This window comes from Ovis canadensis, chromosome 1 (assembly GCF_042477335.2).
Source record: "Ovis canadensis isolate MfBH-ARS-UI-01 breed Bighorn chromosome 1, ARS-UI_OviCan_v2, whole genome shotgun sequence".
Lineage (NCBI taxonomy): Eukaryota > Metazoa > Chordata > Mammalia > Artiodactyla > Bovidae > Ovis > Ovis canadensis.
Window position 1 is genome coordinate 180518545 of NC_091245.1, and position 72089 is coordinate 180590633.

The 72089-nt window shown below is 39.6% G+C and overlaps 1 protein-coding gene across 2 annotated transcripts; it reads right to left on the reverse strand.

Moving 5' to 3' along the window:
- Nucleotides 1–753: 753 nt before the first annotated feature.
- Nucleotides 754–50827, reverse strand: BTLA (B and T lymphocyte associated). 2 transcript variants are annotated; one of them, XM_069553246.1, is made up of 8 exons: nucleotides 50658–50816; nucleotides 36399–36578; nucleotides 21961–22092; nucleotides 15779–16102; nucleotides 11746–11781; nucleotides 10301–10441; nucleotides 8770–8816; nucleotides 754–2890 (listed from the first exon to the last, which is right to left on the reverse strand). In XM_069553246.1, the coding sequence occupies exons 4-8, from the start codon at nucleotides 16056–16058 to the stop codon at nucleotides 2615–2617; spliced, it is 780 nt and encodes a 259-aa protein (XP_069409347.1). In that variant the 5' UTR covers nucleotides 16059–16102; nucleotides 21961–22092; nucleotides 36399–36578; nucleotides 50658–50816; the 3' UTR covers nucleotides 754–2614. The 2 variants fall into 2 exon arrangements, with proteins under 2 accessions (XP_069409347.1, XP_069409341.1); XM_069553240.1 differs by lacking the exon at nucleotides 21961–22092 and having other exon boundaries at nucleotides 50658–50827.
- Between the last annotated feature and the right edge of the window lie 21262 nt (nucleotides 50828–72089).

The window sequence follows — 72089 nt, forward strand, 5'->3', positions numbered from 1 at the left end:
AAATTGTAGTATGTTGACCCATGCTGGCCAATTAAATATTCTGGACTTTTCTCCATTCCATTAATTGTGCTTTTAATTTAGTATCAGGTAAACAATGAAGCAGTTTAAGCCATTAATCTGCACTTACTTGATTATACCTGTTGACAATGATTTTTACGTTTATTCAGACTCCCACTAGCATATTACTGTGTGTGCATGTGCATTCAGTCATGTCCAACTCTTTGAAACCCCATGGACTTTAGTCCACCAGACTCCTGTGTCCATAGAATTTTCCAGGCAAGAATACCAGAATGGGTCGCCATTTTCTACTCCAGGGGATCTTCTTGTCCCAGTGATTGAACCCAGGTCTCCTGCATTACAGGCAGATTCTTTACCAACTGAGTCACCAGGGAATCCCATGCTGCTGCTGCTGCTGCTAAGTCATTTCAGCCATATCCAACTCTGTGCGACCCCATAGATGGGAGCCCACCAGGCTCCCCCATCCCTGGGATTCTCAAGGCAAGAACACTGGAGTGGGTTGCCATTTCCTTCTCCAATGTGTGAAATCCATAGGTTGGTTCAAAAGAAATGGCAGCTTTGCACTGTTGAACTTTGGTCTTTGATATTGGAATATATTCTTAAATAAATATGGTTATGTTATACATCATTTTAATGTGCATTCCTTTCTTTATGTTTTTCTGCTATGGATTTATTACTTGCTATTTATTTTATATTTATGTTAGACTTTAAAAATTATGCTATACAAAAAGCAAATTCATGAGATCTTTTTATTCGAGTTCAAATAGGATGTAAAGCAGCAGAGACAACTCACAATATCAACAATGCATTTGGCCCAGGAACTGGTAGCAAATGTACAGTGCAGTGGTGATTCAAGAAGTTTTGCAAAGGAGACGAGAGCCTTGAAGATGAGTATAGTGGCTGGCCATTGGAAGTTGACAACGACCAACTGAGAGCAAGCATTGAAGCTGATACTCTTACAGCTACAGGAGAAGTTGCCAAAGAACTCAATGTCGACCATTCTATGGTCACTTGGCATTTGAAGCAAATTGGAAAGGTGACAATGCTCTGTAAGTCAGTGCCTCGTAAGCGGGCTGCAAATCAAAAAAAAAAAAATCATTATTTTGAAGAGTCGTTTTCTCTTACTCTATGCAACAATAACAAAATGTTAACGATTGAGAACTGTCTCAATCAGATTGTGATGTGTGACAAAAACCGGATTTTATATGACAGCCAGCAATGATCTGCTCAGTGGTTGGATGAGGAAGAAGCTCTAAAGCACTTCCCAAAGCTAAACTTGCACCAAAAAAAAAAAAGTCATGGTCACTGTTTGGTGGTCTGCTGCTGGTCTGATCCACTACAGATTTCTGAGTCCTGGCAAAACCATTATATCTGGGAAGTATGTTCAGCAAATCAATGAAATGCACAGAAAACTGCAACTCCTGTAGCCAGCACTGGTCAACAGAAAGGACCCAATTCTTCTCAATGACAATGCCTAAGCACATGTCGCACAACCAGCATTTCAAAAGTTGAATGCATTGGGCTATGAAATTTCACTTCATCTGCCATATTCACCTGACCTCTCACCAACTGACTACCACTTCTTCAAGCATCTGGACAATATTTTGCAGGGAAAATGCTTCCACAACCAGCAGTAGGCAGAAAATCCTTTCCAAGAGTTGTCAAATCCTGAAGTATGAATTTTGTGCTACAGGAATAAACAAACTTATTTCTTGTTGGCAAAAACGTGTTGATTGTAATGGCTCCTATTCTGACTAATAAAGATGTCTTTGAACCTAGTTATAATGATTCAAAATTCACAGTTCAAAACTGCAATTACTTTTGTCCCAATGTAATAACTCAGTAGCATTATGTCACATTCATATATATTAGTCTATGTTACCCACTCACAGTCACTTTACAAATGCATCATACATTAATTGCTATATTTACTACCTCTATTTGCTTAGTAATCTAACAGGATCGATATAAGCATTTGCTTGTCAGGCATGGGGAACATGTACCCTGTATCCAGTTGGTATATTCCACATCTTTATTGCATCATTTATTCTTTCCATTCTTTTCTTATATCATCAAGTTTAAAATTATTTCTCCTTTACATTTAAGAAATACCAATATTAGATTGATAAAGAAAATTTTCTTATTATGAAAGACTGGAAACAGACACACAATCATCACCATATTTATGTTTAGTTATCTGAATTGGGACTTCTTTTACAAGAGCATATAGTGAAATGATCTAGAGAATCTAAACCTTTCTGTCCTACATTCTCTGTAGTCCCAAAGAAAATATTGAGCTTGTGTATCAGGTTAAATGTAGCTGGGTCTAAAAATGATGTCTAAAAATGACATCATTTGGCTTTGGAAAAAAGATTTTACTGCCCAAGGCTATAAACATAAAAAGTTCCCAAAAAAGTTTCTGGGAGAAATGTTAGTCATTTGTCCTGTGGATGCTTAAGACCCAAGCAGCAAGGTGAACCTCCTGAAAGTGAAACTTCTCAAGCCAAGGACCATTGTTTGACTTTCTGTTGGTCTTCAGTAGTAGTGCTGACTGACGGATCAGTTGCTGATCACTGGTGGGAGATCAGGACCAGATTTAACTCCTCACACATATGGTTGCATACTCCGTAGGTGCTTCTTGCACATTTGTTGCCTGTCTTGGGTTCATTCCAATGACCGAATGCTTCAGGGAAGCATAAACAATGCCCTGTTTGTTTTCTTCCAGGCTTAGGTTAAAATAAACCCCAGACTCTCTCCGGACCCTAAACCAGGGGTCGTTATCATAAATTCCAGTTTCCAAATGCAATGTTTGGGAACTTTCCATGATGTTGACTTCAGTTGGCTCACTCTTAAAGAATTGGGGGACATCAACCTAAAAGAGAGAGAGAGAAAAAAAGATGTCTCTAATTACAACTTAAGGATGTGATAGTGCATATCCACTAGGAAACTATGAGTGTAGGATAAATTGAGTGTTTATACATGGAGAGAAATAATCTATTCTTTATTGCAGGTGTTGACATCACTCCTTAAAGCAGATTCTCATTTATTAAAGGGTGAAAGGCTTAAAGACCACTATGTTCTTCTGAAAGAGTTATTTTGTGCTTAAAAAAAAATTACTTATTTTTAATTGGAGGATAATTGCTTTACAATACTGTGAAGTTTTCTGCCATACATCAACATGAGTCAGCTATAAGGAAACATATGTCCCAATCCTCTTGAACCTCCCTCCCATCTCCCACCCTATCCCAACCTTCTAGGTTGTCACATAGAACTGGGTTTCAGCTCCCTTTTATTTACAGTAATTTTTGAGTTCACAGAACCCTTTTTGGCCCCCCTTTGAAATGGAAACCACACATCAAATTAATAAGAAAAGCATAAAATATCCCTTCAGAACATTAGGAGATGTGTAATATAATGTATAGCACTAACACAGTTTAGGATAAAACAATTAAAGATAAAGCAGAACAGTTACTCTCTAAGGGACAAAAAGAATAAATACTATGAAGAATAAATATTAACCAAGACATATTATTATGATTTGAAACCTGGGACTGGAAGTTGCTGTCAGTTTGATGTGGGTGGACAAAGCTCAGAAAAAGTTGTGAAAATATTCCAGTTGTTATTTCCACTACAAGGATATTCTTACACTTCCAAATTGAGCCAAATATCTTAAAGTTTTCAAGAAAGATGTGAACTTATGTAAACTAAAAGTACTGAAACCTGATTTTTTAAAAAACTTTTTTCAGTTATTTGTTAGCTATTTCTACCTATACAAGGGACCTAGCTGGTAAAAAATGAAGATACCATGTTAATGCTAAGACTTGTTATTTCAATTTTCTAAATCCCAGTGTTACCAGTCAATTTATGTTCTTGAGGTTTGGCCTAATTTCTTTGAGGTATCAGGCCCATTACCTGATATGCCTAACCTGATAACCTATATGCCTTACCTGCTCTTTTGTCATCCACTTTGTGATGTATACAGAGTTCTATACTGGTGGCTCAGTGGTAAAGAAACTGCCTGCAATGCAGGGGAGCCTGGTTTGATCCCTGGAGAAGGGAATGGCAGCCCACTCCAGTATTCTTGCCTGGAGAATTCCATGGACAGAAGAGCTTGGCTGGCTATAGTCCATGGGATCTCAAAGAGTCAGTTTTGACCAAGTAACTAACACACACCCACACACACACACCATGCAAACATGTCTAACTCGGTTCTGACAAATGAAGTGTTAAATGCTGAGTATACTGCCTCCCTCCGATGGCTTAGCTGCCTAGGAAATAACTCCGAGGCTGAATGATTGAAAGAAGCAAGATTCATTTAAGCTTCTTTGTCTCTTGACTCAGATGGAAAGTGTCTCAAAGAAGCCTTACTGAAGTTTCTGGAGGAGCTCTGGAGAAGAAGACTGTCATGTGACCTAATAACTGAAAGTTTGTTGCTGAACCATGAAAGACACCAGGATTTTTGGCCTCTGGAGGAGAAGAATTCAGTCCAGGGCCAGAGATGAGGATTGATGGCTCAGAGCTTTTGTGTAATAAAGTTTTATTAAAGTATAAAAGAGATAGAGAGAGCTTCTGACATAGACATCAGAAGGGGGCAGAAAGAATACCCGCCTGCTAGTCTGTAGCTGTATGTTATACAGTTAACTATCAGTCTGTTAGTGAGAGAAAGGAATGTCTCAAAACTCAGAGAATGGCACTAGGCTCCTCAACCACAAGATGCATTTTGAGATAATCTTGGCACCAGGGGAGTCATCCTGGGCCATATTATGATTGATTTGAATCTTGAAGAAAAGCAGATTACCATACAAATAGTTTTGTTTACCTGGATTAAGAGAACATGTATGAGTATAACATACTGGTTTGTCAAGTCAGTTCTGAGCTTTTAGGAGAACTGACTTGAAGACAGAGTCTGGGGTAGATGCATAGCATATAACATAGCTTAAGACAAATATTTCCATGAGAAAAATATATTGGTTAGCTCAAAATTTGAGAAAAGTTAAGTTCAGGTGGAACCAGGTGTCATTATGGCAATACAGTATTTTAAGAAAAACCTCTTTTTAAATTTGTATAGAGAAGGAGGAAAAGTATATCACTAGTTTGTTTCCTTCTGCCACTTAAGAGAGAGATTAAAAAATGTCTGATGCTTGCAGCCTATTTCCTCCATTTGGAGACCCATGGCCTTCCTGCCTGTTCAGTTCAGTCGCTCAGTCATGTCTGACTCTTTGCGACTGCATGAATCGCAGCACGCCAGGCCTCCGTGTCCATCACCATCTCCCGAAGTTCACTCAAACTCACATCCATCGAGTTGGTGATGCCATCCAGCCAACTCATCCTCTGTCATCCCCTTCTCCTCCTGCCCCCAATCCCTCCCAACATCAGAGTCTTTTCCAATGAGTCAACTCTTCACATGAGGTGGCCAAAGTACTGGAGTTTCAGCTTTAGCATCAGTCCTTCCAAAGAACACTCAGGACTGATCTCCTTTAGTGGTTGGATCTCCTTTGGACTGGTTGGATCTTTTTGCAGTCCAACAGACTCTCAAGAGTCTTCTCCAACACCTGCCTGTCCAGTTCAGTTCAGTTCAGTCGCTCAGTCGTGTCTGACTCTTTGCGACCCCATGAATCGCAGCACTCCAGGCCTCTCTGTCCATCACCAACTCCCGGAGTTCTTACCCTCTCATAACTAGCCATAAATCTTTAACATATCAACAAGGTCTCTGTTGTATTTTTCAATCTATGTAGTTTGTCAACTCAATTACCTGCCTCCCATCCCAAAAGATGGCTAGTTTCCATGGAAAACTTTGTTAGAGTAATTAGGTAAAAGAAAACATGGTGGCTGAACCTATTCTCTGGCACCTGATCAAAGTGGGTGGGTGCCAGAAGGCTGGTGCACCATGGTGTGGTGGGTAGAGATGGCAAAACTGAAGCAGCTGTCTTATTCTATATTTGTATAGCACTCCACATTCTGTAAAGCACTTCAGAAAATATGTAATTCATTTATTTTTACTAAACAAGTACTTTCATATCCTCTAAGGACATCCTGGAATAGGATTAAAATTTTGACTTTTAAAGGTATGTTTTTTTTTTTTTAATTTTTAGTTTTTTATTTTTTAAATTTTAAAATCTTTAATTCTTACATGCATTCCCAAACATGAACCCCCCTCCCACCTCCCTCCCCAGAACATCTTTCTGGGTCATCCCCATGCACCAGCCCCAAGCATGCTGCATCCTGCGTCAGACATAGACTGGCGATTCAATTCACATGATAGTATACATGTTAGAATGTCATTCTCCCAAATCATCCCACCCTCTCCCTCTCCCTCTGAGTCCAAAAGTCCATTATACACATCTGTGTCTCTTTCCCTGTCTTGCATACAGGGTCATCATTGCCATCTTCCTAAATTCCATATATATGTGTTAGTATACTGTATTGGTGTTTTTCTTTCTGGCTTACTTCACTCTGTATAATCGGCTCCAGTTTCATCCATCTCATCAGAACTGATTCAAATGAATTCTTTTTAACGGCTGAGTAATACTCCATTGTGTATATGTACCACAGCTTTCTTATCCATTCATCTGCTGATGGACATCTAGGTTGTTTCCATGTCCTGGCTATTATAAACAGTGCTGCGATGAACATTGGGGTACATGTGTCTCTTTCAATTCTGGTTTCCTCGGTGTGTATGCCCAGAAGTGGGATTGCTGGGTCATAAGGTAGTTCTATTTGCAATTTTTTAAGGAATCTCCACACTGTTCTCCATAGTGGCTGTACTAGTTTGCATTCCCACCAACAGTGTAGGAGGGTTCCCTTTTCTCCACACCCTCTCCAGCATTTATTGCTTGCAGATTTTTGGATCGCAGCCATTCTGACTGGTGTGAAGTGGTACCTCATTGTGGTTTTGATTTGCATTTCTCTAATAATGAGTGATGTTGATTATCCTTTCTCTACTTTGGATTTCTATTCCACTGGTTCACATATAATTCCCTCTTAACAAAATTTGAGTCTCAAAGATCTAATACAGTATCTCTTTGATTATTTTCTGAAATGTTTGATAACTCAAATGGGGCAAAACTCTGAATTCCTACGAAATACATGAAGATCATAAAACAAAATTCCCTGATAATTGTACACATAGAAAAACCCCCTCTTGAGTTCAACTGAAAATCATAAATAATTCATCCAGTTTACACAGAAAGAAATGTAACTATATTCTGGCCAACCTGGGCTTTACATGCCCAGTAAATTATTTAGATTTTTGTTTTTACCTTGCCAAAGCATGATTGATATTAGTACCCTGACCAGGGATAAAACCCAAGGCCCCTGCAATGGAAGTTCGGAATCTTAACCACTGGACTGGTTAAGGAACCAGGGAAGCCCCTAGATCATTGTTTTAAATGCTGTCATAGCTTTTAGGGCTCATTGTAACAGAGTGTAGTTTGTTGTTGTTCACTGTGGAAAGAAAGGAAATCACATTTAAGAAAATTTCCCTATGTGAAGAAACAATACATTAGCACCCAACACAAGAATACTAAAAATTTCATACAAGTTTCTTAATCTGAATTTATTTACTTTTATTTAATGTTAAGCTACCTGGTGGGGAATGCTGAGTACCATTTAATATTATATATATTATATATATATTGGTTATATCTGCCTCTGGCATTTCTGGAAATTTTAAGACATTGAATATACCTTTATTAATACTCCTAATGGAAATACCCACACCCACACAAATTCTTTTTGTGGTACCTTGTTTATGACTATCTGTTTTTAATCAGAGCTATATAAAATATTTTTCCAGAAATATGTTGCTTCATTTTGCATTCTATTTTGAGCTCCAGTCTTTACAGAACATTGAAGCCAAAGGAAAGGTCTAAACTGATATTCCAAGAACTTGTGGGGAAACTGCTCTGCTTCTGAAGAACCTTTTGCTTTGTCTACGAAGTCTCCTCCTTAATGAACACACACACATTATGAGTGATTTTGCATAGTAGCTAGACCTGTTGTCATGCTTCTTTATCTGCTGGTATGACTCATTAAGAAATCATACTTGATTTTATGAGGTTATTTGTGATTCATTCTTTTACTCCCACCTGCAGGAGATAGTGAAGAGCAGGGAAGCCTGGCCTGCTGTAGATCATGGGGCTACAGAGAGACGGACACGACTTAGTAACTGAACAACAACCCTTCTGAAAACACTTAAGGTACTTTTGTGAGAATAAATCAATAGACTGAAGTCACATAACAGGTTGAGAACAGAGTCAATGTTGTATAGTTCAGACTCTGACTTTTCTGCTTAGGTTCTACACTGCCTTCTATGCCTAATAAGACTCACTTATGAGATTTGCTAATCTCAAGGAAGAGCTTCCCAGGTGGCTCAGTGGTAAAGAATTTGCCTGCCAATGCAGGAGACACAGGTTCAATCCCTTGGTCTGGAAGATCCCTTGGAGAAGGAAATAACAACCCACTGCAGTATTCTTGCCTAGGAAATCCTATGGAGAAAGGAGCCTGGTGGGCTATAGTCCATGGGGTTGCAAAGGAGTTGGACATGACTTAGCAACTAAATAACAATCTGGAAGAATCTTTGCTACCAACTAAAGTAAATGTAAAATAAACACATTTTAAAAGTAAGTAAATGCATATAGCATTTAGAATAGTGCTTGGCACATGGTGTTACACAGACTCAATTAAATTTTTTAAAATATATAAATATTAGCATGGTATAACACAGGTTGTGTTATATACCATTAAACATACCAGGTTAGTATCCCTTCCTGTTGAATTAGAAAGCTTCTTTTGTCTCCCTGCAATTCAAAAAGAAAAATAAAATAAAAAACCAAAAGAGGTAAAGAACAGCACAAAATAAAATTCTTCCTCAATTCCTTGTAAGTTAGGGTCATTTAAGAATACGGATTCTAGAATCAGATTGCTAGGTTGAAATTCAGTCCCCATGTAAACTCACCCAAGTGTACACCTTCTACAGCATTATTATTAGTTTGGGCTTCTTTATTTGCTATGTCCATCATGACACACAAACCTCTGTTTGTGAGAATTCGTGCTGTCCATTTTGTTCTTTTGTTCTTTACTTCCCATTCCAGAAGACCCTATGGCATAGCCAAGAGGAGGGCACAGGACCTAGCCCAGCACCTTAAAAACCTGGGAATCTTTTTCCTGGGGACATTCTGTATGTAATGCCACACTCCCAGCTGTCCTGTCACCTAGACAGCTGGGATCTCCTCTGGCCTAGTTCACTTTGAATGTGGTAAATCAAAAGGTTTATCCTTGCTTTTTTTCCTGAAGCTCCAGCTACCTCAAGAAAGGTGGTGGAAACTGGAGGTGGGTGGTGGGGGGGGACATTGAAAGAGCCTTGGTGTTGCAGAAGTGGAGTTGGAGTCACAGAGGAGTCTCTCAGCATCCTGAGAAGGTTCCAGGCTCCAGAAGTCCTCACCACAAAACACCAAGAGCACTTTTGCTGAGACAAAGCTTTCTCTTGTGGCAGCAATAAGGATTGCTCTGTCCAGCTTAGTTTCTATAGCTACACTGTGGCTGCTGCTGTGGAAAAAGGAATTAGACAAGATGACTGAGGGGGAAAAAGGAAAGAGAGAGAGGAGTGACCTGGTTTCGACCCCAGCTAGACCAGAATTAGTCATACCCCCTCTCTTACGTGTTTAAGTGTTTGCTAATGACCTTAAGTGAATTCTTACAGAAATAGAAAGTAATTGTTTTCAAAATATCACCTCTCTGATCATAGTCAACCACGTTTTTCAAATGCATTATTGTTGGGTAGGGATTCAGTTCAAGCATCTGTTTATGATAGCGACAGTCAGCACAGACATAAGAATTTCCTTTGGGGACATTGGGTTTTCATTTAGACTGGGGTATGGATGACTGGCATAATGTGATATGACTGTGGAAAACAGGACCAAACAAACTAATTCAATGCACATATGTTGATCTATGAAATTATTTCAACCTCCTTTTCAACACCCTGAATGTTAGAAGAATTCCTCCTATGATGGACCCAAGTAGAATGAATAAGTCCCAGCAATATTACCTCCTCACCACAAGCCTTTGTTGTGGTGAGCATGCCTCTTTAAGACTAGAGGAGATCTGAATTTATCCATTTGGCTTTCCAGTGGAAAGATGAGTTATTCCCCATGACATCACTGTCCATGGTTTATAGTAGAATATTGTGGGAAAAACCACCTGAAACTAACTAAAAATCTATCAGCCACTGTAAATGAACCTCAAATGTGTGGCACAGAGCAGCAGAGAAGACGGAACTCACCTCGGTGCCTTCTAAGGCAGCAGAATAGGTAGAAACAGGTAATAAGCAGAGGTAAAGCCCCCAAAGGAAGCAAACTATAAAGGATCCATTGTCGGTCTACCATCTCTTCCTTGGAGAGCGGTCTTGAGGCATTCTTTGTATCTGAAATGTTCGTTAATACTCAAGATGGTTAGAAAATATGAGACAAATGAAGTAACACCCTCTGAACTGTCAGAACTTGAATGGAATTCTAGCTGATGCCTCTATTTCTCTTTTAAGAGGTTTCTCCCAAGAACCCCAGGACTTAGTCCTCTCTCCAACCTCTTGCTTTAATGCTGAGTGTATGTGAGTGGCTATAATTTATCTAGGGCTAATCGCCTGTAAAACACTATCCATAACAGCTCTCAGAAAGTATTTCACCATGCCCTTTCATTTACAATGTCTTGTTCAATTTTCAAAATGATCACTTAAGAAAAGTAAACAGAAAACAACAAACAGAGGAGAAGAAAAGTAAGGAGTATATATATATTTTTAATCCAGTCACTTGTTCTGAGAAGAGTAATTGTCCCAAGACTTGCCAGAAATCCAACAGCTAGTAAATGGCAGTTACTGGGACTCAAGCCAACATGTTTTTGAAACAAAATTGAAGTTCCTTTAATGCTTTGAGTTGTCTCATTAACCCTGATATTTCCAAATACTTTTATTAACTTCAAATATCTTTGGTATCTCCAGATATGCTTCTATGGGCATACAACTGGTTCCCATTATTATTGATCAATGTTAATGTGTGTTATGGAGAAGGAAATGGCAACCCACTCCAGTACTCTTGCCTGGAGAATCCCATGGGCAGAGGAGCCTGGTGGGCTACAATCCATGGGGTTGCAAAGAGTTGGACACAACTGAGCGACTAACACACACAGACACACACAATGTGCATTAAGGCCCTGTTTTTCCATGATAGGTTGTAACTTACTAGTGGGTCGTGCGACAACTTAACAGATAACAAATGAAGCCAAAAAATGAAAGATAACAAAATAGAAAATATCAGAATTCATCATAAATCTTTTAACTTTGTACTTGTGCTCAATTTTGTTTGTTCAGAAAGGCTTTATTTTTAGATATATTAACCTAGTTATACATTCCTCCCTCATATGCTTGGTTTTGGGGTAGATGTGGTCAGGAGCTACTGGATCTGGGCATGAAGTAGTTTGGTAATTGAGTGGTAACAAATACTGTATTGTTCATGTGGCAGCTGCTATTTAGTTTGGGCGAGCAGCCAGCTTATTACAAACAGGGACAAATTTAGCTGTCTGGGGGAGGGGAATGGATAAGAGCACAGGACTATTTCCCACAACAGATAACTTAGTACAAACAAATCCACTCAATGAAGAAGATGGAAACTGTATTACTTTCCAACCACATAACAATCTATTTCCTTGATTTTATTTGGCAAGTTTGATACTTACTTATAAGAGGATGCTCTGAATTATTTTGAGTCCGTTCTGAAACAGAAAAACAAGATAAAGAAATGAAATTGGTTGTGAAAACAACGAATGTTCTACTCAGTTTTGTCCAAAATCAGAGCTAGTCTCTGGCAAGACATCTGTATTTACATACTAACAGAGAATTCAATAATTCAGCTGAAAGGCAGTTTGGAAAATGTGTAGGTCATCACTTCAACTTCATGGACAAAAGTCCCTGGGTTTATTTTGAGTCTTAAAGAAAGACTATAAAACACTGCTACACTTAAAACGGAAAACCAAAATGTGTATAGTACATGGAACTCTGCTCAATGTTATGTGGCAGCCTGGATGGGAGGGGAGTTTGAGGGAGAGTGGATACATGTATATGTATAGCTGAGTCCCTTTGCTTTTCACCTGAAGCTATCACAGTACTGTTAATCGGCTATACCCCAATACAAAATAAAACTTTTTTTTTTTTAAGAGAGACTGTATAAATACAACCGAACCTTTCTCTGTCTGCTTTGACTCCCTCTTTCCACTTCCGTAAGTATAAGGAACCAATTCAGCCTATAGGACTTCTTTTAGCACTTGGAATAACAAGATATACATTCAGCAGGTGCTCCAGGGGAGTATAGAATGAATGCTACGAGGAAAGAAGGCTTTTGATGATGTGGTGGGAACTAATTCTGAAGAAAAGATAGTGCTTCTCACCTTCTGCCCACTCCTGCACCCCCACTCTCCTGCTAAAATCATCACCATCTGCCTTTGTGAAGCTCCTAATCAGGGAGTGATTGACCAAAGGCAGATTGGAGAGAACAGAGTTGCAGGCCAGTGTATGTTTCAGAGACTGTTCTGTTGACTTTCCTCCCGAGACTTTGCAAACTGCTTTTCTTCCTTCTGGGAGATCATCGCTTTCCTGGATAACAATTGGATCAGCATCCAAACCTGGACTCTATCACAATCCTGCTTTCACAAGGGCTAATCGACCCAGGGATTGAACTGAGTCTCCTGTGTTTTAGGCAGACTCTACCGTCTGAGCCACCAGGCAACCCACTGATTTTTAACTTGAACATAGAAAGCAAAGCAGAGTCAGGCACAAAAACAGGAGAAGTTCCAATACTCCATAAGAAAGATACTTCAAGGGAAAAAATGAAAGATTTTATATCATAGCTCCAAAATTTATTTACCAAAAACATGGTCCTGAAATATAATTTCAGAGTATATTTTTCTCCTTACATCATGCTCAGTTCATTGAGTACTCCCTGATACAGAAAGAAAATAATTTTTCTTTGACACTCTTCTTGCTATGTTTGTTTTAATCACTTCACAAAAGGAAAATCCACACCCAATTCAAAGACAATTTCTAAATGAGTCATTTGACTATTGTAAAGGAAGCAAGGATGATCCAAAGAAATATGACATAGTTCCTGCTTGCCAGTGTATCATAACCCCTCATGGGATAAAAGACATTTCCCTACATATCTGTGGTACAAGGAAATCTGTGATAAATGAGAGGCAAAGACCTTAAATAACACAAAAATTACTAGGAAAGAGAAGTCACTTTCTCTAGGATAAACATAGACAACTTCATATAGAATTAGAAAATGAGTTGGGCTTGACAGGAGGGGTAGAATTTTGATAGGTGGAGGCAGATTGGTGTCAGCCCAATACTGTAAGCACTGAGAACGCTCTGCAGGGGACTCAACTAAAGAATGGCATTATGAAAGAAGCCTAAGTATGTCAGGAAGATTTTTGGCTGAAATGAACCAAAAGAGGGGATAATTAAAAGACAAGTAGTTCATACAACTAATTGGAATCTTTAGAAGGAAGATAGTGAAGGTCTGAGCTGATCATGAAGCTCCAGGAGGGAACCAATTACAGATTGGAAGGCTGTTGACAGACAAGAGTAGAAAGTCAAAGCAAAGTCTTGGAGAATTTCTACTGGGCTCAGGAGCACGAATCATCAATGTGATAAAAAGGGAATGATAAGAAGGTGAGAGAGTAGGAAATTAGAATAGAAATCTTGAGAAGGAACTCAAAATGCCCTTCATGTCTCCTGCACTGCTCTTAGATGTCCCCTCTCACTACTTCACCCTTCACACGCTTCTCCAGTCATCCCCTCGGGACATAAAGTTTAGGAGGGAATGCTGCCTCCCTTCTTTCTGAAGTTAGGCCTCAAGGGAGACAGAATGTAGATCTTAATTTCAGCTCTGACTTAATCTCTATCCTTCTCAAACTATTCCCAAAAATTGAAGAGGAAGAAAAGCTTCTGGACTTATTTTACCAGGCTAGTAATATCCTGATAGAAAATTACAAAAACTACAAGAAAAGAGTATTTTAGGGCAATATTCCTGATGGACATACATGTAAAATCATGGTGAATGATCCTGGTGCAAAGAAAACAAAGATATCATAAAAAAAGAGAAAACTACAGGCAAACATTAATGATAAACATAGATGGAAAAATCCTCACAAAAATAATAGCAAACAGAAACCAATAATACACTAAAAGGATCATATACCATGACCAAGTGGGATTTATCCCGTGGATACAAGGATGGTTCAATATCTGCAAATCAGTCACTATGATATACCAGATTAACAAATTGAAGAATAAAAACCACATGCTCATTTCAATAGGTACAGGAAAAGCTTTTATAAAATTCAGTGTTCACTCATGATAAAAACTGTCTGCGAAGTGGGTACAGAGGAAATACACCTCAACATAATAAAGGCTATATATGACAAGCCCACAGCTAACATTGTAATCAATTTGAGGAAAGCTAAAAACATTTCCTCTAAGATCAGACACAAGACAAGGATGCCGATTCTCACCAATTTTATCCAATGCACTACTGGAAGTCCTAACCATAGCAATCAGACAGGAACAGAAATAAAAGGAATTCAGATTGGAAAGGAAGAAGTAAAACTGTCACTGTCTGTGTTCATAATACAAATTTGTTGAATTCATTTATTGGATCTAGTATAATGGTTTGTGCAGATTTTTAAGGATTTTCTAATATTTAAAATCCTGTCATCTGTGAAAAGAGATAGTTTCACTTCTTCCTTTCCAAGTTATTAATACATGTCTTTTATTTTTCTTACCTACTTGCTCTGGCTAGAACCTTCAGTTCAATACTGAATAGAAATGGCAAAAGTAGACATCTTTGTCTTGTTCCTGTTCTTGAGGGGAAAGCTTTCAATTTTTTATCATTGAGTATGATATTGGGCTCCTTTGTCCTTGAGATTCTCCAGGCAAGAGTATTGGAGTGGGTTGCCATTTCCTTCTCCAGGGGAACCTCCCGACCCAAGAATTGAACCCAGGTCTCCCATATTGCAGGCAGATGCTTTACCAACTGAGTTATGTGGGAAGCCCAATGATATTAGCTGTGGAATTTTCATAGACCAACTATTTTTTACTGTCTTCTGCTTTTCTCTATTTGTGTTTCATGTTTTATTCAACATAGTTTGGCCCAACATGACCTGTCCTTCCTCTGTTGTTGAGCCTATTGAGGGCCTCTGAGGAGGGACTGGGCAGCAGCAAAACCCATGACTATTCTCAAAACTCATCAAGGAGTCAGATTGTTTGTGTGCTGATTGCCCTCTGTGCAAGCTGTGAACTATTAATAAGGGTGTAATTGTCTGAGCAACACAAACATAAGGTCAAGGATTTATTATTAAAAAGTCAAGAACTGATAAATATAAGAAAAAATTTAAAGGGCAAAAAGTAAAAAGCTGTCTACTATTAAATTTGATATTCACCGCAATTTTTCTCATGATTCTGTGATACAATTTTAGACTTATCAAATAAATGTTATGTCCCCTAGAGGCAAGACCAAAAATTTTATTATATATTTTTCTCTACTCTTCACTGTCTCATTCCAAAATACACAGTCACGTATGTGACCACACATCACAATTTATGATTTAACATGAGTTCAATGTCTAACATAACCACTTGAGAATCTGAGCCCTCTTTTTCTTAAAACATGACCAAAAAAAAAAAAATTAGATAGTCTTGATATCTAGAACTCACCTGTCACATTAATGGTAACTGAGTGGCTTTCAATGAATCCAGATGAAGAGTTCACAAAACAGCGGTATGACCCACTGTCACTAGCAAGCACTTGATTAAAATGCAAAATAAAAACTGAAATAAGCTTCCTTTCTTCCCAACCCATAGACCCCTGAAGTCTGTCACCAAGATGTAAACAACTGTTTCCTTCAAGCTTGCACCAGGTCACAGCAGGTCTATTAGCACAATATTTCATAGGGCATTCCAGTTCAAATGGGTCCCCTGATGATACAACATACATGGAATATTTCTTAATGTAAAGTTTTATATCACATGACTTGTCTCCTGGAAGAAAAAAGCAAAATTAAAATCAATTCTGTTTTGGAAGGACTAAATATTTGCCACCTCAACAGTTTCTGTGAAAGATTTATTACGCATGATTTTATAATTTTCTCAGATAACATTTTACAGTATATTAACCCTTACTAGCAGAGTGTCTGCTGTGACACATAGTAGATACATAATAAATATTTGTTAAAAAATTAAACAATTTTCTCAATTGTTCAATGATTTCATCAATTTCTAAAATGTTAACAGTTTATTATTATAAAATTATATTTTATTCTAATTAGGTTTATTTTATTATCATGTAGCTACTCCAATGTGAGAGTCACTCAGTAATGGAAATCTCCATGGAATTCTCTAGGCCAGAATACTGGAGTGGGTACCCTTTTCCTTCTCCAGGGGATCTTCCCAACCCAGGGATTGAACCCAGGTCTCCTGCTTTGCAGGCAGATTCTTTACCAGCTGAGCCACAAGGGAAGCTATTCCAATAGTAGCAAATAATAATAACTTCTTGTTACTTATATTCCAGAGGCTGTTTAAAACATACTACATATTTTAGTTATTTAATCCTCACAACAAAATAATATATTGTATTATTATGAATCTTGTTTTCTGCATAAGGAAACTGAGGTAATAAAGACCTTACCTAAAGTTATATTCTAATAATTAAAATAATCAAGATTTAAACTCATACTAGAGTCCATTACTCTATAATTCATTATCCACTACTCTGCTGTTGTTTCTTGAGTAGTAATTAGTAATTTTCTATTACTAGCTCAGGTATAGTTCAATAACTGGGGGAGAAGAAATTTTTGTAGACAAATATTTCCCTATGATAGTTGGCATTACATTTTTTAAAACTTGTGTTTCAATGGCTTTAATGACACATACCTTGAAAATTTTCCATTCCTTTATCTTGTATTGCATGTACAAGATAAATGCAATACAAGATAAATTTCTGAAGAGAGGATGTTTTGAAATAATTGAATTTTTTATGTTTTCCTAAGTGGGAGGAAGAGCAGTTATCCACCTCTTCTGGAATTTCTGCCTACTGACCTGACATAGAAGAAATATATTTTCTTTTGTTTTGGTGGGAAGAGAAAATTTTCCTGGAAACAGATTTTTCTATTATCTTCTTTGAGCCTTCTGTTAGTAATAGTCAATTGCACATAAAATCTGAAGCTAAGAAAAAATGTTTTAATTCTCTATGTTATTGAATAAGTTCTGTTACCCTTAACTTATCAGGAAAGGTTATACCTGGTTACCTCACCATCTGAAATATAATTTATAGCCAAGATATGTGAAAAAGAAATTCTCTCCAAGCAAACAAAATAAATATTACAAGATTCAAAATTTATCTCATTTTTATTCACAATTCTTACAATTCCATTATTATTTCCTATTTAACCCAGAGCATAATTATGTTATATAATACAGATTAATAACTTATTTATAATGATAGCATTGAATCAACAATAAAATTTTATGTTTAATATTAATACCATCCAATTTTAGAAACAAAGAAGTGTTCAGTCTGTTTTACAAAGAATTTCATCAGAAATGGTTACTTCAAAAAATGTTTTGGCTTCCAAAGGGGCAAATTCAATTGTTTAGAATGTACATTTATGTGGAAGTATCCATCTATTATGGAGAAGGCAATGGCACCCCACCCCAGTACTCCTGCCTGGAAAAATCCCATGGATGGAGGAGCCTGGAAGGCTGCAATCCATGGGGTCGCTGAGGGTTGGACACGACTGAGCAACTTCACTTTCACTTTTCACTTTCATGCACTGGAGAAGGAAATGGCAACCCATTCCAGTGTTCTTGCCTGGAGAATCCCAGGGACGGGGAGCCTGGTGGGCTGCCATCTATGGGGTCACACAGACTCGGACACGACTGAAGTGACTTAGCAGCAGCAGCAGCAGCAGCAGCAGCAGCAGCAGCAGCAGCAGCAGCAGCAGCAGCAGCAGCATCCATCTATTAATTGCTGGAGAATATCATGTTTTTTGACTGTGTGGATCACAACAAACTGGAAAATCCTCAAAAAGATGGGAATACCAGACCACCTTGCCTGTCTCAGACATGCAGATGATACTACCTTAATGCAGAAAGTGAAGAGGAACTAAAAAGCCTCTTGATAAGGGTGAAAAAGGAGAGGGGAAAAGTTGGCTTAAAACTCATCATTAAAAAACCTAAGATCATGGCATCTGGTCCCACCACTTTGTAGCAAGTAGATGGGGAAAAAGCAGAAGTAGTGACAGATTTTATTTTCTTGGGCTCCAAAATCACTGCTGATGGCAACTTCAGCCATGAAATTAAGACACTTGCTCCTAGGAAGGAAAGCTATGACAAGCCTAGACAGCATATTAAAAAGTAGAGATATCACTGTGCCAACAAAAGTTCATATAGTCAAAGCTATGATTTTTCCAGTAGTCATGTATGGATGTGAGAGTTGGATCATAAAGAAGGCTGAGCACTGAAGAATTGATGCTTTCAAATTGTGCTGGAGAAGGCCCTTGGACTGCAAGGAGATCAAACCCATCAATCCTAACCCTGAATATTCATTGAAAGGACTGATGCAGAAGCTGAAGCTCCAATACTTTGGCCATCTGATCTGAAGAGCTGACTCACTGGAAAAGATCCTGGGGCTGGGAAAGATTGAAGGCAAAAGGAAAAGAGGCCAGCAGAGGATGAGATGGTTAGATAGCATCACAGACTCAATGGACATGAATTTGAGCAAACTCTGGGAGGCAGTGAAGGACAGGGAAGCCTGGCATGCTGCAGTTCATGGAGTGGCAAAGAGTCGAAAACGACTTAGCTACTGAACAACAACATGGTGCTTTTAAAGACTTATGCATAAAAGGAGCACGAGAAATTGCACCAGTTCATGACAACTACTTAATCTTTTTGTCAGTTACCGCATGAGTGCATATAAATCATGAAATATTCTACTATGGGCCTAACACTGTATGGTGGTGAAACAAAATAACTAAAAGAGGCCAAGGTGCCTAGGCGCTATGTAGCAATTCATATCTTTTATCTTATTTTTTTTCCAGTAAAGTCTTAAGAGTGTTTTCTCTCTGAGTTCTTTTCCTACATCCTTATAGTTCTTTTTTGGCTCTGTCTGTCCCCATTTTGTACACTTCCTCAGCCTGTGGCTCAGCTGGTAAAGAATATGCCTGCAGTGCAGGAGACCTGGTTTCGATCCTGGGTTGGGAGGAAGATTCCCTGGAAAAGAGAAGAGCTACCCACTCCAGTATTCTGGCCCTTGAGAACTCCATGAACTGTATGGTCCATGGGGTTGCAAAGAGTCGGACATGACTAAGTGACTTTTGCTTCAGACACATATTCCACCCATCCTCTTTAATTTCCTTCAGTGACTGCAAATTATTAGATTTACAGACTTTAATAGATTCATAGTATCATAGGTTACAGTTATATAAGTATAACTGAGATTATAATCAAAACTCTTTTTTAAAGATAAAGAAGGTTGAGGACTAGTCAGGCGTTGAGCTGGGGGGCAAATAATGGTCCTGCATTCCATGTATCGCTTTACCTAGCATAATGTTCCACTTTATTTCCATATTCTGGACAGCATAAATATTCTCATTTTTAGCTATTTCCTATCACTTAATAAATCTCTCACTGTACATCTCAAAAATACTGTTCAAAGTTAATTGTAAACTGTTTGGATTTTCAAGAATCAGATTGAGACAAGTGGCCTGCACAGAACATTTAGAAAACCTTGAATATTTAGATATTTACAATTGCTCTGAGACCATAGACAGTTCAGTTCAGTTCAGTCACTCAGTCGTGTCCAACTTTTTGTGATCCCATAAATCACAGCACACCAGGATTCCCTGTTCATCACCAACTCCTGGAGTTCACTCAGATTCACGTCCATCGAGTCAGTGATGCCATCCAGCCATCTCATCCTCTGTCATCCCCTTCTCCTCCTGCCCCCAATCCCTCCCAGCATCAGAGTCTTTTCCAATGAGTCAACTCTTCGCATGACGTGGCCAAAGTACTGGAGTTTCAGCTTTAGCATCATTCCTTCCAAAGAACACCCAGGGCTGATCTTCTTCAGAATGGACTGGTTGGATCTCCTTGCAGTCCAAGGGACTCTCAAGAGTCTTCTCCAACACCACAGTTCAAAAGCATCAATTCTTCGGCGCTCAGCCTTCTTCACAGTCCAACTCTCACATCCATATATGACTACTGGAAAAACCATAGCCTTGACTAGACAGACTTTAGTCGGCAAAGTAATGTCTCTGCTTTTGAATATGCTATCTAGGTTGGTCATAACTTTTCTTCCAAGGAGTAAGCATCTTTTAATTTCATGGCTGCAGTCACCATCTGCAGTGATTTTGGAGCCCCCCCAAATAAAGTCTGACACTGTTTCCACTGTTTCCCCATCTATTTCCCATGAAGTGATGGGACCGGATGCCATGATGTTTGTTTTCTGAATGTTGAGCTTTAAGCCAACTTTTTCACTCTCCTCTTTCACTTTCATCAAGAGGCTTTTTAGTTCCTCTTCACTTTCTGCCATAAGGGTGGTGTCATCTGCATATCTGAGGTTATTGATATTTCTACTGGCAATCTTGATTCCAACTTGTGTTTCTTCCAGTCCAGCATTTCTCATGATGTACTCTGCATAGAAGTTAAATAAGCAGGGTGACAATATACAGCCTTGACGTACTCCTTTTCCTCTTTGGAACCAGTCTGTTGTTCCATGTCCAGTTCTAACTGCTGCTTCCTGACCTGCATACAAATTTCTCAAGAGGCAGGTCAGGTGGTCTGGTATTCCCATCTCTCTCAGAATTTTCCACAGGTTATTGTGATCCACACAGTCAAAGGCTTTGGCATAGTCAATAAAGCAGAAATGGATGTTTTTCTGGAACTCTCTTGCTTTTTCCATGATCCAGTGGATGTTGGCAATTTGATCTCTGGTTCCTCTGCCTTTTCTAAAACCAGCTTGAACATCAGGAAGTTCACAGTTCACGTATTGCTGAAGCCTGGCTTGGAGAATTTTGAGCATTACTTTACTAGCATGTGAGATGAGTGCAATTGTGTGGTAGTTTGAGCATTCTTTGGCATTGCCTTTCTTTGGGATTGGGATGAAAACTGACCTTTTCCAGTCCTGTGGCCACTGCTGAGTTTTCCAAATTTGCTGGCATATTGAGTGCAGCCCTTTCACAGCATCATCTTTCAGGATTTGAAATAGGTCCACTGGAATTCCATCACCTCCACTAGCTTTGTTCGTAGTGATGCTTTCTAAGGCCCACTTGACTTCACATTCCAAGATGTCTGGCTCTAGATGAGTGATCACACCATCTTGATTATCCGGGTCATGAAGATCTTTTTTGTACAGTTCTTCTGTGTATTCTTGCCACCTCTTCTTAATATCTTCTGCTTCTGTTAGGTCCATACCATTTGTGTCCTTTATCGAGCCCATCTTTGCATGAAATGTTCCCTTGGTATCTCCAATTTTCTTGAAGAGATCTCTAGTCTTTTCCATTCTCTTGTTTTCCTCTATTTCTTTGCATTGATCGCTGAAGAAGGCTTTCTTATCTCTTCTTGCTATTCTTTGGAACTCTGTATTCAGATGCTTATATCTTTCCTTATCTCCTTTGCTTTTCGTTTCTCTTCTTTTCACAGCTATTTGTAAGGCCTCCCCAGACAGCCATTTTGCTTTTTTGCATTTCTTTTCCAAGGGGATGGTCTTGATCCCTGTCTCCTGTACAATGTCACGAACCTCATTCCACAGTTCATCAGGCACTCTATCTATCAGATCTAGGCCCTTAAATCTATTTCTTACTTCCACTGTATAATCATAAGGGATTTGATTTAGGTCATACCTGAATGGTCTAGCGGTTTTCCCTACTTTCTTCAATTTAAGTCTGAATTTGGCAATAAGGAGTTCATGATCTGAGCCACAGTCAGCTCCTGGTCTTGTTTCTGTTGACTGTATAGAGCATCTCCATTCCTGGCTGCAAAGAATATAATCAATCTGATTTTGGTCACTTAAATACTCTTGGTTTCCAAAAATTCAGAAAAAATTAAGCAAATTCAAAGTCAGGTTATGAGGTTATTGAAAAATTGAGGAAGAAGGGTAAAATCATTCACCAAAAGAAAGTGTTTAAAAACATTATGCCTGGAAGTGGTTGGAACTGCAACAAAAATAGGGAAGAGGTCAAAAGCAGAAAGGTCAAGTGAAACCCATCTTTTAAGAAGTCCATTCCCCTCCCTGAAGTTAATAAACTACTTCAGCCTTCTAATTTCTGTTTTCATTTTCTTGGATAAGTCGATCATAGTCTATGAAGCCTGCAACTCTGTGCCAGCATCGTGAAAAACAAAATAGTTATAGGTAAAGAGCTTTTTAACCTCAAAGAATGTATCATTTAATTGGTGAGGTAAGATTAGCCATTAATGACACTTTTCTGGAATAAATTTACTACCTACCACTCTTCAAGTTTAACTAAACTGAAAGGAAGGCTCAGAGGGACCTTGTATGCTAGTTATTAGGGGGTATAGAAATAAATAAGACAAGGTACCTCCCTTGAAGGGGTTTGCCTTCTAATGGGAGTTAGGCTTGACAGATGGGAGAATGAAATAACACTATAAAAGGGTGCAGACTTTGCTTGGGTGTGCAGAGGATTAATTTCAACGGTGACTATAGGGGTAAAGCTGAATGGAAAGTTTATATTTGAGATGAACCTTAGTGAGTGAGTAGCTTTTTTATAATCAGAGCAGTGAACAGGACAGGGGAAGTATTTTAAGTCTGAGGAAGTTGAAGGGAAAAAGGTACACTATCCAGGTATCTCATGGCAGATTCAGGGAACTGATACACTCTTGGATCATGGTTTTCTGAAAAGACTGATATGTAGATCACTAGTCGTTTCAGAGTAAATGGAATAAGCACTGGGGTATGGGGAGAGAAGTTTAAATGTTTTTTATCTATCATGAGAAAACATAGAGCCTGATTCTTTTGGAATATTTATAAAGTTCATATAAATAGCTAAAAATGAGACTATTCAATTAAACCTGGTTGTTCAAATGCTAACAGACTGTGTGATATTGATAGCCACCCAGCCTCACTGGCCCTCAATTCTTTAAAAAATAAGATGAAAGGGGACTTCTCTGATGCAGTGGTTAAAGAGTCCATGCTTCCACTTCAGAGGGCAGGGGTTCAATCCCTGGTCAGGGAACTAGGACCCCAAATGCCACATACTATGGCAAAAATAAATAAATAAATAAAGCAGATGAAAAAATTTTACAACAACAACAAAAAATAGGAAGTCCACCTCTCCTACACACATATATTCAACTTCACTTCTCTCAGTGTGTTACTGATGCTAAGTCTCTAAGACATCTAGGTCTCTCATTCTATTACAATGCTACCTTTCTATTTGGGCCTCCCAGATGGCTTGGTGGTAAAGAATCTACCTAGCAAGCTGCAGACGAGACTTTGATTCCTGGGTCAGGAAAATCCCCTTGAGAAGGAAATGGCAACCCAGTATTCTTGCCTGGGAAATCCCATGGACTGAGGAGCCTGGAAGGCTACAGTCCATGGGGTTGCAAAGAGCCAGACACGACTTGGCAACTAAACAGCAACAATAATCACCCTTCCATTTAGCTACTGGGCTATCACCCAATGCTAGTAGCACTGTTGAACATCCTGACTAGTTTCAGGATTACATGACTGTGGGCTTGGGAGGAGTGCATAAAGGGGATTACAAGTGGAGATGAGCTAGCTGTTAGCCCAAACCATATCAATGACCTGCAATGGGATAATAGAAACATCACTGTGGTTCTTGTATGTTATCAGAAGGATGAAGATCATTGGCTGTCACACTGAGTAGCATAGGAATTTTTCTTGAGTGGAGGAAAGAACGAATGGAGACTTGCGAACAGGCATTAAAAGTCATCAAGGGTATTCTCTCTAGAAAGAAGACGTTAACACTGTCTACCTGCCTGAAACTAAAATGGATGTTTGCAGTCAGGAATAATGCACTGAGGTAAATGATACAATTCTAATTTTCCATCTGACAAGCATGTTGACATTTTCTTGCTGCTTTTCCTGAACTATTAATATGCACAACCATTTTATGGGCTTCCCTGATGGCTCAGATGGTAAAGAATCTGCCGGCAATGTGGGACACCTGGGTTCTATCCCTGGGTTGGGAAGATCTCCTGGAGAAGGGCATGGCAACCCACCCCAGGATTCTTGCCTGGAGACTCACCGTGGACAGAAAAGCCTGGTGGGCTATAGTCCATGGGGTCACAAAGAGTTGGATACGACTGAGCAGCTAAGCACAACACAGCACATAATCATTTCATGACACTCAGGATATCCAAAGCTCTTCCCAAGGGGTTTGTCTTGCCAAACATCTTCTGGAAAAGAATGCCGATCACAGTTGCTTTTGGCTGGATTTATCAGTCAATATTAGTCATTGTTGTTTCTGCTGTTTCCTCAAATATTTATATCTAATGGGTGGGACATTTTCAATGCTAAAAATAATTAAAATAAATGCATGCAGTGAATGATGAAACCTCTACTATCTCCAGGCTCTTATAGGATGAAGTATCCCTTTTTATGTCACAATAGGTTTAGGAAGCCTCTCCTTTTAAAAATTCTCATGAACACTGCTACTGCGTTATTACAGAATATATATTCCATGGCTAGGGTATACCTAGTATAATTGATGCCCAGAGTGCATCATTTTTAACAACCTTTTTTTTCTGTATTCAGAAATAATCATGAAATGAAACAAATAATATAATGGCCAGAAAAGAAACTGGCTTTTTTTTTTTTTTTGGTCATTAAACTTCATATATAAAGCAATGCAGGGACTTCCCTGGCAGTCCAGTGGTTAAGACTCTGTATTTCCAATGCAGGGGGCACGAGTTTGATTCCAGTAGGGGAACTAAGATCCCACATACCACATGGCTAAAAAATTTATTAAAAAAAAAAAACAATGAAAGTTTTAAAATATCTGAAAAAGAGAATGCAAAAAAAGGAAAAGAGCATAGGTATTTATTTAATACTTTTATATGTATCTAAATAGTGTAAGGCCTGGCGTGCTGCAATTCATGGGGTCACAAAGAGTCAGACACAACTAAGCGACTGAACTGAACTGAACTGAAACAGTGTGAACCTGAATCCTTTAGTTGCAGCCTGATATTGTGGTTTATATAAGTAATTTTCCAGTAATTAAAACTAAAGTTCTATAAAAAATATAATATAAACAATTACTATACTGTACCACTACTACTATCATAAAGTTTTATTTTCTTGATTCATTCTTTAATTTTAAAACAACACTTTAAAGATTATAAAATATAAATCTACAACTATGTAGCTATTAGTCAATAAAGCATTTCAATTATAAAGATATCAATCAATAAAACATTTCAGATATAAACTTTAGTTCATGCATGAAAAAATATTGCACCTCACAGTCTGTGTTTTGTTTCACTGTTTTGAATTTTAAACAAATATTCAAAATATTTACATGGAACAAAAGAAATGAAACTTTACATTGTGTTTCCTTGTCTCTCTAATCACTATGATATTATTGCTTATTTAAAATCTACTGTTTAAATGCAGAAATATGTAGTACCACAGGGGTTTGAGACACAAACTATGCCTAAAGTAAGCTCAAATAATTCTGAACATTATAAATTTACTCTTGAAGTGAACATGCCTGTGTGCATGCTAAGTCGATTCAGTCATGTCCGACTCTTCGCGGCTCCATGGACTGTAGCCCACCAGGCTCCTCTGTTCATGGGTTACTCCAGGCAAGAATACTGGGGTTCTTACAGGGTTGCTATGCCCTGCTCTAGGGGATCTTTCCAACCCAGAGATTGAACCCCATAGCTCCTGCACCTTCTGCATTGCAGATGGAGTCTTTTCTACTGAGCCACCAGGAAAGCCCATATATAGCTGAATTTGTATGTGTGCAGGGCCACCTCTCTAACAGGGATGTTCTCTAAGTTAACTTTCATGTAGATGTAATATTTATCAAAGGGAAGGTACTGAAAAATGTACTCATTTGAAACTTACATATAAATTATTAAAACTCAGGAGTAACCATAGTGTTTATTTAGAACTTAGACCAAAATATTTGGGTGGGGAGGAAACATTTTATTACTGATATTGTTCAGAATTGCTGGTATGTGGTCATTAAAAGTAGACTGACTTTGGTTGTTTGTTTTAAAACTCTGTACGGATAATGTATGCCCTTACTGCCCACATCCCAGGAGGAGTGTGGACATCACACTGTTCATGTTTATTTAGTAATGGAACAGTTTCCAGTGCTAAGGGGATACAGAAAGAGCCTCACTTGGCTCTTCAGTTTTCCAATATGATTTTTTTTTCTTTAAATCTTGACAAGATATAATCTCTCAGAGTTTTCAGATCTCTTAGAGGGAGAAAGCCTTTATGTCTGTCTGGACTATCACAGAAAACTTCAAGGAAGAGGTTGAATCTTCTCAGCCTCCAATTGTCACCCCAGGGCAGTTCTGATGCCCTTTCTATTATCGCAGTATAATATCACTGTCTACCTAATCACATGGCTAGAGCCTGGGTGCTATCCTTGTCTCCTGCCCTATTCCTTCAGCCACCAAATTAAGTTAATTCAGCATCCAAAATATCTTTTGAATTTGTTTTCATGCCACTGCCTTAATTTGGGTCTCATTCTACTTCATGAGGATTATTGTCACAGCTTAACACCTAGCCTTCTGCATTCTGACCTTGACCTTTTTCCCCTTCCCCAACCAAATTCATTCTCCACAGTACTGTCACAGTTTATATTCTTAAAATTAAAAGTCAATTGCATGATTTTTTTTTTGCCTGAAACCCTATAGAGTCTTCAGTGCCTACTGAAAAATGTCCATCCTTCATCAAATGGCATTTATTCCCTGATAATTTATGCAACCTTATCCCCCACTCTTCCACAAAACACTCTAGCAACCCACATCCACTTGATGCCACACAAAATGCCCCATGCTATTTTGCATGACATGCATTACTATATTATAGTTAAATATGTGTTTATGCTTCAATCTTCTGAGTCTTCCCATCTTTCCAGGGATGGCAAAAGGAGATCTTCTGCTTCCCAGGGATAGCAAAAGGAGATGGCCTTAGAAAAAGTATGAAAGTGAGAAGCATGATGTACCCTGAGACTGAACAGAGAGAGCTTCATGAAGAGAAAAATCCCCTGCTCACAACTCCTATGCTGTCTGTGCACTAAGGACACAGAACAGACACAGCTGACTCCTTAGAGTATGTGTGCTTAGTCCCTCAGTCATGTCCAACTCTGCAGCCTCATGGACCATAGCCCACCAGGGAATTCTTCAGGCAAGAATACTGGAGTGGGTTGCCATTCCCTTCTCCCGGCTATCTTCCCAACCCAGGGATCAAACCCAGGTCTCCTGCATTGCAGACAGATTCTCTACCATCTGAGCTACCAGGGAAGCCCTGAGTCCTTTGTGATGTGGACTCAAAATGTCAAGATGAAGGATATATGCGTCTCAACATACCCTTTAGTGGTTATAACCTAAGCACGAAAGAAAAACTAGATCTTATAAGTATGTAGTGTAGAAAGGCCTGATTTATGTCCATTTGGGGTGATACTCAAAATATTTAAGAAATGACACTCCGTGGTCATCCAGATACCCAGATCAACCAATCAGAAAGGCATGCCAACCACAAAAAACTGGATGGCCCAATATCTTCCAGCTGAGTAAGCCTAGCCACAGGTGTAAATACCATAAGGCGCGGAAGAGAGTAAGTAATTTGTAAAACTTAATAACAACTAAGAAAAAAAGAGGTTTATGGTTACGAATCTTAAATGAAATAGTTATTTCTTATTTTTAAAGATGATATACCTTGATTATAACTATTGCCATGAGGAAAACCCCAAAAGATTTTAACCTCTCTATTGAAAAATTCTTACATTTATGAAAAGTTCAAAATGGTTACATTCACTGAAATAAATAAATGACAGTAATGAAGCCTGAGTGCCTTAGTTTGACCTAAGATTGTTTTAGAGTTGACCATAAATATGTACATAAATAATTTTTTTAAAAGCTAAAATGACTATGACAAGTATGTGTACGTGCTAAGTCACTTCAGTTGTGTCCGACTCTTTGCGACTCTATGGACTGTAGCAGGCCAGGCTCCTCTGTCCATGGGATTCTCCAGCCAAGATTACTGAAGTGGGTTCCCATGCCCTTCTCCAGGGAATCTTCTCAACCCAGGGATCAAACTCAAGTCTCTTATGTCTCCTGCATTGGCAAGCAGGTTCTTTACCACTAGCATCACCTGGGAAGCCCATGACATAATATGCCAATAATTTTCTCTTACATGAACCAGGATTTTAGCTTCTATCAGAAGGTACTATGGTAGAAAAACAACTAACAAAAACTTCAGATATGTGATGGGGAGGCCTCAGAAGATTAGTCTTCAGACTCAGGAAGAAACAGGCCTTCAGAGGATGCTGGTAGTGTGATCTTTCTTGCTTTAGGGTGCAGAGGGGTAGAGCAGAGAGATGGGTACTAATAAGGAAGGGAAACATGTGCCTCTCCTTTGCAAACTGGTGTGGTTTAGGGGGTCCCATGACACAGTGACTTGAGCATGTTGTTGTTGTTTAGTGGTTAAGTTCAACTCTTTTGCAACCCCATGGACTGCAGCCCACCTGGCTCCTCTGTCCATGAGATTTCCCAGGCAAGGATACTGGAGTGGATTGCCATTTCCTCCTCCAGGACTTAGGGCATAGGCAAGGCCAGTCCACACATAGCAACAGCTGCCGTGTAATCACACATCAAAGATCCTGGAAGGACATCCACCCAGACAGCCTCAAGGAATCTCATGTACAGCATCAGGAAGCCCACATGACCTACTTCCCATCACAAGCTGGCTCACAAAATCAGAAATGTGGTGACTTGAGATGAGGGTAGGGGAATTCCATTGCATGCAGAAACCACTAATTTAATGTTGTATTATGTAGTGTTGATTAAACTTATTATTTTAACTCTGTGGTAAACACACCCATACCACAAGTCAGATATTTCCAGAAGTGCTGGGAATATCTGGGGAAATTTGAATAAGGGTGTACACATCCATTGTTAAAATCAGAAACTCTGTTTTAAAGGATGATCTTTGTTAATGGAAAACCCTGCGGCTTGATTTCAGGAATGCAATGAAGATTTGCTGATCTCAGTCCTTATGGTGAGATGAAGGATTCACACATTTTTACCTGACAAAAAAGATGTAATGTAATAGAGGTCACAGACATAGAAATAGTATGGAAAAATAGTTCAAGGTTTTTTCCCTTTTCTGTGCATATTGTCTGATACTGGTTGCCTTAGGGAAAGGCAATCCATCCTTGTCTAAACACAAATACACCACACATAGCCACACACAGACTTATAAGATATAAAATTCCTTTAGCAAAAATGGAGCTGGAAAGAATGAACTTCACCCCAAGAATACATATGGTATGAATTCATATTTATTCCCTTTACTTAAAAAACAAAGACCATGAAATGAATAGAGAGAATTTTCACACTCATTTTCTATTACTATATTCTTCTTAAAATGGTATGTGAAAACTTTAAGTTTGCTTTCATGTGGTATTTATAGAGCACATTTTGAAACAATTTCTTCTAGGGTTAGAATTTCTCATAATGTGATGTGATTACTCTGGAGAATAGTTTGAAGTCTATCTCTTTAATTCAGTAGTATTGAGTAATCTAAGATTTTAAGCCATATAGCTCTTGGTTTTATCTAGTTTCCCATAACTCTGAAATTTTTTTGACTTGATACAGTCATTCTAGTATTTGCCACAGCTTTGTCAAACAGCAAAGTATACAAAGTGCCTGCACCATTTCCTTTCCCTGAGATATTAAAGAATGGGACAAGCAGAGAACTTCAGTGATCATCAGGTCAGATAGCTTGTCACATTTGGAAAATCAGCCTTCAGAATCACTGCCTCCTCTTCACTGCCACTTGCCCACAATTGCATCATATTTCACATTATCAAAGTACTATGAACCCATCCTAGGTGCTCCCAAGAGAAGGAAAACAGGGATATGCTAATATTTTTGAGTTCTTATTACGTACCCTATGTAGTTTCTTTTGATCCTCAAAGCAATTTTATAAGGTAGTTATTATTATTATCATCTTTATCTTAAGTGGGAGAAACCAAGTATAGAGAAGTTAAGCCACTTACTTAAGATCCCCAGCTGGCAGGAGTCAGAGCCAGGACTGGGACTTGAACCCAGGCCTGGCTAACTCCAAGGCACAAACTCTTATCTAGAAGTGTAGTTGTGAAAGCACATGGGAACACGCAGGAAAGTTGTTGGCACTGTGGCTGGTTCACAATACATAATAATAAATGCCAGGCATTACTATATTTTGGATAGGATGAATTTACAGAAGTGACACGGCAGTTGAGTAATTGTCCAAGGGCACAAGGCCTGTGGGCAGCAGAGTCCAGGTGGAAACCCACAGAGCCTGCCCCAAGTGCCTCTGCTCTGAACACTCACTTCCAGCTGCTTTTGGGGATCAGCAGTGATCTGTATATTCACCAGCCAAACAAAAATCATAGAGACAGAAAAAGGGTTCTATTCCGTAGAAAACGTCCTTTTATGTGTATGTTAGTCACTCAGTCATGTCTGACACTTTGTGACCCCACAGACTGTAGCTTGCCAGGCTACCCCTGTCCATGGAATTCTCCAGGCAAGAATACTGGAGTGGGTAGCCATTTCCTCCTTCAGGGGAATCTTCCCAAACCAGGGATCAAACTCAGGTCTCCTGTATTGCAGGCAGATTCTTTATTGTCTATATGAGACATGAAATTCTTCAGAATTATACTAAAGAGGAAGGCCAGTCTTGGTCAAAACTAGGAAGTAAAAAAATCTTTGTTCTGGGTGCTTTCTCATGCTTTCTCTGAGTACTTCTTTGTTACTTTCCCACCAAGGGACAAATGACCCCCCTGTGACTCTTCCCTACCGGTCATGTCTTTGTCTCCCCAGGCCAGAGGATTCACTCCAGTCTTGCAGAGTTCTGCCTGTCCTATATGATGAGGATGAGTACCTGGCGGAGAGTGTGTTAGCCAGTGTGTAATCACCTCTCTGGAATAGCAAAAGTGTCTAGCCAGTTCAATAGACCCTACAGAAAAATGATTCTAATTGACAATTTAGAGGATAGTTCTGGGCAGGGAAGACTCTAGCAAAGCTGGGCCAGTCCTTCAGAGATGCTAGGCCTTCCACCTTGCTCACAGTGACCTTAGGGAAAAAAAGCAGGACAGGAAAAGCCTCGAGCATACCTTAGAAGCTGTGAACAGTAGCATTCAAGAGAACCTTTGGCATTTTATAAGAAACCAGCGTTTCTAAATACTGCCTTTGGTGTTTGAGTGGCTATGCATGATGTTTAGAGTAACCGTCCTTCCATTTTGTGCTGTTGGAAGGACACAAGAAAAGTCCATCTCTACTTCTTTTACAGATACTTCCTCACCTTCCTAAGATATTATACTACAGAGATTATACTGAGATTCATTGGTATCTTCAAAGCCCTAGAAGATACTTAGCATTATCATTGTGGGCAGAAACTGCCAATGGCCCTCCAATATTAATTCTCCTAATATCACAGAAGAAAAAGAAATGGGATAATCACCACCCAGCTAGAATCTAAATGTCCCAGCCCTCCTCATAGTCACTTCTGGACAATGGGTTGTTTGTGATATATTTAAGTTCCATGTTATGCTTATAAGATAAATGTGGTTATCAGGAATGAGAAAAGAAGTTAGAGAGCTCTACCAGACAAACCTAATGTTTCCCCATGACTGTCTAGATGGCCCCTCTATCACTCTCCTTATCTGTGTTCAATGTGAACCTCATATCGTACATATTTAGATTCTGAGCATACTAACACGATTCCCCTGCATGTGTACACAGACAAACAAGTAATTTCTTCCATTGGGAACCATGGAAATCAGAGTCCATAACCAAGGAGATAATGATATCAAGAGTTGTTTATAGCGACTTCTCTGATGGTCCAGAAGCTAAGACTCCATCCTCCCAAAGCAGGGGGCCTAAGTTCAATTCCTAGTCAGGGAACTAGATCGCACATGTGTGTGCTCAGCTGCTCAGTGCTATCTGACTCTTTGAGACCCCCATGGACTGTAGCCCACCGGCTCCTCTCTCCTACCCATGGGATTTCCCTTCTCCAGGGGATCTTCCTGACCCAGGGATCAAACCTGCATCTTTGGCATTGGCAGGCAGATTATTTACCACAGCACCACCTGAGAAGCTCCAGATCACACAAGCCACAACTAAAAAGAAAAAGACCCTACAAGCTGCAACTAAGAGCTAGCTCAGCCAAATAAATAAATAATATTTTTTGGTAAAAAAGAGTTGTTTACAGACAACCTTTTATAAACCTCAAATGAGAGATGATCTCCCAATACTGCTTTAAGGAGACTATCAAGCTAATAAAGTTTTGTACTAAATGGGGGGAAAAAGAAAACTAAACCATAATCAGTAAACTTACACAGCACTTACTGTGTAATTTTAGCTAATAAACTTCAGGTACTATTTTAAGAGTTTTACAGAATTAATTCACTTCCTACTAACAACATCCCTATAAGTTCAATATCATTGTTGTCCCCATCATTTAGATGAGGAAAGAGAACCAGAGAGGTTATAATCAGAGAAGCAGTAAATGGCAGAGATGGGAGAGTAATCTAGTAATCTGGAATGATCTTACCTGCTCTATCATTGCCTTTCCAAGAAAAAAAGCAAAAGACTGGTTTTATCTTTGAACCTGGTTACAAATGCCTGTGAATATTTTTCTTTCAACAACTCTAAAATGTAAGTAAAGGTGAAACTCACAAATGATGGAAATTAAGTCAGAAAGTCCCAGAGAAGTAAGATAAACTGACTTCAATATTACAATAGCGGAAACTTTGATAGTGGGACAGAGGAAGTAATAATTAAAGAGTTCAGTAATACTTAATTAAAGTCTATTCAAGGCTGTGATCAACATAGGAATTAATCTTTTCAAACCTTAATCCAGGAAATCCTGTAACTGCAGAATGTATTCCTAGACATTTACATATAAATTACTCATATCTTATAGCAGGCACTTTTGTGATAACAATATACAGGCATTTGGCAGAAGGTTGAGCTCCATTTCTGGCATAAAACGTGTATTTCAAGAGGAACAAATAAGCATATCCAGATAAATAATCCTGATAAAGACACTGTGTTACAAAACCAGAATATGAAGGAATGAGAGATTTTGCTCCAGCGTTTCTGCTCTGACCCAAGGATATGGCCTACTCATACTGGAGAAACACAATGTGGGAGGAAGGTGGAGTACGGATTCAAGATTTCCTCCTGCCTTTGTTTAGAACGTGTATAGTCTACACAGTAGCCAGACATTAACTGCAGTGCTCCTGGATGCTTGATGCTGGAATCCTTGGCTGATGTTCAGATTGAATAAATTGAGCATCAAGTGGTCCAGGGCCTCTCAGCTGGAGTCACTCACTGAGGATGGGGCAGGCTACTGACAAGAGCATTTCCACTCGGAGCCTTGTTCTTACCAGCATAATCAACCCATCCGTCCATGTATATGTGCTAACACTTCTATTACTTCCATCCAGACAGAAATCATACGCCAGATACAAAGGGACAAAGCTCCCCCTAAATTTTTTTGAGAAACATAAAATGCAAGCAAGAATTATTTCATTATGAAGGAGGACCTTCAACAGGAAGTTTGTAGAGAACATTACCTTTTTTCACAACCTTATTATTGATGCAGCCACATTCCTAAGAAGATATACACATACCTCACATTGCTTTGAAGTGGAAAGGAAACATTATTTTAAAACTATTCTTAAAGACTTTGAAACTTTGTGCCTGTGTAAAGAATTCAGTAACTATATCACAGGAAATCCCTAAGATATAAAGGTTAAAATAAATGAGGTTTAAAGGAATAGAGTCATCAGCTGTCAGGAGTACAAATCTCACCAACCTATGTTGTTGTTCAGTCACTGAGTAGTGTCCTACTCTTTGTGACCCCATGGACTGCAGCACGCCAGGCTTCCCTATCCTTCACTGTCTCCCTGAGTTTGCTCAAATTCATGTCCATTGAGTCTAGTGCCACCTGGGAAACCCCTCAACAACATATACCCCTAATTTAATTCAAGTAATGCTGCAATCCAAAAACATATATAAGCTATCTGGCTAATTCTTTGTCCAAGGCTTTCTGTTTTATCGTTCAAATAATTCGAGTCACTCTGCTGCTGCTAAGTCACTTCAGTCGTGTCTGACTCTGTGCAACCCCACAGACTCTGCTGTCCCTGGGATTCTCCAGGCAAGAACATTGGAGTGGGTTGCCATTTCCTTCCACTTTGCGCTAAACATATTGTACAATATACTTCATTTATTAATTCTATTTTTAGCTTCAAAACCTCAACTATTTTAAATGATAATGTTAAAATTTGTTTCCTATTTATTTGAATATTCTGTGGATTGTATGGTATAAAGAATATTAGCAAAAATAACATTAATGTTTGTAGTTTAGTCACTAAGTTGTGTCCAACTCTTATCAAACTTTTATTATGTGAGTTTACTATGCTGTGCACTTTACCTATTGTATCTGTAGTCTTCACAATAGCCCCATAATTTAGGTAAATTATTATTATCTCTATTTTACAAGTGAGGAAACTAAGGATAAGAGAGGATAAGAAACTAAACCAAGGTCAGGCAGAAAGTGGCAGAGCCAGTCAATGAACCCAGTTCTGACACACACTGAAAGGAGGAGCAGAGTTGAACTGTACTCCTGTGTGACACAGCACTGCACACTCTTCAAACTGGTATGATTTCTCTTTAATAATATTTAACCTCAGTTGTAACTAAAGTGAAAAATACAGCTGGCCATCTACACATTTCATCAGCACAATACCAGCTTTGTTGTTGTTGTGCTTGGTTGTGTCTGACTCTTTTGCGACCCCGTGGACTGTAGCCCACCAGGCTCCTCTGTCCATGGGATTCTCCAGGCAAGAATACTGGAGGGGGTTGCCATTTCTTCCTCTAGGGAATCTTCTTGACCCAGGGATTGAACCTGAGTCTCCTGCATTGCAGGTGGATTCTTTCCCACTGCACACCTGGGAAGCCCCTTAATACCAAATACTTAAAAACATAAAAATGCTTAAGAGAAGGGTACTTTTTAATTTTGCAGCTGTTTGTGTGCCATCCTGGTATCATGAAGACAAATTTCAAAACACAATTTCAGAACTGAAGATGACATGCTAAAGGATTTCAGTGACCATGTTTTCTGATTTGAAACTTATAAGAGTATGTGCTTGGGGGGATAAGGCAGGCTATTTACAACCAGGGAATTAGAAACTTCTGTTGTCTTTCATGGCCCCTCCCTCTTTACAATATATGGGCATCTCTGACAAAGTAAAGGAGCAAGTGAACTCATCACTTTTTCACTTGTATAAAATTTTTGCAAAAGTGGCCAAACATCAATGCAGAATTTAAGCTGTTTTCTATATCACATGACACCTCTAACCTACAATATAATAAAAGCAGCGGCAGAATGCACTGATCCCATATTTCTCAGCATTTTCTCATTCAGTATTCTCAAGGCACATGCCCCATGAAGCAATTAAGGAGATTTTATTTAGCCACATGTCTGCAACACAGGAGACCCAGGTTCGATTCCCAGGTCTGAGAGATCCTCTGGAAAAGGAAATGGCAACCCACTCCAGTATTCTTGCCTGGAGAACCCCATGGACAGAGGAGCCTGGCAAGCTACTGTACATGAGGTTGCAAGAGTCAGACATGACTTAGCGACTAAACCACCATTCCAGAGTAACCATGGAGTCATGTATAATCCCAGTTATCCAACACCTAACCTAACCAACACTCCTCTAGTTTCAGTTTGAAAAGAAGCTATTTATTCACCAACAGCATGACATCCAGAACAATTTTGCTAGTATAGTCATAAATTTATACTGAACTATTTATAGCATTTGCCCAATTCTCTGTTCTTACCATCAGAATATGTTTTTAAGAAAACCAGCCAAACTCTGACTTAAACACTGTTTTCTAATTTGGTCTATGTTCTTTCTACCATGTCTTCAGTGAGCAAATCCAACTACTTGGTTTCATCTGCCATTATCCACTAGGCACAAACACTACATCCTACTAAGATCAGCAAGGGAGAACATTGCTTCCAACATCCCCCCCAGAAATATATAAGAAGTTGGTGTCTTACCATTGATACTCCAAATGCTTACATGAGGAATTAGGAAGAAGCCCCAGAACAATTTCCCAGTTCCAAGCACAGTGAGTGATGTCTTCATTTCCTGTTTATATCAGGGATGTTCAGGTAGAAAGCTTCCCTTTCTCCCCTGAATCTTTCAGAGTTGGATCAGGTTATCTACCTCAATGACATCTATAAAATAAACAAAGAGAGAGGAGGTGGGAGAGGACCGCAAGAAGAGCCCAAATATTTTGTGAAACAAAACAAAGACTAGGTGGGACTCTGTTCTGTGGTTTTTGCTTCTTGTCAAATTGGCTGTTCAGTTTCAAATGCTTTGATCCGTAAAGCAGCTCAGTCCTTAAATACTCCTTTTGTGTCAGCCTTTTTGCCCCACATTGGGGTTTTTCTCATTCCAAGTTCAGTGAAATGAATAATTAAATTCTAAAGAAATTTATATTGGTGAAATATTTAGGTTGAGATTTTAATCAAACCAAAGTCAGAAAATTCATGGTAAAAACTACCTATAATAAGTATATATTTCCCCACCTTTTCACAGTTTGTGATTACAAAACTTCTTTTATGTTAGAGATTTTAGATTTATCTTCCAAATATCATGTCATAAAAAGATGAGAATGCTTCCTGTCATTAGGCCAGTGGAGATTCATCTGAGGTTATGGAGAAAATGAGTTATAAGAAACCCTGCCTCAACAAAGGAAGGAAAGGCAACTGTCTTCAGTCTGTAGATAAATATCAATGGGATAAGATCATCATTAGTACTGGCTACATGTTTTCTCTAAATATTCAAGTTTTAAGCTAAATAACATCTTGAATATCAACTAAAGGAAACTTCCAATTTCAGCATTCTTCAACATTCTTATGGTTACTATCTGAATTACATAGAATAGAAACAATAAAGGAAGAAATGAAAAGTTCAAGATCAGATAGCTCTCAGGATCAATGTGGAACCATTTTCGTCACCTCTGCTTCTAATAATAGAAGATAGTTAAATTCACTCATTTGAGATTCCAAGTGAGAAATCTAGATTTGTGACATATGTGGTCATTGACAAAAGTTGATTTTGTAAGTCTTTGTCTGAGAGGCTGGTGATTTTCTTCCAAGGCCAAATTTCATGACTTTAAGTACTCAAGGTCAAAGGTTAAATTAAGAACTTCCCTGGTGGCTCAGACAGTAAAGAATCTGCCTGCCATGCAAGAGACGCAGGCTCAGTTCCTGGGTTGGGAAGATCCCCTGGAGAAGGAAATGGCAACACATTCCAGGATTCTCTCCTGGGAAATCCCATGGACAGAGGAACCTGGTGGACAACAGGGGTTGCAAAGAGTCTGACATGACTCAGTGGCTAAACCACCAACACTGAGGTTAAAGGACAGTTATCATGTATTCACTGATTCAAATAGACACTGAATGGTTGGAGGCACAAAGATGAAAAATAACTTTTCCTGATTTTAAAGAGCTCAGTCAACCAGCACTGTACTTTCCTCATATCAGCCTTTACTGTTGAGACTTAAATATTCAGGCATTTCAACCACCACACTGTAACCCAGAGCAACTACATGTAGCTTCTTAATACTTCCATTACTGGAGTAAACATCCTGCAAAATATTTATGTAATATTTACACAGTTTTCTTTCCCATGCTCAAGGTGAAATACAAATGACCTATAGCAGCTGAGATAAGCTCACTGTGCCTTTAAAATTGTCCTAGGAGTCAAAAGATATAAGCCACACTGCCAAGGATCTCAGGATATTATCCCAAATCAGAAAGAAGTTCTAAAAATGTTGTTTATCTCAGCTAAAACCTTCATGATTCCCTATTCTGAAGATTTTTTTTCATATAAAAATGTCTATGCTAATTAGATAAAATTTGGAAAAAAATTTCAGAACACCTAATATATTTTTTTAAAGATATCTATTTGTGGCCAGCCATATTGACTCCAAATGGAATGCTGATGGCCAATACTTGACTCAGAGCTCCCAGCTGACACAGCTAAGATTATGTCAGGCTTACAGTCTGATGTCTTTCTCTGCTCGATCTCCCTTCCACCACCTTTCTTTCACAGATGTTGATCTGTAGTCTATTTTGATGTCTGCTTCCAGAGAACTAAATCTGTTCTACATCTCCATTTTCTGTTCTTAGAACACAGATGGTAATATCTGTTATGTTGGCTAAATGTGGTAATGTATGCAAAGTGATCAGTAACTTGTATCAATAATTATTTCTGAACCAAAGACTGGTGTTCATTTGGATAACATGAATACCAGGAAGGCCTGTATTAATAAAATGTGGAACAAATTGAAACTGCTAATTTGCTAACAGCAGTCATCGTTGTACCGAGAATGGGACTGAAAAGTCATAGCAAAGCTTTGATTTGAGCAGAAGAAATGTAACAGCTTAAAGAAGATCTGAATTCCAGAAAATTTACAAGGATGGATCAGCTTCATAAAGAGGCCACAGGAATGAAGGGCAAAAAGATCTACAGGCTTGAGAACAGGAGATGTAAAAAGGGTCTAGCCATTGGGCCTCTTCCTCAGGGAAAGAGCTGTATCCTCCAAAAGCCTGGAAGAGGTCAAAGCATCAGTTCAGTTCAGTTCATTTCAGTCGCTCAGTCGTGTCTGACTCTTTGCAACGCCATGAATCACAGCACACCAGGCCTCCCTGTCCATCACCAACTCCCGGAGTTCACTCAGACTCATGTCCATCGAGTCAGTGATGCCATCCAGCCATCTCATCCTCTGTCGTCCCCTTCTCCTCCTGCCCCCAATCCCTCCCAGCATCAGAGTCTTTTCCAATGAGTCAACTCTTTGGCATGAGGTGGCCAAAGTACTGGAGTTTCAGCTTTAGCATCATTCCTTCCAAAGAACACCCAAGGCTGACCTCCTTCAGAATGGACTGGTTGGATCTCCTTGCAGTCCAAGGGACTCTCAAGAGTCTTCTCCAAAACCACAGTTCAAAAGCATCAATTCTTCGGCGCTCAGCCTTCCTCACAGTCCAACTCTCACATCCATACATGACCATTGGAAAAACCATAGCCTTGACTAGATGGACCTTAGTCGGCAAAGTAATGTCTCTACTTTTGAATATGCTATCTAGGTTGGTCATAACTTTTCTTCCAAGGAGTAAGCGTCTTTTAATTTCATGGCTGCAGTCACCATCTGCTGTGATTTTGGAGCCCCCCAAAATAAAGTCTGACACAGTTTCGACTGTTTCCCCATCTATTTCCCATGAAGTGATGGGACCAGATGCCATGAGCTTCATTTTCTGAATGTTGAGCTTTAAGCCAACTTTTTCACTCTCCTCTTTTACTTTCATCAAGAGGCTTTTTAGTTCCTCTTCACTTTCTGCCATAAGGGTGGTGTCATCTGCATATCTGAGGTTATTGATATTTGTCCTGGCAATCTTGATTCCAGCTTATGTTTCTTCCAGTCCAGCATTTCTCATGATGTACTCTGCATAGAAGTTATTTAAGCAGGGTGACAATATACAGCCTTGACGTACTCCTTTTCCTATTTGGAACCAGTCTGTTGTTCCATGTCCAGTTCTAACTGTTGCTTCCTGGCCTGCATACAGATTTCTCAAGAGGCAGGTCAGGTGGTCTGGTATTCCCATCTCTTTCAGAATTTTCCACAGTTTATTGTGATCCACACAGTCAAAGGCTTTGGCATAGTCAATAAAGCAGAAGTAGATGTTTTTCTGGAACTCTCTTGCTTTTTCCATGATCCAGTGGATGTTGGCAATTTGATCTCTGGTTCCTCTGCCTTTTCTAAAACCAGCTTGAACATCAGGAAGTTCACGCGTCACGTATTGCTGAAGCCTGGCTTGGAGAATTTTGAGCATTATTTTACTAGCATGTGAGATGAGTGCAATTTTTGTGTGGTAGTTTGAGCATTCTTTGGCATTGCCTTTCTTTGGGACTGGAATGGAAACTGACCTTTTCCAGTCCTGCGGCCACTGCTGAGTTTTCCAAATTTGCTGGCATATTGAGTGCAGCACTTTCACAGCATCATCTTTCAGGATTTGAAATAGCTCTATTGGAATTCCATCATCTCCACTAGCTTTGCTCATAGTGATGCTTTCTAAGGCCCACTTGACTTCACATTCCAGGATGTCTGGCTCTAGATGAGTAATCACACCATCGTGATTATCCGGGTCGTGAAGATCTTTTTTATACAGTTCTTCTGTGTATTCTTGCCATGTCGTCTTAATATCTTCTGCTTCTGTTAGGTCCATACCATTTCTGTCCTTTATCGAGCCCATCTTTGCAGGAAATCTTCCCTTGGTATGTCTAATTTTCTTGAGCAGTTGCGTGTTCACAGCATGACTGGAGGGCTGGATGGGTAAATAAGGCAGGGGTCACTTACTGACAGTGGAATACAGAAAAGGATCACAGTTATTGACACCACTCCTGAGATGGGCAAGGATGCTGACTTGATATCGAGCTCCTCCTCTTGGCTCTTTAAAGTGTCCATTTGGTGAGAGAATCAGTCTCATACTGTGAGATGGATAGGGTTAATAAAAAAATTAAAAACCAGTATAAAATACCCTTGAATGCAAAAGTTTGAAGATGCTTTGGGGGAAAAAAATTCCTTGCAATCAAAAAGTATATATACATGCAATATGCCCAAACACCCTTCTCCCTTTACTTCTGTATTTGTAGACTTAAAATGTATTCTGGTTCTGTTATTTACTAGATATGTGTCCTTTGACAAGTTACTTAATTCTGAATCTGTTATCTCTTTGAGTCCGATTATTTCCTCTGTAAAGCAGGAATCATTAGACTTACCTGGAACCTTGTCATGAAGTATTCAAGAAGAGACAAAAATAGTAACATATATTTTAAGTTTGACAAACATGAAACCACTTATCATAGCCACAGGAGCACAAAACTAGGATCCTGGTAATTGTGTTTTCCTGTCTTTCCTCCCACTCAGATGAACTGTATAGACTGCTTGTGTCTTGTTTGGTTGTACCCTTGAAGCGTGGGCACAGAGAGAGAAGACTCCTCCTTAGGCACCTGTGTGTACTATATTTGTATGTGCTTCTATTTTTATGCCATTCTGTATGTTTATCTCATTGCTTTTGTCGTGAACCAGTTTATACATGCATCATTGCTCTGCAAATTGTTTCATCTTCTGCTTTTGTGGGTGTGCACATGCTCTGATGTGCCTGCAGCTTCAGATCTCAGCAAAATGTTAGGGTCTGAAGCCATGAACTTGTTCGGGTTTACATGGAAAAGACAGGTGGCATACCCTGTAGATTTACAAATACAAGGGTTGTAATTGACCAAAAGCCCCAGGTTCTTCACACTGAGATTGATCACCCTGTGTGTGCCATGAGGTTCTGTTTCCTAGCCAGTGACTGAGTACAACAGAAACACCAAGGCAGGTGCGTTTCTGAAAGACACAGGACTGTTCTTTATTATTATTATTATGGGAGTATTATTGCTTTACATGTTGTATTAGTTTCTGCTGTACAATGAAGTCAATCAGCTATATGTATACACATATCCACTTCTTGGACCTCCCTCCCACCTTGCCTCCATCCTACCCCTCTAGGTCATCACAGAGCACTGAGCTGAGTTCCCTATGCGGTACAGCAGGTTCCCACTAGCTATCTATTTATGTCAAATCGAATCTCCCAATTCATCAACACTCCCTTTCCGCCTGTTTCCACATGTCCATTCTCTACATCTGTGTCTCTGTTCCTGCTCTGGAACTAGGTTCATCTGTACCATTTTGCTGTTCAGTCGCTTAGTCATGTCTATCTCTTTGCGACCCCATGGACTGCAGCACACCAGGCTTCCCTGTCCTTTACCATCTCCCAGAGCTTGCTCAAACTCATTCATGTCCATTAAGTCAGTGGTGCCATCCAACCATCTCATCCTCTGTCATCCCATTCTCCTCCTGCCTTCAATCTTTCCCAGCATCATTTTAATGATCTACTTTAGCTTAAAGACCCCCCTAGAATCTCGCCAAACCTCCCTCGCAGTAGGCAGCACTCAAGCATGGTTCCATGCAACCTGCTTCCTGCTTTCACTCAGGATCACACTTACTTTGTAATCTAATAGTTCTCCCTGGCCTTTTTTTCTTTTTTTTTTTCTCATAGGGATTTCCCCTAATCTAATCCTTGCCTATTTCAAGGAGCCTGCTTTTTGGATCACCCAGTCTAACACATCAGTTTTGCACACTTATGACAATGTTGAATATACAACTTTTTATTTTGCTTTTCTACATGCCTGTTCAATGGGTAATATTCTTCATAAGGGGAATCTATTTTGTAGAAAGTGGGAAGACATGAAAGCTAGTTAGTAGAAATCATAGTATTAAGTTAGTCAATTTGGGAGAAATTGTGAAGATCAGCCAATCAATGGGAATAATAGTAAAACAACAACAACAACAAAAAAAAAAACACCAAAATACACAGGCATATAAAGCAGGCAGAAACTTGAAAAATTCACATCACTTTAAGTATGAAAGTGAAAGTAGCTAAGAGCACAGTGGGAATCAGACCAAATAAAGTGGAAGTCTTTTTCAGAGCGGCACTGCACATGCTTCAGGAGAAAGCGATGGCACCCCATTCCAGTGTTCTTGCCTGGAGAATCCCAGGGACGGGGGGAGCCTGGTGGGCTGCACAGAGTCGGACACGACTGAAGTGACTCAGCAGCAGCAGCAGCAGCAGCAGCATGTGCCTCGCTTGCGTTTGTTGTAGCACTAGAATCCCCTCCTTATTTACATGGCTTTATGAGAAAAAGAACATGCAAATGAAGTAAATAGTATTTCATAGCAAAGCAAAATGGAGTTAGCTTTATTTTGGAATAAGTCAAAGAAAGAATTTGGGAGAAATTTGTCTTGAAGTTACATGTTGTTCAGTTGCTAAGTTGTGTCTGAGTCTTGGCAATCCCATGGACTGCAGCACATCTGAAATTATATAGTTATATATCCAGCAGCTTCCTGGATGTCCAGTTGTGCCAGACATTTCAGTTGCTTAGTAATGAAGAGATCCCCAAATGAGAGGTCTAAAGGAAGGTTCCCAGGGGACCAGAAAAGAAGGGAGGACTCAAAGTCAGGGCAGAAACTAATTGCCATTCACCAATCAGTTCAGAAGTATAGCATTTCATTCTGCATTTCGTAGACTCATATAAATGGTATCAGTGGTAACTGACTAGATTTGGGGCCTGGTTATCCTTTTCATGCTAACTGGAGTCAGTGCTAATAAACGTAAATAATTATATATTTAAATTTTCTCCCCTGATGGTTTGAAAGGAAACTCAGAAAGGCCAGGTCCAGGAAAAGCATGTTCTCCCAACTTCTGAGCTGACTTTTAGCTGCTGCTCAGTTGCCTTGTAGGACTGCTTTCCATGCCCTTACCTTTAGGCATTTCTCCAAGTGATTTAGGAAAAAATACTCCCCAGTAGCATACATCTAAATAGCTAAGTAATATTTCATTTTATAATTATAGCAGTATTTATTTAGTCATTTTCCTATTGCAGAATGTTTAAGTTTTCTTAATTTTTCACATAAAGATAAGCATTTTTGCTCTGCTGCATTTTGGATGATTTCCCAAATGTAGTATTACTGAGTAGAGCATTTTTAGCATTCTTGAAACCCTGTGCAACATAAAGAAAGGCCAATGTACATTTCTAGAGGCAAGATATGAAAGCATCCAGATTTGGTTAACTGTACCCTTACCATTAGTAATATCTTATTATTTATCATCGTAATTTAAAAAGTAAACCTTTCCATTCATTTTGGATTTTTATGCTTAATATTTTTGTCATTTGTGAATTGTTATTCTTGTACAATTAACTGTTTATCAAAATAATGGAATCAGTAGTTATCTTACTGTTTAAAAAATTTTTATAGTGCATATGCTGCATACATCAACTCTCATCACCGTGCCTATTATATTTTCAGCAAATTGTTTTTGCCATTAATCATTTTAATAGTAGTTTTCAATTTACTGAAAGCACCTTTTTTAAAAGGCAACCCTATCTAACAGTAACCATATGTAACAATTTATACTGCTTTTAAATTAGGAAAAAAATCTTTCCTGGATGATTTCTAATCAAGACGCCCAGATAAATGTGGTCAGCCTCCCAAATGTGTCCAAATCCTAAGCCCTTTGACCCCTGCTACCTTATATGGCAAAAGCTAATTCACAGGTTTGATTAAATTAAGGGTCTTGAGAGAAATTATCCTGGATTGGTCAGGAAGGCCTGATGTGATCACAGTTATCCTTACAAGAGAGAAACAGAAGGAGTCGGGGTTGGAGGAGAAGGAAACGTGACAACAGATGCAGAGATTGAAGTGATGCGGCCACAAGCCTAGGAATGCCAGCAGCCTCTGGAAGCTGGAAGAGACAGGAGCGGATTCTTCTCTCTGGAGCCACCAGAAGAAGCCAGCTCTGACGACATCTTGGTTTTAGTCTTGTAAGACTCACTTTGGATATCTGATTCTCTAGAACTGTAAAGGAATACATTCGTGCTGTTTTAAGCCAGTTTGTGCTATTACAGTGGCAGTAGAATAGTAAAGAATAATGCTTTGTTCTCCATCATGCAAATTCCCAGCAAAGGTCAAAATGTTAATGTCCAGTAAATCTTCTATCCTAATACAAAAGGAAACTTGCTACATTTTTAAAACTTTCATGGAATTTCTTTTAGAAATAGTGTGGGTGAGGCTGAACCATAAGAAGCTAGAAATTCTCAAGCCTAGCTCATCTCCTGTGAAGCTTCGTGCACCTGGTTAACTATGGAGACCACTAGGCAGCGCTTCCCTAACCTTCTCTAGGAAAAGTGATGGCATGGGTCAAAGGGCTATTCTAGGATTACATCACTTGAGTTCCATATCAGTGTAGATAGAATTCAGCTATGTGCTTCCCTGGTGGCTCAGCTGGTAAAGAATCCACCTGCAATGTGGGAGACCTGGGTTCAATTCCTGGGTTGGGAAGATCCCCTGGAGAAGGGAGAGGCTGCTCACTCCAGTATTCTGGCCTGGAGAATCCCGTGGACTATACAGTCCATGGGGTCGCAAAGAGTCAGACATGACTGAGCGATTTTCACTATGTATAGAGGAAAAGTCCAAAGTAGTAATGGTTTTAATAAAATAGAACATTGTTTCTTTTACATGCAAAAGAAGTATGGAGGTAGGTGGGACAGGGCTGATACTGTGCCTCCTCATTAATCAGCACCCCTGTATCCTGGTTTTTCTTGCTTCACTATCTTAACTGTGACATCCATCTTCTTGGGCCAAGATCTAAGATGAGCGGGCTCAGCTCCAGGCATCGTGTCTGAGTTATAGGTTCAAAGAAAGAGGTAGAGGACAAGGGGAGCAGACCTTGGGGGTGACTGAGATGCTTTAGGGAGATTTTCTGGTAATCCAATACCAAGCTTGCACTTAACAACACTCTGAACATGACTTAGTCATATAACCACATTTTCCTGCAAGGAAGACTTGGAAATAAAATCTTCAATTTAGGCAAGAAAAATATACACAACTAAATTTCTAGATTCCATTACTAAAAAGGCCCAAAGCTTCAAGCACTTACACATCCTTGAACACACATCCCTCTCCAAAAGAGACAATATCAACATCTTACCTTACTAGTTTGTCCAAAGTTGAGCTATTTGAAGGACACATATTCTCTGCATCAGATTTGCATGTAGCTTCTCATGGTTCTATGACTTATGAACTAAAAGTTAAGTCATATGCTCCCTACATTTCTATGATAGTATTTTTTAAAAAATTCATAAGCATTTTTGATTATTGAGTAAAGTGTTATTTGCAATGATATAACAACATAAAGGAGGCCTGCTTTTAGAACAACTGGAGTCCCCAAGTGAAGAATAAACATAGTACCCATAGTTTAAATTATTATATGATAATAATAAATTCTAATCAGTTAATGTTTTGTCCATTGTGATATAAATAACATATTTCTCCATATATTTTCTAGACTACGGTGCCTCAGTGTTCCATATTATATAGAAAGATACTTCAAACCAAAAGTAAAAATGTTGATATGATTTATTTTCAGCTTGTAGGAAAAAGATAACACACATGTCTATACAGAAAAGGGTATAAAGGAAATAAAGGTAGCTACTGATAAGAGCAATGATGTCCTGCTGCAACACTGGACAAGTTCCTACATTTTTGCTTCCAATTGCCCTAACCCTTGGGCTCTGAAGTCTCTTCCTAGTGTTTGAAGGTTAAGTTTCTTGGACAGCAGTCTCAGGCTGAGATGAGCATGCAGGAAATTTAGTAAAGAGTGCTCTAAGGATCACTGAATGGAAGGACAGAGAAGACAGAAGTATTAAGCAGAGGGATAATGAGGCTATGATACAGTCTCAGGAAAGGCTTCAGCCAACAAGGGGAACATCTGGAACTGGACTGGTCCCTTAGAGACGTTTCAAGTTTGGCTGAGAGGACTGGGACTGTACATTCTTGTGCTGACAAAGTCACTGGATGCAGGCTGTCTTCAGGAAGGGTGGTGTGTCCTTTAGTGAAGTATTGATACTTCTCTTCAGTAATTTCCCAGATAAGACTGACAGCTGAGAACACTCCCAGCAGCTGAAGAGTTGCCCTTCAGTCCTAAAGGGTGTCTGGACTGTGCATCATGGCTTCTAACACACCAGTCCTTTTTCCTTTATGACCACAGCTGAGCGTGTGTTGTTGTGAATTTTTAAGCCAGAAGACTTACTGGCCACCATCCTTTGTCCACCCTCCAGCTCTGTTAATGAGAGCTATCTTACACCTGTTTTAAAGAGGATTAAATGGGAAGATAATGCTTAGTCTGATCTTTATTAATAAACTAGCTCCCATTATCAAACAACTCTAAAGGGACTTGCTTGAAAAAACTTGAGATCTGAAACTTATTTCTTTCTAAAGACTAAACATTAGTCTTTACTTTTGGAGTAAGAAAACAGTTGATTTTTTTTAAAATAGACTTTTTTTTTTAGAGCAGTTTTAGGGTTCACAGCAAAATTGGGCAGAAAAAAGAGTTCCTATATACTCGCTTCCCCTACATAAGCACAACCTCTCCCACCATCAATATCCTGCCCCAGAGTGGAAGGTTTGTTACAACAGATGAACAAAAATCAACAGATCATTATCACACAAAGTCCACAGTTTATATTGTGGTTCACTCTGGTGTTGTACCTTCTGCGGGTTCTGACAAATGCGTAATGACATTTAACCACTATTATAGTATCATACAGAGTAGCTTCACTCTCCTAAACTCACTGTGCTCTGCTTATTCATCTCTTCCTCCCGTCTAACCCCCAGCAAACACTGCGGCTACAGTTTTACTGTTTCCAAAATATTATAGAATTGGAATCATACAGCTGCCCTTTCAAGTTGGCTTCTTTCACTTAAAAGTATAAAATACTTTTAAGTTTCCTTTATGGTTTTTCCATGGCTTGATAGCTCACTTCTATTTAATGTTGAATAATATTCCATTGTCTGGATATACCCCATTTTATTTATCCATTCAACTGAAGGATATCTTGGCTACTTTCAAGTTTTGGCAATTATGAATAAAGCTGCTGTAAACATCTATGTGGAGGTTTTTGTGTGGACATAAGTTTTCAACTCATTTGGTTAAACACCAGAGTTGAATTTTGTTAACTCTGCAAGATTCCAAATTACTGAAGACTTAACCTACTTAGATTGCAGGCAACAAGCCTATGGCCTCTTTTAGCCAAGTTCTACTTCCTTTCGCCTATAGTTTGAGTTGATCTGTATCTTGCCAGACTTTGATGAAAGCAGCAATAACCAGCACATATACATTAACATTTTGAATTTTCCCTAACATATTGGTTAATGTAACAAGCTTGGTCAGCATGAGTTCTGCCATCTAAGGACTGTTGAACGTCATATAACTAGGTTCACAAGCTTTCCAGTCTTCAAAGTCTAAATTCTTAGTATTGTTTCCCTACCTTTCTCATGAAACCAAAGCCAGTTTACATTGTGATGCTTTCTGCACACAGTCCTGGAAAATGACTGCATTTCAGATAACAGAATCATCTGTATCCAGTTTAACCAGAAAAGAATTCATTTCAAATTTCTTCAAGTGCCAAGAAACCAATGTAGATGTTACATAATGAGGAGAAATAGAGCGAAGAGAAATATCCAGTTATCCAGTTGTTGTTCAATCACTAAGTAGTGTCTGACTCTCTGTGACCCCATGAACTGCAGCTCACCAGGCTTACCTGTCCTTCACTATCTCCTGGAGTTTGCTCAGACTCATATCCATTGAGATAGTGATGTCATTCAACCATCTCATTCTCTGTTGCCCCCTTTCCCCTTTTGCCTTCAATGTTTATCAGCATCAGGGTCTTTCCAATGAGTCATCTCTTTGCATCAGGTGGGCAAAGTATGGATTGTTATAACAAAATCACACTGCTGCCACCGCACTCAACACACATGAGGCCTGAGAGTAGGCCATCATCACTACTGTTCTAGAAACAAAACAAAAGAAACACCTCAATGACTGTGCTTGTCAGAAAAATCACTTGTCTGCTGCTCTTTGATGTATGTTCGCGGCCATGTTCTGAGTCTCACACACAGAATCCTGTCTAAAGAGAGTCCAGGGAATGTGATCATACTTTCTGCCTCCGGGGTCCCAGAAGGCAGGAGGCAAAGGAGTTGGAGTTCCATGAGGAATGGTTTTCACTGCAGGGTGATTTCATCCCTTCAGGATAGTGGATAATGTCTGGAGATACTTTTGTTTGTCACAACTGAGGTGGGAGTGAAAATAACATTTAGAGGGTGAAGGCTAAGGATGCTGGTCAATGTCTTACAATGTGCAGGACGGACTGTGTGGAGGAGCTGGAAGGCTTTGAGCAAATACTGAAAGTGTATTTGCTCCACTCCTGATGAAGGTTGGAAGCTGGAACGAGCATAACAAAGGGTTATGAGCATTCACCGAGGGCCTGAGGCTGGGAACGGATAACGAAGGTTATACGCCCGGCCTTGAGGCGTTCGAAGGCTTCCTTCTGACCACCTGTTTCTGGGAGCAAGGACTGTTGTTTCATGATAAGACTCCCTTTAGAGTTTCGCCAAAGCTATGTCATGTCTTGGGCGGTGGGAACTGTATTTTATGCTTGAATGCTTTGATGTTTTTCGAGAAAGGCTACGTGCAAGTCTGCTTTATGCTCTGTTCCCTGAGATCATAAAACTGCGCAGCTGGATAATAAACTTTGTCAGTCCACTAGAGGCTGTCCCTGAGTATTCCTTTCAGAGTGCGGTTCTCCGAGCCTTACAGACTGCAAATAAAGAATTATCCAGGAACTTCTCTGGTGGTCCAGGGGCTAAGAATCTACCTACCAATTCAGGGGACATGGGTTTGATCCCTGGTCCCAGAAGATTCCATGTGCCATGAGGTGACTAAGCCTTTGTGCCACAACTACTGAGCCTGCATGCTTAGAACATGTGCTCTGCAACAAGAGAAGCCACTGTACACTTTGACTGGAATAACCCCCGCTCACCACAACTAGAGAAAAGCATGAACAACAAAGACCCAGCGCAGCCAAAAAAAAAAAAAAAAAGGAACTATCCAGCTCAGTATATCAATGGTACCACTGTTGAGAAACTCTGGTGTACAGTGAACCAATCTACTGTATCTGCCTTAAAATTCCAACTCAGATTTATAGTCCCTGGTGTCTGTCTTACTTCAAGTACTGCAGAAACACACAATGAAGGCATACAAAGAAGAGGGGGAAAAGGCAGTGACTATGTTTTGTCACCTGAGTCTTAGGCTTCCACTCACTTCCCAAGGCTCCTCCATTCCTGCACCTTGGAAACTTCTCATAAGCAAATTTTATGATAAATTTCTCATAAGAATTTTTTTTTCATAAAAATTTCTAATAAATACAGAACTCTCTTCTTCAGTCCAAACTGAAGAATTTAAACAAGTACTATATCAGTCTCTCACCAAAACCATCTCAACTTCTGTTTTAGATTGTTTTCCCAGAAGCAAATCTCAGTTCAAGGACTTGAGTGTAAGCAGTTTTTTCAGAAGTGTTTCCAACACAATATGAGAGTGAAAAAATTAGACAGGAATGGGAAGGAAGCAAATATATGGTTTGTTTTCAAGACAATTACCGCTGTAGATAAGGCACTTAATCCCCACCTCCAGAAACTCTGAGAGCAAACACAGAACATACGGACTGAGGAAGCTGGTGCATATAACATTAGTTTCGTACTGCTCCTGTAACAAACTCCCACAAACACAGTGGCTTAAAATAACACAGTATCTTACAGTTCTGGAGGTCAAAATTCCAAAATGTGTCATATTGGGCTAAAATCAAGGTGACAGCAGGCTGCAGCTGAAAGCTCTTGAAGAGAATCCATTTCCTTGACTTTTTAGCTTCTGGAGGCCACTGACATTCCCTGGCTGGTGTCTCCTTTCTCCCTCTTCAAAGCTAGGACAAGGCCTTGGATTCAGAGCCAACTGGAAGAGCCTCCAATTGGTCAAAGATAAGATACATAAGCAAATAAATGGGTAACTGCAATATGTTAAAATCAATCGAATGTGATCAATGAAGTAGACAGGAAGAGAAAAAAGAGCATGTCTATCCTAGCAAAGCCAAGAGAGGAAGCTTAGTGTCACTTCAAGGGTTTTTCCTTCCATGTTAGATTGAGCATAGTGATTATTGAATTATGATTGACTGCAAAAATGATTCTAGGACAGTCTATTACTCAAGAAAGAGCAGAACAGCTATGGGTCATCTGGAACTCTACTCAAAGTAAGGGGTAGATTGCTGCTACTTAATAAAGTTTGAAGGAATGGTGAAAGATAAAAATAAAGTTATATTTTGATTATAATCCATGTGTCAATGTTATTCAACACACCAGCTGCTGCTGCTGCTGCTAAGTCGCTTTAGTCGTGTCCAACTCTGTGCGACCCCAGAGACTGCAGCCCACCAGGCTCCCCCATCTCTGGGATTCTCCAGGCAAGAACACTGGAGTGGGTTGCCATTTCCTTCTCAAATGCATGAAAGTGAAAAGTGAAAGTGAAGTCGCTCAGTCGTGTCTGACTCTTAGCGACCCCATGGACTGCAGCCTACCAGGCTCCTCCGTCTATGGGATTTTCCAGGCAAGAGTACTCGAGTGGGGTGCCATTGCCTTCTCTGAACCTACCAGCTACATGTATAAAATATGTGAACTCCATTCCCATGGAGCAGATAATCTAGGAAAGATTTTACATGTGCACAAATAACTATAATGCAAAATAATATGAAATAAGTGCCACAATGGAGGCACAACCAAAATTCTTTAGTTCAATAGGCAGAAATATCAGTTCTGACAATGCTGAGAAGAGTAAGATCTGAGCTGGGTTTTAAAGGATGAGTGGTATTTAGTGGGCAGAAATGAGAGGGAGAACATGGTAACCTGAAGAAATATCTTGAACAGAAATGCAACAGATAAAACGAAGTGAATGTCTTAAAACCCTTTAGGAAATTCCACTTGTCTGGCAGCAGATGGTATGTGATGGAGGAGTGAGAAGCAAGACTGGAAACATGGATCGGGACCAGGAAATTAGACGTGGCCTTTATCATTGAGTAAAGGTTTGGAATTTATCTTACAGTTGGTCATTGAAGGTTTTTAAATGGGAAAAGTTCTACCAACTAAAAGAGCATTTTAGGAGTGCCTGAAGAATATGTTCAAAAGAAGGGCACGTGGAAGCAGAGAGACCAGCAAGGAGATCTCAGCCATCAAAGAACTGAACTGCCATGGTGGTGGAAGGGGTGAAAGAAGAGGGAGGTGCCAAAATTATTTTGAAGGAAAAATTAAAATATGTTTTTGATGAACGATGATGAATAATTAGATAGGGGGCTGAGAAAGTGGAAGGGAGTAAGGATAACTGAGGGTCTGAGACTGAGTGTTTGAGCTGGGGAGAAGAGAATTTTGTGCTTTATAAACTTGAAGTAAGTTGATGAACAGAAACAGGACAATGAAAATGAGAGACTGGAGTCACAGAGAGGGCCTGAGGCAGGAAGTAGAGTTTTAGGAGACAGGTCTATAAATACAACCCAGAGAGAGGAAATGAGGACTCAAGGGAGTGGAGAGAAAGAAGAGAAGGGAATCAGCGACGAGCCCTGGGGAGAGACTGACATTTGTTGTGGCAGGAGGAAATGGATGGAGAGCAGGATGGAGGAGAGCAGGGACCCAGCGCTGTTCTCTTGGATATGCCAGGGTCTCCCAGTGCTTAGGCTGCCCCCAGACATGGATTAAATCAACCTGACCACTCTACCAGGTACTGTCTGAGAGTTGGCACACTAATTGTGGTGAAAGACCAATTTTCTTCTTTCCAATGTGTTGCCATTTTTTGTAAAATCAATAAAAGTTAATTAATAGAAAAATGATCCAGTGCTTGGATGTTGTGGCAATGTCAAATTGCTGTGGAACTTTCTGTGGGCTTTCAATTTCTTTACTTAAAATTTCTGTACTTACACATTGTGAAAATAAAATAAACACCAGCACACCTGAGTAGCACTAAGAGGAACTGGGTCAGGATGCTATTCTGGGCTCTGTCAATAGCACTCTGTGTAGGCAAGCTTTTTTAATTTCTCTGGGCTTACATTCCCTTGTTTGTAAAGTTGTTATTCAGTTGCCAAGTCATGACCCCATGGACTGCAGCACACCAGGCTTCCCTGTCCCTCACCAACAAGGGAATTAAATTTGCCCTAAAGTCTAGAATGTGTGGTCCTTAAGTATTAGTTCACACTGAAAGGCCCTGACTAAATTATCATTTTTGCCCAGACTCTCTTCCTTGCCCAACTGAGAAAGGTGTTCTTTTCCTGGGAGCCTCCCCTCACCACGGACTCTAATATTTTGAGGTGTATTGCTGTGTGTTGAGGCTGGAGGGCTAATCAGAAAAAAAGCAAGTCTCCAGGGAGCCTCATTTTCTGCAAAACTCTTCTGAGCTAATCTCGAATCATCTCTAATTGTGGCACATAGAAAACACAGGAAATTTAAAACAAAAATATTAACCCTGAAACAAAGGTCCCAGCTTACACAACAGGATCCATGACTCACTAGCTCAGGATTCCAGGCTACTGGCATCCTGCACACGTCTGAATGTGTGCATTCCCACATCCGCCAGCTGACTTGAGATGGTCAAGGGCATTTCCCATATTCCTGTTCATCATCTATGGTCATCATATGTGTTCATGTACGCTCATCATATATGTTTATCAAATGCTAACACAACATGAGGCATAGTGGAGATGTCCAATAACTCTTTCTAATAAATAAATGAACGAGAAAGACTCAATTCCTTCAAAAGCCCTCCATACCTCAGGCTAACACTACTAAACTTTTCTTTATTCACTGTCCCCCTACCACTTATTCTGTGAAGAAATTACCCATTTCTGGGACTTCCCTGGTAGTCTAGTGGCAAAGCTCTGGGCTCTCCATGCAAGGGAAGGAGAACTAGATCCCACATGCCACAACTAAGATCTGATGCAGCCAAATAAATTTAAAAAAAAACAAAAACCTGTTTCTTGCCATTTACTACAGGCATTGTGATTCATTTCACAATAGAAAATGCCTATTTGGGCTAAATTGTGTCTGCCTTCTCCTCCCCCTGCTATTCCCCTGCCTTCCAAATTCATGTGAAAGCCCTAATCCCAGTGTGACTATGTTTGGAGATAGAACCTATATGAAGGCAATAAAGTTTCAGAGAAACCATAAGGAGATAAGGCTGGTAGCCTGATAAGAAGAGGAAAAGATTTCCTTCTCTCCCCACCAGTCTCTGCACCCCAGAAAGGACAGGCCTTGTGTGGACACAGTGAGAAGGCGGCCACCTGCAAGCAAGAAGAGAGTCCTCACTACAAACAGATTTTCCAGCATCTCAGTCGTGGACTGTGAGAAACTAAATTTCTGTTAAGACACACAGTCTGTGGTATTTCGTTTTGGCAGCCCAAGCACACTAATATAATACCCTTACTTGATTTCTCCCATGCAAACATCAGAAAAAGATGACTGAGATCCCCTCACATAGAAGGCTTCTAATTTCCTTTACCACAACCTGAAGGGGTCAGGGGATTATGTTTCTGGAGTTTATATTTCATACCTTAGAATCATCATTAACACAGCCCATCTCTCAAGGACAAAGCTATTTTTATACATGAGGCAACTGCCTGTACTAACTCAATCATTTTTACCCTTTTTGCAATCACAGACTCCTTTGATGACTGACAAAAGTTCTACAGTAGCATTGTCCTCCTGAACTTCCTAGGATGATGAAAATGCCCCATATTGGCATTGTCCAATATGGTGGCTACCTGGCCAGAAACGAACTATCAAGCTTTTGAAATGTGGTTAGTGCAAACTAATGAACTGAATATCTAATTTGTTTAATTTTAATTCACTTAAAATTAAATAGTCCCCTGTGGCTAGTGGCTACCATATTGTATACCACAGCTCTTTAGTGTATAGACTTCTAAAAGTGCACATATATATTTACAATCAAAATGTTGGAAACCACTGTTCAGGGATCCAATAACAGCCATTAACAACAGTTTTATCTACTCAGGTCAGGTGACTTGTATTGAAACAGAAACCTATGCAAGAATGAATTTTTTTCAGTGTACAGTTGATGTGTGGTCAGTAATTAGAAGTACATAGAGCAGATTAAGAAATCCAATTTCTTCTTTTTTTAATATGTATTTGGCTGCATCTTAGTTGCAGCATCTGGGATTTTGATTGTATCATACAGGATCTTTCACTGTGATGCATGACTCTCTGGCCATGCCGCATGAGCACAGCAGTTGTGGCACATGGGCCTCCGTTGTTGCAGTGTGCAGTGTCTCAAGTTGTGGCACTGGGCTTAGTTGCTCTACGGCATGTGGGATCTTAGTTCCCTGACCAGGCATTGAATCTGTGTACCCTGCATTTCAAGGTGGATTCTTAACCACTGGACCACCAGTATGTGTGCTTAGCGGCTCAGTTGTGTCCAACTCTTTGTGACCCTATTGACTGTAGCCCACCAGACTCCTCTGTCCATGGGGATTTCCCAGGCAAGAATACGGGAGTGGGTTGCCATGCCCTTCTGCAGGGGATCTTCCCAACCCAGGGATCAAACCCAGGTCTCTCACATTGCAGGTGGATTCTTTACTGTCTAAGCCAACAAGGAAGCCCCCCAAAGCCCAACTTCTGTTTCCAAAAAATAGTTAACTAGTGCTTACCAGGTTCTTAATATACACATCCATCCCAACCCCTCTGGCTAATGAAAGATGTCTATCAGTTCAGTTCAGGCACTCAGTTGTGTCCGAGTCTTTGCAACCCCATGGACTGCAGCACACCAGGTCTCCCTGTCCATCACCAACTCCTGGAGTCTACTCACACTCATGTGCACTGAGTCAGTGATGCCATCCAACTATCTTATCCTCTGTCATCCCCTTCTCCTCCTGCCTTCAATCTTTCCCAGCATCAGGGTCTTTTCCAATGAGTCAGTTTCTTGCATCAGGTGGCCAAAGTATTGGAGTTTCAGCTTCAGCATCAGTCCTTCCAGTGAATATTCAGGACTGATTTCCTTTAGGATGGACTGGTTGTATCTCCTTGCAGTTCAAGGGACTCTCAAGAGTCTTCTCCAATACCACAGTTAAAAAGCGTCAATTCTGCACCACTCAGCTTTCTTTACAGTGCAACCCTCACTCTTTCTATATCTACCCTGATTTCTGGACCTTTGGGGAAATAGCAGAGGTATTAAAAAAAAAAAAAAACATGGCTTTCAATTTAATAAACCTGGATTCAAACTCCAGCTCCCTCTACTTTATTCAGGATAGATTTTTTTATACACTAACAACTCCCAGTTCTCAGTGTTTAACAAAATTTTCTTCTCACTTCTCAAATATCTGCTTGGTGCAACTACAGGGCACCATATTTTCAGTGGTGACTCAACAGTTCAGGCATTCTCCATTCATAGTTTAATCTCTCAGTACCAGGGGAGGGGAAACACTGAAGAATTTTGAGGGACTTTTTACCGCTATAGCTCATTGATAATAACTATTACTCAGCTCCACTTAATTACAAGGGAGATGGGAAGCAAACTTTTCAAGTTTAGGCAGGAAAACATTATAAATATTGATAGACACAAAGCGTTGTCTTCTGCTATGCTAACCTCATAAACCTGACAATTAATCTTTCTTAGTTATGTTACTTAGAAAATAGTGATGATTATATCTACCTCATACATGTGTTAAGTTTATTGTACAATGTTTTGCAAATAGAGTGAACTCAGTGATGGTGGATTCCTTTTCTTCAATAGAAAGGGACTGCATAGCAAACTTGCCACAATACAACATACCATGTCTCAGTTCAGTTCAGTTCAGTTCAGTCGCTCAGCTATGTCCGACTCTTTGCAATCCCATGGACTGCAGCATACCAGGCCTCCCTATCCATCACCAACTCCTGGAGTTTACTCAAACTCATGTCCATTGAGTCGGTGATGCCATCCAACAATCTCATCTCTGTCGTTCCCTTCTCCTCCTGCCTTCAATCTTTCCCAGCATCAGGGTCTTTTCCATGAGTCAGTTCTTCGCATCAGGTGGCCAAAGTATTGGAGTTTCAGCTTCAATATCAGTCCTTCCAATGAATATTCAAACCCAGGTCTCCAGCATTGCAGGAGGATTCTTTACCAGCTGAGCCACAAGGGAAGCACAAGAATACTGGAGTAGGTAGCCTATCCCTTTCTCCAGGGGATCTTCCCAACCCAGGAACTGAACTGTGGTTCAATCCGCCTGCATTGCAGGCAGATTCTTTACCAGCTGAGCTGTCAGGGGAGCCCCTACCATGTCTCAAACTATCATAAATCTAATCCTTCCTACTTTTAACTATTTTTCCTCCCACTGGTCCTTAACATGGACCTTTCATTTTTTCTATTAGCACATATGGGTAATTAACCATAATTATCCCAACCAGTAGCTCCTATAATTAGTAACTATACAGAGAAAGCTTTAATATAAAATTACAATAAAGTCAAGTTCTAAAATATCAAACTCATAGATAAAAGGTGCTTTTCTCCTCCTTCCTTCTTATTCATACATGCTACATAGCCTGAAGTGACTAACATATTTGCTATATACTTGCAATTGTTAGTAAAGACAGATCTGAATAACACTATCAATCACTTTGATCGAATTGATTTTTATACAAAAACATATCTTGCAACCATAGAATAGGTATTCTTTCAAGTCAAGTGCACATGGTTTGTTCTTTAAAGTAGACCAATGCTAGAAAAACAAGTCTCAATCAATTTAAAATGACTGAAATCATAGAGTCTGCTTTGACAACTGAATTAAATTATAAATCAATAGTAAGATATTTAGAAAAATTCTCTAATTTAGAAATTAAACAACAGACTTCTCAATAGCCTATGGGTCAAAGAAGAAACAAATAAGAAAAACTAGAAACTATTTTGAATAGAATGATAGTGAATATTAAAGTATGTAAATGAAACTAACTCAGTGCTTAGACAAAAATTTATAGTTCTGAATGCTGATTTCAGCAAAGAAGAAAGGTCAGAAATAATGGGTTAAGTTTAGAGCTCAAAGAACTAACAAAAGAAAAGCAAAATAAATAATAAAGAGAAGGCATAAATACCTTGAAATAAAACAAGCAAACAACAAGGAAAGTTATCAAACTCAAAAGTAAGTTCTTTGAAAAGATCAACAAAATTGATAAAGTTCTAGCTAGAAAGAATTTTCAGTATAAGAAATAAAGTATTTCCACAGACCTCACAAATATTAAAAAGACAATAAAAATATAATGGATAACTTTATACAAATTTGACATTTTAGATGAATGGACAAATTATTTGAAAAATAACACCAACAAACACAAAAAGACAGACATTTTAATAGGACTCCCTACATCCATTAAAGAAATTATATCTATTATCAAAATTTTCTCAGAAAGACTATAGATCCAGGTGACTGCACTAGTGTAGTCTATCATATATTTAAGGAATATAGAATCTTAGATGCTGCTGCTGTTAAACGGCTGCAGTCACATTCAACACTTCGCGATCCAGGCAAGAATGCTGGAGTGGATTGCCATGCCCTCCTCCAGGGGATCTTCCTGACCCAGGGATTGAACCCATGTCTCTTAAGTCTCCTGCATTGGCAAGTGGGTTCTTCACCACTATTACCACCTGGGAATCCCAAAATCTAACATAAATTTTATCATACTCTTACATAAATCTGGTCAGTTTATAGAAGATGAAGTTTTCCCAACTAGTTTTATGAGGTCAGTGTGTCCAAAATATCAAAAGCTCACAAAAATATTGCAAAATATAGAGAAAGAAGAAAGACAGACACACAGAGAGACTGAATGAAAGGAAGGAGAGAAGGGAAAGGGAAAGATTACAGACCAATATATCTCATGAACATAGGTGTAAAATATCCACAAAATATTAGCAAATCAAATTCAGCTACATATAAAGTGGATAATACATTATAACCAAATAGTGTGTATTACGGTTAGTTTAACATTCAAAAATCAATGTAATTCACAAAAACGGGGGCGGGGGAAGTATTTGATAATTTCAATGGGTAAAAATAAAGCATTTAATAAAATTCAACACTCATTCATGATTTTAAAAGTCTGAGTTTTTTTAAGGAGAAGGCAAGCCTTACTTGGAGTACATATATACAATTTTTTATTTTCAGAGTTCCTTCAATGTCACAAAGAGTAAGTTATTTGAATTTTTTAAAGTTAGTGTACTGGTGGTACACTGATAATCATCATTCAGAATGGCAACAGGCATGGCAGCCACTCATGCCACAAGTTCTAAATTTATTATATTTAAGGATTTGCAACTTGAGAGTCCTGATAATTAGATCTTTTACTTTTTTTTTTGGCTGCACCACAGGGTGGCATGTTGAATCTTAGTTCCCCAACCAGGGATCAAACCCAAACCCCCTGCAGTGGAAGCAGAGTCTTAACCACTGAACCACCAGGGAAGTCCTGAGAATCAGATCTTAAAAAAAAAAAAAAAAACCCTCATTAAAGTTATGAATAGAAGGGACTTTCCACAATTTGATTAAGGTCATTGCCGAGAATTATAAACAGTTAAGATTCCACTCTACTTACAAGTTAACCAAGTCAGCCTGTCACGGAAGCTAGCAGCAGACACGAATCTAGCTCCACTGTAAAGGATAGTTTATTTCTCATTAACAACAGTAGTACCTGCCATATTATCATTTTCTTGTGCTACTTTCTCAAACCCCAGTTTCACAGGGTGACACAAAAGGGCTAGAAACCACCTGCACACACAGTGGCTTGCCTTGCAGAAGAGAAACACTGTTTCAGTTCAGTTCAGTTCAGTTCAGTTCAGTCGCTCAGTCGTGTCCGTGTCCGACTCTTTGCGACCCCATGAATCGCAGCACGCCAGGCCTCCCTGTCCATCACCAACTCCCGGAGTTCACTCAGACTCATATCCCTCGAATCGGTGATGCCATCCAGCCATCTCATCCTCTGTCATCCCCTTCTCCTTCTGCCCCCAATCCCTCCCAGCATCAGAGTCTTTTCCAGTGAGTCAACTCTTCACACTGTTTAGTGAACCCAAATCTCTTGCAACGGGTTGCAAGCAACTGTGCCCAGCATTTGCCCCAGAGGGAGACATTATCATACTGGACAGTAAACATCTGATCTGGAGGGAGACACTATATATCCAAACCTTTTTTGCTACACAAATATCCTTGAAAAAGTAGTCCAGAACAAAAGAGTGCTTCGTACATCTGCCTGCAAGATGTGTACCCACAGGATACTCACGGAGAACTGTCTCCCCAAAGGTGACATATACCCTATAGCTAACACAACCAATGATAAGTATCAAATGCTTTTGTCACAAGATCAGGAGAAAGGAAAGGATGCACAGTTATGTCACTTCAATCCAGCATTGTACTGAAGGTCCTAATCATTGTAATAAAACAAAAGAAGAAAAGCATAAATTTAGTTTAAAAAGCAGAACTATCTCTAAAACATGGAAAATCCTAAGGAACCTACAAAACAACCTTTTTTTGTTGTTGTTAAACATTTACTTAAATGATAATAAGGTTACATAATCATTAATATGAAAAAATATATTTTTATTATACTAGCAGGAATCAAATAAGAGAATACCATTCAGAATAGTGTAAAACCCATAATATTCATTAGTAAGTTTCAAGTATTCAAAATATTACACTGGAAGTTACAAAATACTGCTGAAATAAATAAAAGAAGACCTAAATAAATGAAGAGCTATACCATATTTATGAACTTCCCAGGTGGCTCAGTGATAAAGAATCCACCTGCCAATGCAAGAGACACGGCTCAATCCCTGGGTCAGGACGATCTCCTGGAGGAAACAGCAACCCAACTCCAGTATTCTTGCCTGGAAAACTCCATTGGCAGAAGACCCTAGTGAGCTGCAGTCCATATGGTCACAAAGAGTCAGACATGACTGAGCGACCCATATTCGTGGAGTAGAAGATTTAATCTTATTAAGATGTCAATTCCTGGGAAAGAACAAGTTGGCGGAGGAGTAGGTGGACGTGCAGCACATCTGTCTCCATGAATACATCAGGAATACACCTTCAGACATGCAGACATGCAGAACACCAGCTGAGAGCAGACAGGAGTACCTTATCAGAGGAAAAGAATACATAGAACTAGACAAAACTCAGCAGGATGAAGGAACTAAGGGGAAAAACAGGAGTGTTAGTAGGACTGGACGTGTCTTCAGCGGGTGGGGGAACTGAAGCAGGAGTCTGATCCCCACAGTGGGGCAATTATCTGAGTCAGAGGAGAAACATTTAAGGCTGAGAGTGAAACAGCAGATCTGTGGCAGCCTAAATGGAATGAGACTCAGACAGACCTTGCCGTAGCCATACATATCCTAGACAGGAATGCTGGTCCCCTGGAAGGCACAGCAGCTGGGAGCTGGAGTTTAGGGATTATTGAGCAATCCCAGGGCAAGGGTCACTGTTGACTGTGGAGAAACGGATTGAAAGGATGTGAAGGAGGAGATCGTGGTGGGAAATGCCACTGGAGAAAAAGTCAGGCAGCCATGGAAGCAAGGCGATATTACTAAGTCATGTGAAGGGGATGGAGCCATCACCATAGCTTCTCTCTCCACACAGCCAGCATCCGCAGCTGAACAACAGAGAGGCTGGCCCATCAAGTGCCTGATGCACTGAATTACAGAGTAGGACCCCACCCAGGGTGCCCCTCTAAGTGCCTGACACACCAAACAACAGAGAAGGACCCCAGGCAAGGGAGCACTCTAAGTGCCTGAACCAGCAGAGCTATGGAGAAAGACTGGCCAAAGAGGCCTCCTGACCACCAGCTACACAAGAGGCTCAAAAAGACTCTGATAGGGTCATAACTTCTGTGGCAGAGGCAGTCTGTGTTCCTGCACACTTGGTGCCACCAGGGTACCCACAAGCCAAGCAGCTGGGCCACCTTCACGCTCTCAACTCTCACTGGGGCAGAGCTGCCACAGGCAAAAAAAGTCTTGCACCTGTGCATACAGGGTCACTTCAGGAGTGTCTGACTTTTGTTACTCTGTAGACAGTGGCCTGCCAGGCTTCTCTGTTAGGGAGGGGGGTTCTCCAGGCTATACCAGAGCGTATTGGCCAATACTGGTTGCCATACCCTTCTAGAGCATTATATTTCCTGCTGCCCTAGCCACCAACTCCTGAGTACCCAGGGCTGCCAGAATCCCTGAAACCCAACCAGCTGCTCCACCTCCACACCTGGCCCTCACAGAAGCAGACCCAAGTCCTCCAGGGTAGCCTCAGGAGCAAACCCCAGTGGACAACACACATGTAGTGGTAGAAATAAAACCATAATTGAAACCCAAGCGCAGTGTGGCTAAGGAAGAAGACCCAAAACCTTCCAAACAGCTGTACAAGCTGCAGATTAAATCCATATGATCAACTAGGCAGACTCTTGGTCTATGGAATATATAAAAGGTCATCAAGAGCTCCCACAAAGGAAAATCCACTAGTTCTGAGAGCTGCGGACATTGAAGGCAAGAACACGTAGGAGTAGGACTCAGGTTAGAATCTGAGTTGCCCCCAAAGCAGGTCCAGAGATCAGCAAAGTGTTGGAGGGTATCCAAGGGAGGTAAGGTGGACTGTGACTCTCAGCGAGGGAAAGGCCTCTGATAGCAGTGACTCAAAAAACATTTATTATTCTTATTTTTTGACTTGTTCTGTAGATTCTTTTGGATTTTTTCCCCCTTTTTCTTCACCCTCTGTTGTAGTTGTTGATTTTATTGGCACTATGAAATCCAATTAAGCTTTTTGCTATCACTTTTTTAATTGTTACAAACCTCTGCCTCTGTGTTGGGCTTTTGCAGTTCTGTGGAGTTTTCCTTTTTTTTTTCTCTCTCTCTTTTTTAAATTTTTTAAACCAATTATTATTTTTTCTACATTTATTCCTTTGTTTGCTTTTCCTACTGTTCTTTCCCCCTTGTAATCTTTAATGCATATAAATCTTCTTCTATTTAATTTTGCATGTCTATTCTTTCTTTCCTTTCCTCTCAACATAATTATTACTTTTATTTTCACTGCTTTATTCCCCAATTGGCACCTTGATTTAGTTTTGTTTTCCAGTTTGTGCTTTAGTTAGTTTTGTTCTTAACTGGTAGATATAATTTTTGGCTTCCTTTTTTTGCCGTGTCAATCTATTGTACTTTTATTTTTGTTGGACTGTTTTGACTTTGCTCATGGGTGTATACGTATATGTGTATATTCCATTATTTTAAGTATTATTTGCCTGATTTTGTAACTGCCATTTGTCTGAGGTTCATCTTTGGTTTCTCCTTTTTGGATATTTGTTTTAATCTTACTTAATGCCATAACAAACCACTTGTGCAATCTTCATTCCTGACCAGAGATCGAGCCCTGAGCTTTGGAGTGGGAGCACTGACTCCAAGACCTTAGACTTCCAGAGAACTAGGGAGTATCAAATAGTGATAACTCACACAAAGGAAACCACTTGAATATAGGACCCAGAAACACCCAACCACCAGTAGCACCCTGTGCAGGATGCCTCATCTAAACAACAAACAAAACAAAAATACAAACCCAATCATCAGCAGACAGGATTATCACCTCCTCAGGCTTACCCATCAGAGGAATAACAAACAAACAAAAATTTTGCACAAATCTCACCACAAGCTCACACAAACCACTGGACCAACCTTAGGAGGGCAGAAACCAAAAGGAAGAAGGAATTCAACCTTCTTCAAGGAAAGAATTCAACTTTCCTTGAAGCCTGGGAAAAGGAGACCTCAAACACAATAAGTTAAAAAAAATAATAGTGAAAAGACAGAGAAATACTACACAAATGAAGTACAAACTAGAAACACAAAAGTCCAAATAAATGAAGAAGAAATAGGCAAACTACTTGGAAAAGAATTCAGAATAATGATAGTAAAGATGATCAAAACCCCTGAAAACAAAATGGAGAAAATGCAAGAATCAATTAACAAAGACCTAGAAGAATTAAAGAAGAAACATACAGAGACAGCACAATTACTGAAGTCGAAAACACTCTAGAAGGCATCAATAGCACCTGAAGTAGAAGGACGAATCAGTAAGCTGGAAGATAAAATGGTGGAAATTACTTCTGAAGGGCAGAATAAAGTAAAAAGAATGAAAAGAACTGAGGACAGTCTCAGAGACCTCTGGGACCACATCAAATGTACCAACATTCGAATTATAGGGGTCCCAGAAGAAGAGAAAAAGAAAGGGTATGAGAAAACTTTTGAAGAAATTATAGTTGAAAATTTCCCCAATATGGAAAAGGAAATGGTCAATCAAGTCCAGGAGGCATAAAGAATCCCATACAGGGTAAACCCAAGGAGAAACATGCCAAGACACATACTAATCAAACTAACAAAGACTAAACACAAAGAGAGTATTAAAAGCAGCAAAGGAGAAGCAACAAGTAATATACAAGGGAAGCCCCATATGTTTAACAGCTGATCTTTCAGCAGAAACTCTGCTGGCCAGAAGGAATGGCAGGATATATTTAAAGTAATGAGAGGGGAAAATCTATAATCAAGATTACTGTACCTGGCAAGGATCTCATTCACAATTGATGGATAAATAAAAAGCTTTTCAGACAAGCAAAAGTTAAGAGAATTCAGTACCAACAACCAGCTTTACAACAAATGTTAAACGGATTTATATAGTCAAGGAACACAAGAGAAGAGAAGAAAAAAGATCTACAAGATCAACTCCAAACAATTAAGAAAATAACAATAGGAACATATATATCAATAATTACTTTAAATGTAAATGGATTAAATGCTCCAAAAGACACAGACTGGCGGAATAGATACAAAAACAAGACCCATATACCATGCCAGGTATGTCTACAAGAAACCCACTTCAGACCTAAGGACACATATAGACTAAAAGTGAGAGAATGGAAAAATATATTCCATGCAAATGGGAAGTAAAAGAAAGCTGGAGTAGCAATCCTCATATCAGACAAAATAAACCTTAAAATAAAGCGATAAGGAAGGACACTACATAATGATCAAGGGGTCAATCCAAGGGGAAGACATAACAATTCTAAAAATCTATGTACCCAACATAGCAGCCCATCAACACGTAAGACAAACACTAACAGACATAAAAGGAGAAACTGACAGTTACACAATAATAGTAAGAGAATTTAACACCCCACTCACACCAATGGACAGATCATCAAAACAAAATTAATAAGGAAACACAAGTCTTAAATGATACATTAGGTGAGATGGATCTCATTGATATCTTCAGGACATCCCATCCAAAAGCAGAAGAGTACACCTTCTTCTCAAGTGCACATGGAACATTCTCCAGGATATTAATTACAAGAAAAAAAAAAAAAGTAAGAAACACAAACACATGGAGTTTAAACAACACATTTCTAAATAATCTACAGATTCCTGAAGAAATCAAAAGGGAAATCATAAGAAATTTTAGAAAACAAATGACAATGGAAACACGACAACTCAAAACCTAGGGGATGCAGCAAAAGCAGTTCTAAAAGGGAAGTTTATAGCAATACAATTCTACCTCAAGAAACAAGAAAAAAATAAAATAGATAACCTAACTTTACACCTAAAACAACTGAAAACAGAACAAAAAAAAACCCAATTAGTAGAAGAAATCATAAAGATTCCAGCAGAAATAAAAGACAATGAAAGAAACAAGAGTAAAGATTAATAAAACTAAAAGCTGATTCTTTGAGAAGATAAACAAAACTGACAAACCTTTAGCCAGACTCATCAAGAACAAAAGAGAGAAGAATCAAATCAACAAAATTAGAAATGAAAAAGGAGAGGTTACAGCAGACAATGCAGAAATGCAAAGGATTATAAGAGACTATTATGAACAATGATATGGCAATAAATGGAGAAGGTAATGGCAACCCACTCCAGTTCTCTTGCTGGGAGAATCCCATGGACGGATGAGCCTGGTAGGCTGCGGTCCATGGGGTCGCTAAGAGTAGGACATGACTAAGCGTCTTCACTTTCACTTTCATGCGTTGGAGAAGGAAATGGCAACCCACTCCAGTGTAACATCTAGGAGTAAAATTACCGAAGGAGACAAAAGAACTGTACACAGAAAATTATAAGACACTAATGAAAGAAATCAAAGAGGATATAAACAGATGGAGCGATATTCCATGTTCCTGGATAGGAAGAATCAATATTGTGAAAATGACTATACTACCAAATGCAATCTACAGCTTCTTTGTGATCCCTATCAAATTACCAATGGCATTTTTCACAGCATTAGAACAAAAAATTTCACAATTCATATGGCAACACAAAAGACCCTGAATAGCCAAAGCAGTCCTGAGAAAGAAGAACGGAGCTGGAGGAATCAACCTTCCTGACTTCAGATTATACCACAAAGCTATAGTCATCAAGACAATATGGTACTGGCAGAAGAACAGAGACACAGACCAATGGGACAAGATAGAAAGCCCAGAAATAAACCCTTGCATCTGACAGCAGTATAACAACAGTAGGGGACTTTAACATCCTGCTTACACCTGTGAGTAGAACATCTATCCAGAAAATCAATAAAGAAACAGCTGACTTGAACACTCTAGATCAATGAAAGTTCATATACAGGACCTTCTATACAACAGCAGAAGAATACACATCCTTCTCAATGAGTGTATGGAACACACTGCCCAAGAGAGATCTTGTTAGGTCACAAAACAAAGTCAACAAATTGAATAAAACTGAAACCATTCCAAGTAATTTTTATAATCACTTGGAATAAAACTAGATCAACAACAGGCAAGGCATCTGGAAAATTCACAAATAAGTGAAAACTAAACAACACTCTCTCGAATGGTGATTGGGTTAAAAAGAAAACAAGAAGAAAAGTTTAAAAGTACCTTCAGACAAACAAAAATGAAAACATAGCATGCTAAAAACTATGGATGCAGGAAAGGCAACATGAAGAAGAAATTTTTTACTGATAAATGGCTACATAAAAAAAAAAGAAAGAGTACAAATAAACAACCTAATTTTATACCTGAAGGAACTAGAAAAAGAAGAACTAAGTTCAAATTTAGTAAAAGGAAGGAAATAACAAACATCAGAGCAGGAGAAACAGAGACTAGAAAGACAATAGCAAAGACCAAAGAAACTTTAACTAGACGAAGAAAAAGGAGAAGACACAAAATCAGAAATAGACATTACAACTGATAACACAGGAACACTAAGGATCGTAGAAAACTACTATGAATAATATATGCCAACAAATAGAGACACTAGAAGAAACAGATGAATTACTAGAAACATACAATCTACCAACATTGAATCATGAAGAGAAATTCTGAACAGAATGATAAGAAAATGGAATCAGTAATCAAAATCTTCCAACAAAGAAAAATCCACGATGATGGTTTCATTAGTGAATTCTACCAAACATTTAAAGAAAAATTAATACTAATCCTTGTCAAAATCTTCCAAAAATTTGAAGAACAAACATTTTCAAACTTACAAGGCCAGCAATATCCTAATATCAGAACCAGACGAGAACATGACAAGAATTCTTAGAGCAAGATGCAAAAATCCTCAACAAAATACCAGCAAACCAATTTCAACAGTACAATAAAGGAATCATACACCATGATCAGTCAGTCAGTTCAGTCGCTCAGTCATGTCCGACTCTTTGCAACCCCATGAATCGCAGCACGCCTGGCCGCCCCGTCCATCACCAACTCCTGGAGTTCACTCAGACTCACATCCATCAAGTCAGTGATGCCATCCAGCCATCTCATCCTCTGTCATCCCCTTCTCCTTCTGCCCCTAATCCCTCCCAGCATCAGAGTCTTTGCCAATGAGTCAACTTTTCGCATGAGGTGGCCAAAGTACTGGAGCTTTAGCTTTAGCATCATTCCTTCCAAAGAAATCCCAGGGCTGATCTCCTTCAGAATGGACTGGTTGGATCTCCTTGCAGTCCAAGGGACTCTCAAGAGTCTTCTCCAACACCACAGTTCAAAAGCATCAATTCTTCGGCACTCAGCCTTCTTCACAGTCCAACTCTCACATCCATACATGACCACTGGAAAAACCATAGCCTTGACTAGATGGACCTTAGTTGGCAAAGTAATGTCTCTGCTTTTGAATATGCTGTCTAGGTTGGTCATAACTTTTCTTCCAAGGGAGTAAGCGTCTTTTAATTTCATGGCTGCAGTCACCATCTGTAGTGATTTTGGAGCCCAAAAAAATAAAGTCTGACACTGTTTGCACTGTTTCCCCATCTATTTCCCATGAAGTGATGGGACCAGATGCCATGATCAAGTGGGATTTATTCCGAGGATGCAATGATGGCTCAACATATACAAATCAATAAATATGCTACATTGCATTAACAAAATGAAGGATAAAAATCACATGACCATCTCAATATATGTAGAAAAACATCTGACAGAATTTAGCATCCTTTCATGGTAAAAACTCTCAACAAATTAAGTACATGGTAAAAACTCTCAACAAATTATGTTGGGATAGAAGGTATTCCAAAATAATAAAATCCATTTATGGATAAGCCTACAGTTAACATTCAAGGAACGGTAGCTGCGCGGGCACAGGAGGGCCTAGAGGAGCTATCCCACGTTAAAAGTAAGGAAGGGTGGTGGTGAGGAGATACCCCTCATCCAAGGTAAGGATCAGCGGCTGTGCTTTGCTGGAGCAGCCATGAAGAGATACTCCTCGGCCAAGGTAAGAGAAACCCAAGTAAGATGGTAGGTATTGCAAGAGGGCATCAGAGGGCAGACACACTGAAGCCATACTCACAGAAAACTAGTCAATCTAATCATACTAGGACCACAGCCTTGCCTAACTCAATGAAACTAAGCCATGCCCGTGGGGCAACCCAAGACGGGCAGGTCATGGTGGAGAGGTCTGACAGAATGTGGTCCACTGGAGAAAGGAATGGCAAGCCACTTCAGTATTCTTGCCTTGAGAACCCCATGAACAGTATGAAAAGGCAAAATGGTAGGATACTGAAAGAGGTACTCCCCAGGTCAGTAGGTGCCCAATATACTACTGGAGGTCAGTGGAGAAATAACTCTAGAAAGAATGTAGGGATGGAGCCAAAGCAAAAACAATACCCAGCTGTGGATGTGACTGGTGAGAGAAGCAAGGACTGATGCTGTAAAGAGCAATATTGCATAGGAACCTGGAATGTCAGGTCCATGAATCAAGACAAATTGGAAGTGGTCAAACAAGAGATGGCAAGAGTGAACGTCGACATTCTAGGAATCAGTGAACTAAAACGGACTGGAATGGGTGAATTTAACTCAGATGACCATTATATCTACTACTGCGGGCAGGAATCTCTCAGAAGAAATGGAGTAGCCACCATGGTCAACAAAAGAGTCCGAAATGCAGTACTTGGATGCAATCTCAAAAACGACAGAATGATCTCTGTTCATTTCCAAGACAAACCATTCAATATCACAGTTATCCAAGTCTATGCCCCAACCAGTAACGCTGAAGAAGCTGAAGTTGAACGGTTCTATGAAGACCTACAAGACCTTTTAGAACTAACACCCAAAAAAGATGTCCTTTTCATTATAGGGGACTGGAATGCAAAAGTAGGATGTCAAGAAACACCTGGAGTAACAGGCAAATTTGGCCCTGGAATGCGGAATTAAGCAGGGCAAAGACTAATAGAGTTTGCCAAGAAAATGCACTGCTCATAGTAAACACCCTCTTCCAACAACGTAAGAGAAGACTCTACACATGGACATCACCAGATGGTCAACACCAAAATCAGATTGATTATATTCTTTGCAGCCTAAGATTGAGAAGCTCTATACAGTTAACAAAAACAAGACCAGGAGCTGACTGTGGGTCAGATCATGAACTCCTGATTACCAAATTCAGACTTAAATTGAAGAAAGTAGAGAGAACCGCTAGACCATTCAGGTATGACCTAAATCAAATCACTCATGATTATACAGTAGAAGAGAGAAATAGATTAACGGGCCTAGATCTGATAGAGTGCCTGACGAACTATGGAATGAGGTTCGTGACATTGTATAGGAGACAGGGATCAAGACCATCCCCATGGAAAAGAAATGCAAAAAACAAAATGGTGGTCTGGGGAGGCCTTACAAATAGCTGTGAAAAGAAGAGAAATGAAAAGCAAAGGAGATAAGGAAAGATATAAGCATCTGAATGCAGAGTTCCAAAGAAGAGCAAGAAGAGATAAGAAAGCCTTCCTCAGCAATCAATGCAAAGAAAGAGAGGGAAACAATAGAATGGGAAAGACTAGCGATCTCTTCAAGAAAATTAGAGATACCAAGGGAACACTTCATGCAAAGATGGGCTCGATAAAGGACACAAATGGTATGGACCTAACAGAAGCAGAAGATATTAAGAAGACGTGGCAAGAATACACAGAACTGTACAAAAAAGATCTTCACGACCCAGATCATCATGATGGTGTGATCACTCATCTAGAGCCAGACATTCTGGAATGTGAAGTCAACTGGGGCTTAGAAAGCATCACTACGAACAAAGCTAGTGGAGTCGATGGAATTCCAGTGGAGCTATTTCAAATCCTGAAAGATGATGCTGTGAAAGTACTGCACTCAATATGCCAACAAATTTGGAAAATTAGGAGTGGCCATGACTGGAAAAGGTCAATTTTCATTCCAATCCCAAAGAAAGGCAATGCCAAAGAATGCTCAAACTACCGCACAATTGCAGTCATCTCACATACTAGTAAAGTAATGCTCAAAATTCTCCAAGCCAGGCTTCAGCAATACGTGACCCATGAACTTCCTGATGTTCAAGCTGGTTTTAGAAAAGGCAGAGGAACCAGAGATCAATTTGCCAACATCTGCTGGATCATGGAAAAAGCAAGAGAGTTCCAGAAAAACATCCATTTCTGCTTTATTGACTATGCCAAAGCCTTTGACTGAGTAGATCACAATAAACTGTGGAAAATTCTGAAAGAGATGGGAATACCAGACCACCTGACCTGCCTCTTGAGAAATCTGTATGCAGGTCAGGAAGCAGCAGTTAGAACTGGACATGGAACAACAGACTGGTTCCAAATAGGAAAAAGAGTACATCAAGGTTGTATATTGTCACCCTGCTTATTTAACTTATATGCAGAGTACATCATGAGAAACGCTGGACTGGAATAAACACAAGCTGGAATCAAGATTGCCGGGTGAAATATCAGTAAACTCAGATATGCAGATGACAGCACCCTTATGGCAGAAAGTGAAGAGGAACTAAAAAGCCTCTTGATGAAAGTGAAAGTGGAGAGTGAAAAAGTTGGCTTAAATCTCAACATTCAGAAAACGAAGATTATGGCATCCAGTCCCATCACTTCATGGCAAATAAATGGGGAAACAGTGGAAACAGTGCCAGACTTTATTTCTGGGGGCTCCAAAATCACTGCAGATGGTGACTGCAGCCATGAAATTAAAAGACGCTTACTCCTTGGAAGAAAAGTTATGTCCAACCTAGACAGCATATTCAAAAGCAGAGACATTACTTTGCCAACTAAGGTCCATCTAGTCAAGGCTATGGTTTTTCCTGTGGTCATGTATGGATGAGAGTTGGACTGTGAAGAAGGCTGAGCACTGAAGAATTGATGCTTTTGAACCGTGTGTTGGAGAAGACTCTTGAGAGTCCCTTGGACCTCAAGGAGATCCAACCAGTCCACTCTGAAGGAGATCAGCCCTGGGATTTCTTTGGAGGGAATGATGCTAAAGCTGAAACTCTAGTACTTTGGCCACTCACGCGACGAGTTGACTCATTGGAAAAGACTGATGCTGGGAGGGACTGGGGGCAAGAGGAGAAGGTGACAACAGAGGATGAGATGGCTAGATGGCATCACCGACTTAATAGACGCTGAGTCTGAGTGAACTCCGGGAGTTGGTGATGGACAGGGAGGCCTGGCATGCTGTGATTCAAGGGGTCACAAAGATTTGGACACGACTGAGAGACTGAACTAAACTGAACATCATATTCAATGAGAAAAAGCTGAAAGTTTTTCTTATAAAATCAGGAAAAGGACAAGGATGCCCATTATCCCCAGTGATAAAATTCAATAGCAAAACACACACACACACACACACACACACACACACAATCCAATTGAAAAATGAGCAAAGTACTTGAACAGATATTTTTTCCAAAGAA

Excerpts from the sequence above, each read along its gene's own strand:
- BTLA (XM_069553240.1), bottom strand. The coding sequence starts at position 36,486 with ATGAAGACATCACTCACTGTGCTTGGAACTGGGAAATTGTTCTGGGGC. Across the intron at positions 10,442-11,745 it reads TTCAGAGCATCCTCTTATAA|ATACAAAGAATGCCTCAAGA; the intron begins GTAAGTATCAAA and ends CGAACATTTCAG. Across the intron at positions 8,817-10,300 it reads CTGCCTTAGAAGGCACCGAG|GGAGACAAAAGAAGCTTTCT; the intron begins GTGAGTTCCGTC and ends TTTGAATTGCAG.